The sequence below is a fragment of the Schistocerca nitens genome, chromosome 4 (genome assembly GCF_023898315.1).
Source record: "Schistocerca nitens isolate TAMUIC-IGC-003100 chromosome 4, iqSchNite1.1, whole genome shotgun sequence".
Lineage (NCBI taxonomy): Eukaryota > Metazoa > Arthropoda > Insecta > Orthoptera > Acrididae > Schistocerca > Schistocerca nitens.
The window spans coordinates 839,494,987-839,567,075 of record NC_064617.1 but is presented as its reverse complement, the minus strand read 5'-3'; the positions used below and the strand labels follow the sequence as shown (position 1 = coordinate 839,567,075).

General features: G+C 40.2%; 1 protein-coding gene across 2 annotated transcripts; it reads right to left on the bottom strand.

Moving 5' to 3' along the window:
- Positions 1-52,729: 52,729 nt before the first annotated feature.
- On the bottom strand, positions 52,730-69,835 carry LOC126253272 (ribonucleoside-diphosphate reductase subunit M2). 2 transcript variants are annotated; one of them, XM_049954488.1, is made up of 7 exons: positions 69,729-69,835; positions 69,180-69,257; positions 68,920-69,105; positions 68,414-68,649; positions 68,100-68,328; positions 67,802-68,020; positions 52,730-53,256 (listed from the first exon to the last, which is right to left on the bottom strand). In XM_049954488.1, the coding sequence occupies exons 1-7, from the start codon at positions 69,732-69,734 to the stop codon at positions 53,104-53,106; spliced, it is 1,107 nt and encodes a 368-aa protein (XP_049810445.1). In that variant the 5' UTR covers positions 69,735-69,835; the 3' UTR covers positions 52,730-53,103. The 2 variants fall into 2 exon arrangements, with proteins under 2 accessions (XP_049810445.1, XP_049810443.1); XM_049954486.1 differs by lacking the exon at positions 69,729-69,835 and adding an exon at positions 69,348-69,612.
- Positions 69,836-72,089: the final 2,254 nt, after the last annotated feature.

Below are 72,089 nucleotides of genomic sequence, written 5' to 3'. Positions count from 1 at the left end.
ACCCCGTACCATCGTACTTTTGACAATAAGCATAAGTATGGTACTGAGTCATGCGCTTTTCGAAAATCAAGAAATACTGCATCTACCCCATTGCCTTGATCCAAAGCTTTCTGAATGTCATGTGAAAAAAATGCAAGTTGGGTTTCACATGATCAATGTTTTCGAAATCCATGCTGGTTGGCATTTAGGGGCTCATTCTGTTCAAGATACCTTATTATGTTTGAGCTCAGAATATGTTTTGAGATTCTACAACAAATCGATGTCAAGGATATTGGACGGTAGTTTTATGGATCACTTCTACTACCCTTCTGGTAGATGAGTGTGACCTGTGCCTTTTTCCAACAACTGGGCATTTTCTTTTTTTTTTTTTTTTTTTTTTTTTTTTTTTTTTTTTTTTTTTTTTTTTGAGGGATCTTTGATAGATTATAGTTACAAGAAGGGCTAACTCAACCACAAATTCAGTATAGAATCTGACAGAATTTCATTGGGGTCTGGAGTTTTATTCAATTTTAACAATTTCGGCTGTTTCTCAACACCACTAACACAAACTTATTTCATCTTTTCAGTCATACAAGGATTAAATTGGAACAATCCTGTTGGGTTTTCCTTTTTAAAGGAATATTTGAAAATGGAGTTAAGCATTATAGCTTTTGTTTTGCTACCCTCAATTTTAATTCCTGTCTCATCCACCAGGGATTGGACACTAACTTTGATACCGCCAACAGTCTTTACATATGACTAGAAATTCTTTGGATTTTGTGAAAGGTCATTTGACAATATTCTGGTACAGTAGTCACTGAAGGCATCACGCACTGCTCTCCTGACAGCCAAAGGCGTTTCATTCAGCGTATCTCTATCTATAGCTCTACACTTTGTTTTATACCTATTATACTGTAATCTCTTTTTCTTTAAAAGTTTATTTACAGTGATTATATATCATGGAGGTTCCCTCCCATTATGAACTGTTCTACTGGATACATATCTATCCTGTGAACGGTCAACTATTGTTTTAAACTTGAGCCACACTTCCTCTACATGTTCTTGCCATGTGCTAAAAGTCTCAAGTTCCAAGGTATGACACTACTGATTTTTTATCTGGTTAACTGAACATATACATCTTTCTGCTTGTTTTAGTTATCCTTTGTACTTTGGTAATCATTGTTGCCACAACTGTGTCACGGTCACTGATACTGGTTTCAGTGTGGACATCCTCAAAGATGTCAAGTCTGTTTGTTTCCATTAGATCCAAAATATTTTCATCATGGTGGTGGTGGTTAGTGTTTAACGTCCCGTCGACAACGAGGTCATTAGAGACGGAGCGCAAGCTCAGGTTAGGGAAGGATTGGGAAGGAAATCGGCCGTGCCCTTTCAAAGGAACCATCCCGGCATTTGCCTGAAACGATTTAAGGAAATCACGGAAAACTTAAATCAGGATGGCCGGAGACGGGATTGAACCGTCGTCCTCCCGAATGCGAGTCCAGTGTGCTAACCACTGCGCCACCTCGCTCGGTTTTTCATCATGAATGGGGTTTCTAACTATATCTTCTATGTAGTTTTCTGAGAAGGCATTTAGTAAAGATTCACAGGACGCATTTTCATGTCCACCACTAAGAAAACTGTAATTTTTCCAATTAATTGTCGTATGATTTAGGTCTCCACCAACGGTTATAGTATGATTGGGGAACTTACGTAAAAGTGAACTGAGGTTTCCTCTAAAGTTTTCAGTTACATCAGGAGATGAGTCTGGTGGATGATAAAAGGATCCAATTATCATTTTAGGTCCACCCATGGTACTGTGTCTTGCTTAAACAGTGGATTTAAGTTTTTTGTCTACTGCAACAAATACAGCACCTCCATTTCCCATTTGCCTATCCTTTCAGTGTACACTTACATTTTCCCCAAAAATCGCATTGCTGTCAATTTCAGATTCCTACCAGCTTTCTGTACCTAGTATTATGTGAGCTTCACTGCCTTCCATGAGCGCTTCAAACTCTGGCATTTTATTACAAATGCTTTGACAGTTTACCATTAAGATTTTAATACTCTCACCTGTGGGGACATTTCTTTCAATCTTACACTTATATGTCTGGGTTGCCATCATCATATGGACTGTATGGAGAGTTGACTAATCTAAAAAACCCTTATGTGCACCTCACACACAGCCAGCTACCAGAGTAGCAGTCTCTGATGTGTAGTGCATCTGACCTATTTATGGGAACCCTACAGTTCTCAACCCTATGGCGCAAGTCCAGGAAGTCACAGCCTAGCTTGTAACAGAACCTTTGACGTCTCTGGTTCAATCCTTCCACTCAACTCAGAGCCAAAGAACCACAATCAGTTCTGGAGACAATACTGTGAATTGTGAGCTTCATTGAAACTCCAGGTGTGAGGCTGGTCTTCTCAACTTTCTTTGCCAGTCGCTGGAATGACCCAAGAATGACCTCAGAGCCCAGACAACAGGCATCATTTGTTCCAAAGTGTGCCACAATCTGTCGTTGGTTGGACCTTGTTCCCTCAAAGGCTGCCAACCAAAATAGCCTCTTAAAGATACTGAATGAGGCCCCCAGACATACACACTGAGTGCACATGGTACCCTTTCCTGTCCCTTGTTGCCATTTCCTTAAAGCGGACCATCATTCGCCGTACATTTGAACTGCCAATGATTAATAGACACCTATCCTTTTGCGTTTGCATCCTCCTGACACCAGACAGAGCAGGTTTCCCCAAACCATGTGAAGTGAGTCCCAATGGCTCAGTCACTTCCAGTGAAAGATGGAATCTCAAACTAATTGATTATGGTTATTGGTTCAACACCCTGAGTCCTCCCTGCCCCCCACCCCACACATCACCCAGATCTACCATTGACACACCACTCTGTAAAGGGACACCCTCTTCTAACATTACCTTTCTTCAACAGGTGAAATTGATACCAAAAATATTTTCAAATCTTGTATAGGTTAACATTATCTCTGCTGTTTTCCTAAAGGAATTTCATATGTTTTTGTACATGATGTATTATATTTCAGGCTAAAATGTACAAAAACAAATTAATTTATTTTTGTTGCTACAATCGTTAATTACTATTGTTTCAGAAACATTTGAAAATGAGAAATATTTTGCACAATTAAAATACCTATAGTTAATTGCACAATCTGACAATATTTGTTAAATTTATTTGTGGATTCATTTGTAAAATAATGATATACATTAGTCAATATTCGTTTGTCAAGAAAATTTGTAAGCTCTTTTGAATATTGATAGTACCACAGAATGAGAAGAGTGGGCATGCCTCTAATGTGATCTGACGTGTTTTTAATTTTGGCAATAGCAATGTAATTTTCGATTCGAAAGTGGAGATTGTGAAGATGGTGTGATATATAAAAATGTTAAAAAATAAAAATCAAGATAAAAACAGTCAATTCTTCAGTATTATCATGTCATTTGGAACTTATAAAATCAAAAATTTCACTCTCAAGAATCAACCTCTAGACGTGATGAACTGGAGCCATCCATGAGAAAAGAAGATACGTAAAAAAGTTTATTTGTAAATCTTACTCCTCTCAAAGCTTATTAAAAGAGTTAATTACTTTGAAGACTGACAAATAACAAATGATGTGAGGGAGGGTAAGATTACAACTCGCAGCCAAGTGGACAGGTAATGACAGATCCTGTACTCTCTGCAGAGGAGACAGGATCCACAGGAGAAGATGGTACATGAGATGCCTCTGGTACAGGTATCACAGGTACACGACTCTCAGGAGTTCTTCCAACACTCTGCAGCAGCTGCCAATCATTTGACAGCAGACAGGGTGATTTCCATCTACTTATGAATGTTAAGTGTCTCATCCCATGTTTGAGAACAGCATTCACAGTGAGGTTGCATTTTGGCTGGCGTAATGTATTACAAGGCAATGAACAAATGACTTTAAATTAAACCTGCTGACTATCTTGTAATCTGTTGAGCTAAAAATTTGCTAATTCTGTATAAGAATTGAAGCAGGTACACAAAATGAAATTTCTGTTAAGTCAACACAAAAACCTGTGATAAAAAATATTAGTTTCCTAAAACATTTTGATGTTAATTGTAGTTGTTAGCAAACTCTAAAACAGAGTTAATTTATCATAAATCCAGATAATATATAGGGCTACTCCCCCTTAGGAGAAAACTAGATGTACCACAATATGTTAGTTAGAAAATCTGCTATAGGAACTAAATCACAAGCCCCGATTTGTCACAAATTGCTCGTACATTATGCAGAGGACAATGGTAGCTTCCGAAAATTCTCAGAAATTCATGTTTATTTGCGTTGATACACAATGAAATTCAGGGGTGATGTACAGGGTGATTCAAAAAGAATACCACAACTTTAAAAATGAGTATTTAATGAAAGAAACATAATATAACCTTCTGTTATACATCATTACAAAGGGTATTTAAAAAGGTTTTTTTTTCACTCAAAAACAAGTTCAGAGATGTTCAATATGGCCCCCTCCAGACACACGAGCAATATCAACCCGATACTCCAACTCGTTCGACACTCTCTGTAGCATATCAGGCGTAACAGTTTGGATAGCTGCTGTTATTTCTCGTTTCAAATCATCAATGGTGGCTGGGAGAGGTGGCCGAAACACCATATCCTTAACATACCCCCATAAGAAAAAATTGCAGGGGGTAAGATCAGGGCTTCTTGGAGGCCAGTGATGAAGTGCTCTGTCACGGGCTGCCTGGCGGCCGATCCATCGCCTCGGGTAGTTGACGTTCAGGTTTCATAACTAACCTTTTTCGTAGGACTCTCCATACAGTTGATTGTGGAATTTGCAGCTCTCTGCTAGCTCTGCGAGTCGATTTTCCTGGGCTGCGAACAAATGCTTGCTGGATGCGTGCTACATTTTCATCACTCGTTCTCGGCCGTCCAGAACTTTTCCCTTTGCACAAACACCCATTCTCTGTAAACTGTTTATACCAACGTTTAATACACCACCTATCAGGAGGTTTAACACCATACTTCGTTCGAAATGCACGCTGAACAACTGTCGTCGATTCACTTCTGCCGTACTCAATAACACAAAAAGCTTTCTGTTGAGCAGTCGCCATCTTAGCAACAAATGACGCTGACGCCTAGTCAACAGCGCCTCAAGCGAACAAATGTACAACTAAATGAAACTTTATAGCTCCCTTAATTCGCCAACAGATAGTGCTTAGCTCTGCCTTTTGTCGTTGCAGAGTTTTAAATACCTAAAGTTGTGGTATTCTTTTTGAATCACCCTGTACTTTGGCTGAACTGTGAACCATAAACACTGATTTGCTATGAATTGATTTACGTATCCAAAACATTCATATCCCTAACTTATGGAACTGTTGTTTTGTAAGTATCTGAAAATTCTGAAACTAACCTATTTCTCATGTAATTGTACAATGAAATTAGAGAAAGATTGTTCTCAATGAGGCTGGGCCTACTGTCCTTAATAATTTTAAAAGAGCGCAATTTAGTTTAAGCCAACAATTGACAAGAGTACCAGCTTATCGCAGCGCACGTGAATGTTCAAAATTTCACAATATATCACAATACACAAGGGTATTGATACAATCAATGAAAGATTATGCAGGAGAAGTAATGAGAACAGTAAAATATGCAAATATAGAACTTTAAATCAAAGTGCGGTCTTGTACAAGCGGTCTCACACAAGGTGAAATTCCTATGTCGGCTTTTATATATACACTGAAGTGCCAAACAAACTGGTATAGGCATGCACATTCAAATATAGACATACGCAAACAGGCAGAATATAGCACTGTGTTTGGCAATGATTATATAAGACAACAAGTGTCTGGGACAGTTATTAGATCAGTTACTGCTGCTACAATGGCAGATTATCAAGACTTAAGTGAGTTTGAATGTGGTGCACAAGCAATGGGACACAGCATCTCTGAGGTAGCGTTGAAGTGGGTATTTTCACATACAACCATTTCACGAGTGTACCGTGAATATCACGAATCCAACAAAACGTCAAATCTCCGATATTGCTGCAGCCAGAAAAAGATCCTGCAAGAACAGGACCAACGATGACTGGAGAGAATCGTTCGACATGACAGAAGTTCAACCTTCTGTAAATTGCTGCAAACTTCAATGTTGGGCCATCAACAAGTGTCAGCATGTGAACCGTTCAATGAAACATCATCTATATGGGCTTTTGGAGCCAAAGGGCCACTCGTATACCCTTGATGACTGCACGACACAAAACTTTAAGCCTCACCTGGGCCCATCAACATCAATATTGGACTGTTGATGACTGGAAACATGTTGCATGGTTGGATGAGTCTCATTTAATTGTAACAAGCAGATGGACATGTACGGGTATGGGGGCAACATCATGAATCCATGGACACTGCCTGTCAGTAGGGGACTGTTCAAGGTGGTGAAGGCCCTGTAATAGTGTCGGGCATGTGCAGTTGAAGTGATATGGGACCCATGATACATCTAGATATGACTCTGACTGTTGACATGTATGTAAGCATCCTGTCTGATCACCTGCATCCATTCATGTCCAGCGTGTATTCTGACGGACCTGGGCAACTCCAGCTGGACAATGCAAACCCCACACATCCAGAATTCCTACAGAGTGGCTCCAGGAATACTCTTCTGAGTTAAAACACTTCTGCTGGCCACCAAACTCCCTGGACATGAACATTATTGAACATATCTGGGATGCCTTGCAATGTGGTATTCAGAAGAGATCTCCATCCCCTTGAGCTGTTACGGATTTATGGATAGCCCTGCAGGATTCATGGTGTCAGTTCCCTCCAACACTACTTCAGACATTAATTGATTCCATGCCACGTCATGTTGCAGCACTCCTGCATGATCGCAGGAGCCCTACATTTTATGAGGCAGGTGTACCAGTTTCTTTGGCTGTTGAGCATAAATAAACGTGTGTATTGCACAGAAAACACTTCTACATTGTCATGTTGATGAAGAACACTGCAGCATAAGTTTAACTTGATCAAAATTGCTAAAATGTGTAGCACCAACGATGTACAATGTATCAACTAGGTAGAACTTGACATTTTACATGATCAGACTCTTCCATAAACTTTCAAGTGCTGTGAAAATTATGGCTGCTTTACTGTATAGATGCTAATCACTAAGCGTCCCACCATTGAAATGGAAGAATGGCTCATTATTCATGACATGGGCAGTTTTGAAGCCATTTGAAATAGTGACACATGAAATAAGTGCAGAGAAATATGTATCGGTACTGAAAGTGATTGTTTGAAGGAAGAGATTACTTCAATTCCAAGAACTTTCATAGCCTCGTGAAGCAAGTTATAGACACACTAGAGGTAGGTGTAACCGAATACTACAGAGACACTGAGAAGAGCAAGACATTTGCAACCCATACATTCTTGGATCCTAGGTTCAAGAAAGAACGCATGTTTTACGATCTTATTGATGCCAGAAAGATCAAAGAAGATTAAATCATCACTTTAGCAGACCTAATTTTAAGATCCCATCCAGAAGGGAGTGCATGGAAAACTGGAAGTCCTGCTGCTACAGACACAGTTGCTGATGAAGATGAACTATCGGCTACCTACAATGAGGACTTGGGGCTAGAAGTCAGCAACCACAACTTTCAACACCTATGTCTCAATTTATTATAGAAGTAAATGGATAAGCAACCAACATATATTTGTATTGCTTCTATTATTTGAGTCACTTTAAAATATTCAGAGTGACATTCTACTGAAACATGAAATCAGTCATTGGACATTCAGGTACCTGTGTAATGGGAAACCCTTTTCTAACATGACCTTTTTTATAGAAGTAGCAGATACCAGGATTAATCTTGAATCTCATATAGGTGAACATTATCGTGGCTGTTTCACTGAAAGAATTTCATATGATTTTGTATATGATGTATTATGTTCTAGGCTAAAATGTATAAAAAGAAATTAATTTGTTACAATCAATACAGCTAAAATTACCCTTCTTTTAAAAAATATTAAAAATTACAAAATGTCTGACACATTTAAAATTCATACTATTAATTGCACAATCTAACACTAGTTATTAAATTTATTTCTGGATTCATTTACAAAATAATGATATAACTTGGTGATGATTTTTCCTTTGTCAAGAAAGTTTGTAAACTCTTCTGTTTTGTAAAATCTTTGGAATATTCAGAATGAGACTTTCACTCTGCAGCGGTGTGTGTGCTGATATGAAACTTCCTGGCGGGTTAAAACTGTATGCCGGACCGAGACTCGAACTCGAGATCTTCATCTTTTGCAGGCAAGAGCTCTACCATCTGAGCTACCCAAGCATGACTAACGACATGTCCCCACAGCTTCAATTCCGCCAGTACCTCGTCTCCTACCTTTCAAACTTCACAGAAGCTCTTCTGTGAACCTAGCAGAACTAGTACTCTTGGAAGAATGAATATTGTAGAGACATTGTTTAGCCACAGCCTGGGTGATGTTTCCAGAATGAGATTTTCACTCTGCAGCAGAGTGTGCACAGATATGAAACTTCCTGGCAGATTAAAACTGTGTGCCGTACTGAGACTCAGTCTCAGGACCTTTGCCTTTCACGGGCAAGTTCTGCTAGGTTTGCAGAAGAGCTTCTGTGAAGTTTGGAAGGTAGGAGATGAGGTACTGACAGAACTGAAGTTCTGAGAATGGGTCATGAGTCACACTTGGGTAGCTCAGATGGTAGAGCTCTTGCCAACAATAGGCAAAGGTCCTGAGTTTGAGTCTCGGACCAGCACACAATTTTAATCTGCTAAGAAGTTTCTTTGGAATATTGTTAGTACCACAAAATGTAGTAGTAGCGGGCATGCCTCGGATGGAATCAGAGGTGTTTCTTTAATTTCGTCAATAACAATGTAATTTGTGGTGTTATAGAAGTGGAAATTGTAAAAACAGTGTGATATTGAAAAATGTGACAAAAAATAAAATTCAAGAGTAAAACAGGCAAATGTTCAAACATTATCTAGTCATCTGGAACCCATTACATCAAAATTTCAGCCTCAAGAATTTACCTCCAGATGTGAGAACTGCAGCCAACAACAAGACAAAATGAAGATAAGTAAAAAGTTTTTGTTTTGTATATCTTAAGCCTCTCGGAGCTTTAAAACTTTGGCAGAGACAGAGACATTTAATGGTGATGTGTGGGAGAGTCAGGTTACACCTGGAAGGCCCCTAAATAGCTAGGCAGGCAGATTTGTTAAAATGGTATTTTGGAAGAAATTTGTGTGTTGTAGCAATATCCATCCCTGCTGAATGTGTGTTTTCAAAAGCTGGTCAAATTTTTACTAACAGACGAAACAGACTGTCAGTGAATAAAGTGAAAAAAATACTGTTCTAAAATGTGTATGGAATGTTTATCTGAGGATTATTTTAAAGTATTTTCGATGTAAATATTAATATAAATTATGGTAAATTAATGTGTAGTTCCTTTTTTTGTCAATACATGAAGCATGAATGTTTTTATATGAGTGCAATGAATAAGTAGGCGTCATGGCACTGACAACACAGTGGCACTGGTGTTTTGGCATAGAGATGCATACGGCACCGGCAATAAAATTTGCATCACTACCACTGGCTGACATCAAACACTTGCTGAGCACAAAAAAACATTGCAGGAGAATTCATGTGGAGCAATGGTAGTTTCAGCTGATGATGGATGGTCTGGCAGTTGTCAGTTTGACTGTTGTTGTCAGTTTGGTTTGACTGTAAGTCACCATTGCAAGGTGGGTGTGGCATGGAGCGGGAGGTGTAGGAGTGTGGGTGTGCGAGACGGACAGGAAATGCAGATTAATATAGGGCAGCATATGATGATGCAGATCATGTCGTGGCACGGGTGGCTTCAGCATCGCACTGCAGTGTGCATAGAATTTGGCTAACTGTTCAAAGAATGGCCGTGCATGTGAGTGTTGTTCTGGGGCCGATGCAGTCGGTATGACTTTCGCAACATCAGATGTCTGAGATGGTAGAAAATGCATGTGAGAGTGCACATGAGCCCCTGGAACTATAATGATGAAAGGTGCAGTCCATCTGTTATCCAGCAGCACTGTCTGTGTGTCATGGAGTTCGTGCAGATGTGCAGTCATTTGTGGCACAGCTGACACAGATGTGATGTCACTCGAACTAGAAAGCAGCAGCATCTGACCTTGCCGAGATGAGGTAATGAAAAATGCATTCTTGGAGTCCTTCACTGGTTTGGTGCTGGGTGCGGGTGATGCAAATGCGAAGCATGGTGCTGGACCGAAAGCAAGTCAGTTGTGATGCCTGATGTAGTTGGGATATGAGAGAGCACAGTCTGTCTCGTGGAACTCGCATTTAGTCACAATGATCAGAACAGGATTTGGAAAATCAGAATGCAGAGATATTGAAAGATGATATAAACCTTGATCCTGCAGTCTGTTGGCAGATGAATGACGAAACAGAACGACGGAGTGGTATGGTGCAGGCCACTGTTGTTCAGGTCATTAATGTGAGTGTCATAATGCTCATCATCACTAGCACTGAAACCTGTGATGTTTTACCCTGTGCGAAAGTCAAAAGTACTTAGATCAACATTTGTTATGGAGGCAGGCGTCCATTGTTTACTGTGACTCTCTGCTGCGCTTTTGGGTGAAATATCAGGAATAGATTAATTTGGTGTCAAATCTGGAATGTTTATCATGAAATCACTCAGTAAATTTGACACTCATCATGGCACAGATCACTCACTGGCATCAGCAGCAATACAAGATTGGTCCAAAGATGTGGCAAACAATGAAGGCATTGTCGCTATATATCTGGCCCTTTAGTATTGTCCAGGCCTTGGTGGATATTTGGTGATTTTGCACATGGGTTTGAATTCATAAAGCACTGGTTGAGAGATGTTGTTGATATTGCCAAAGAAATGGTGAAGTTGTATCATTTGTAACAGCAGCATTGTTGATGATGTAACTGGCGCAGCAGGTGTTCAACTTAACAGATAAAATTTGGAGTGACGTGTAAATTCAGGGTAGGGGTACTGCCAGTGTGATAGCAGGATACTGATACAGCATAGAGACACTATTTCCACACCATTTATTAGTAAGCACATATACATAACATGTGCAAGCATTACGGGCATACACAGCATACTAACTCCCACTGCCTCATGGGGCAGTGATCCTCATTTAGAGTCAGATATGTTATGCCACCAGAACTCCATAACATTATTCCATATGTTATTGAAAGCAGATATCCAAAATAAGGTAGGTGGTGAAGAAGTATGCATTTATTGGTTTTACTAAATATTTTTAAAAAACTTGCAGCAATAAATCACTCAAGCAACACCTACTGTAAAATCTTGGTAACATTGCGTGAAAGTTTCATTGTCATATAGTTATTATTAGAGGAGTAGTAAATGTTTTCCTATAAAATAATTTTGTGTATTCTTACCCAATGCTGTGGGATAAGAGTTTGTGGCCTGGGGGAGAACATGCATACTTTTACCCCTTATTGAAGGAGATAAGAAGGATTACAAATAGGTACATGGAGAAACAGACCACAAACTTTTATTTTTCAGGAAATTCAAGTAGTAAATGTCATAACAGTCTGAGATTAAGGCCAAAAAAGTTTTTATTGAGGGAAATGCAGTGCCACTCTATTGCTTGTCCTCCCTCCAATGAAAAAGTTTCTGTAAATTGGCTGAGGTGCTCACTACCTTTGCCAGTTTTAAGACTTTTCTTAAAGTAGCCTCTAAAAGCCCAGTAGCTTTGGCTGCTTGTAGTACTGAGCTCCCACTTTCAATAAGTTCAGAAAGTTGATGGCCGATTGGTTCTATTAATGGCTGTTGAGTTGATGTTCTTGATTGGTTTCTGGAAAAAAATAGCACTCTCTGATTATGTTTGAGGTGTGTTTGAGAATAGGGTTGTTTGAAAAAACCACCACCCAGTGAAAGAAAAACTACAAAAAGAAAAATTAATTTAAGTTCTCTAAGGTGAATAGTGAGGCATCTAAGGTAAGTAAACATCAATAAAAAAACCTTGAATCTGCTGCACAAGTGGTTAGGAGGTAAAAGTTCACATTAGATTCTTGATAGGGTAAATATATGCCCCGTGATCTTTGACCTCCATTAGATCTGCGTACTTCTACCAATTTCCCCTATACCTTTTTATGGAAATCTAAAGATAACGCACCAACTACAGTTGAGGAGATCAGGAGGATACCGGAAGCTTATAGCTGACAGTTCTGGTATCTGTTTCTTTAAATAGATTTAGGTACACCCAACACTCAATGAAAACTATACAAATTTTATATCAAAAACATACAAAAGTGACTTACAACATTTTCTCCAGTTGTGAGAGCTTGACTGCCACAAGGTGCAGAATAGAACTGAGGATATATCACATATTTACTGCCTCATGGGAGAATGCTGCACTCCTGCTTTAGGCAGTGGCTGCTCATGAGTCTACATTCTGGGTGTTCACAAATTTATAGATTTAGATAAATTTGAGAGTGTGAAATTAATAGCATCTTCTGTACAATAGTATGGGAAACGGGAAAACGGATAACTGAATACACAACAAACTGTTCCCATATTTGTTTATACATACATATATTTCAGCACAGAGAAAGATACACGTGTACACTGTGAGGCCTGAAGGGAGGTAGTGTGGGCGTCAGTGTCAGAGTGAGTAGTGCGAGGTGGCAGGCGCACGACTGGAAGCTCCATCTCAGTCAGGGCAGAGTTCGAAGGCACAGTGACAGGCTGCAGGTCCACATCGTAATCAGACAGCCAGCGGAGGTGGATGATGTGTTGGCTGGCCTGGGAGCAGAGGTGTGGGGAGGGGTGCAGCATGCGAGCGTGCCTGCTCCTAATGCAGGTCAAGCCATCCGAGGAGATGAATGCACCAACTCTTGACGGATCGCACTCTCGGGGGAGGGACAGGCTATGCACTATCTTGACATCCAGTTCCTCATTGAGTGTCAAGTCTGCAGTGCCTGTGAGGAGCAGGAGCACACAGTCATCAAAAGTGACAATCGACACGCTGTCGATGCGGTTAGGTGGTAAATTGCAGTGCAAGTTGAAAGTTGGGGAGCAAGTCTCTCCAGTAGATGAAACATCATCAAAACCTGTGCATGGGGTTGATGACGACATGCTTGGGAAACCCACAAACTGCGGTGACAAATCATCAGAAAGAGAAGACCCTACCACGGGATAACTCATTATCGGGCTCGGCAATGGAAAATTTGTCCAGATGGTTCGACTGGGATGGCAGAGGGGTGTCAGAGTCTACAAAAGCAGGCTTGAGCCTGTGTAGTGAAACAGTCTGCGGGTGATCTTTAACCATAATGTCGAACGTCATCTCGCCCCTCCGGAATACTTCAAGGGGGCTGAGGTATGGGGGTAGCAGGGGTTGTCTAATGGAATCGTCCCTGAGCATAACGTGGGAGCATGTGTTGCATGAGGTTGGCATGTTAGTGTCTGGCGGGAAAGGACTGACAGGCAGGTGTATCTGTGCATGTCTAAAGTGGGTGCCTATTCTACAAATAAAGTCTGGGGAGGTGGGGAAATCCTTGGGTGCTTGAGGCAGGATTCGGAGGTGGTTCCCTGTAAATCAGGTTCAAAGGTCGAATGGAGACCATGTAACACCCAAGGAAGCACCTCAGACCAGAGGCAGTCATGGCATCCAAGTGCTGTTTTAAGGATGTGGTTCTATCATTCCACTAAACCATTGCTTTGCGGGTGGTAGGCTGTTGTATAAATTTTTTTAATACCGCAAAGGTTACATAGAATCGTGAAAAGAGCAGACTCAAACTGTCGACCCTGGTCATTGGTGATGGTGGACGCGCAACCGAACCTAGCGATGCATGATGAGACAAATCCCTTGGCCACAGTTTCTGCTGTGATGTTGGGTAAAGGAACAGCTTCCACCAACGAGACATGCGGTCGATTGTGGAGAGGATATGTCTGTGGCCCTCTGACGGTGGCAGAGGGCCGATAAGGTCAATATGTACATGACGAAAACGTCCTTGTGGAAAGTCAAACTTGCCAAGGGGGGGGGAGAGGTGTGGCGTCTGATTTTGTTGCACTGGCAGGAAATGCACCTGCGTGCCCAGGTTTGACAGTCCTGCTTAACATTTTTCCAAACAAAACGCTCGATGACGAGGCATGTGGTGGTGCAGATGCCAGGGTGCGTGAGGTTATGCAAGGCGTCGAAAGCTTGTCAGTGCAACATGGGATGGAGCAACAGCCACAGAGTGCCGGTAAAAGAGTCGCACCACACTTCATCCGAAACGCCGGGGAACTTGGCTTTGCTAAACACAAGCAATGTCTGAGGATCCGTGAGGAGAGCTTGAGATTCCTCGTCAGAGGCCTGGAGAGCAGCTAGGTTGGATAAATCGATGATGCGTGAGACAGTATTGATCCATGAAAAGAAATCAGCAGGGATGTTTTCCGTGCCTTTGATGTAGCGTACGTCCATAGTAAATTGAGAGACCAGGTTGAAGTGGTGGAAATGCCCAGGGGGTGGATCCTCGAGAGGGTTGCAGAAAGCGTCTGCCAGTGGTTTGTGATCAGTAAGAATGAAGAAAGAATGGCCCTCGATGTCAGGTCGAAAGTGTTTGACGGCTTCATAGACCACCAGAAGTTCTCTATCATAAGGGGAATATGTCTTCTGTGCTGTAGACAGTTTTTTAGAGAACAAATGAAGGGGTGAAACCGTGTCACCTTTGTGTTGCTGTAATACTGCCCTGACCGTGAGGTCGCTGGCATCCGTAGTGATGAACATTTTGGCAGACGGATCGGGGTGGGTGAGTACGACGGCGTGAGCTAATGCTGTCTTTAGAGCCGAAGGCCTCTAGCGTAGGTTCAGTCCAACAGACTGGCTTAAGGCCCAAAGTCTGTTTGCCGGACAGCGAGTCCATCAGTGGGGCCTGCATGGCAGTGGCAGAAGGTAGATGTCTATGGTAGTAATTTATAGTACCCAGGAAATGTCGGCGTTCTTTGTACATAGCTAGGGGTGGCAATGACGTGATAGCCTGCACGCGGGATTTGGGAGGCTGTATTCCGTCTGTGGAGGTGGTGTAACCCAAAAATGTCACAGAAGACTGACGCAAATGGAATTTATCTTTGTTGACCTCGACACCATTGGAGTTTAAGGCCTGCTGGACCTGGGATAAATGATCTTCATGGTCCTCAGTCGACTTGCTGAAAATGAGGATGTCATCCAGGCATGCAAAGCAGAACTAGAACTGTCATAAGATTGAGTCAATGAAACATTGCCACATTTGTGCCGCATTCCTTAAGCTGAATGGCATGAAGTTGTATTGGAACAAACCGAGCTGCACGATGATAGCAGTCTTTGGAATGTCTTCCAGTGCTACGGGAATATGGTGACAGGCACGTTCACAGTCAATCACACTGAAGATTGTGGTGCTCAATAACATATGGGTGAAATCGTTTATGTTTGGCACTGGGTAATTGTCCACGATGGTACGAGCATTTAAGCATCTGTAATCACCACACATTCGAAAAGAACCGTTGTGTTTGGTGACAAGGTAAATCGGTGAAGACCAATTGCTGTCTGATGGCTGCAGAATGCCTGCCTCCAGAAGATCGTTAATTTGCTGCTGGGCCACGCGCGCAATTTAATGGGGTTGAGGCATCTAATCTTGTGCCTAATAGGAGGGCCGGCAGTGGTAATTATCTTGTGTGTCGTTCCGTCAGTGACGGAAGAGACAGAACAGCACACGAGGCTGAGTAACATCCTGACGTCAAGTTTTGGGACGAGTGGGGCATGATTAGGCGTAGCCATTAGCGCAAGTGGGAAAAGGCAGCATGAAAGTCACATGCCTATTACATGAGCATGGCATGCTCTTGTTTGGAGAGGTCGGCTGCGCGTACAGCACGGAGCGGATCGGGGCGTGCAGCGACTGTCTGTTGTTAGCTTGGCCTTGAGTAACCGGCGTGGGCAAGAGAGGCATTGGCATCATGCGGGGAGCAACGATGGCCACTGAATCACGTGGCTGGTGCGCAAGAGAGGGGGGAATGTTTACCAGCATGTGGGGCGGCTGCCTGCATGGTGGGTGTGTTCACATCGTGCACGTGACTGTCATTAGAAGCACTGTTTGAAACATATGGCACTGCACGTAGTGGGCGTGTGGTGAACACGAATCGTCACACGCAATGAATGTTTTTGAACTAACCTGATGAGTGTCCGTGCTGGTGTCTGCTGATGAAGGTCGATCAGGTGAAGGAAGTGTGGATTGCAGTTGCAGCAGCTAGGTACGCACCACAGTGAGCTCATCAAAAGTGTGAGCAATGCGTTGTTTCAACCCATCATTTTGCCAATGGAGTTGCGCCACTGCGTCGTACTCTGACAGTAGATTAGTGACACAGGTCACAATTTAGTCTGCTAGAGTGGAGCACTCACGAACCAAATCACATGTCATGACAGAAATGGAATGACAAGCATAAGTGCCTGAGCACAGTATCTGAGTATCAGAATGTTGGTGTAACACTGAACCATAGACAATGTTTGGGGAGAGTTTGTAATGGGACAAGAAATCCATACTGAGAATTCGTTCGTCAATGTCAGCGATGTAAATAGTCCACGGGAAACATAGAGAAAGAGATAGATGCACCATAACTTTAGCAGAGCCGACAGTTTGTAATGTTGATTCATTGACAGCACACAGAAGCAACTTCATCGGTGAAAAGACTGGAGGAGCCAATGATGTAGGTATGATGGACATGTCAGTGCCTGTGTCGACTAGGAAAACAAGCTGCGAAGAAATGTTGGTCACGTATAAACGACTGACAGAGTGCAATGTTTGAGGAAGCCTGTGAAGTTCCCTGCAGGATTCGGGCATCTTTTAGATCCTGTGGTTGGCGTTTGGGTGCTGGCAAGATAATCTGCACCTCTTGGCCTCATCCCCGAAAATCTTGTGGTACCAACAGTACGGATGAGCTGGATGTGGCAGTGGCGGTGATTGTGGCAGTGGAGGAGATTTGTCCTCGTTGATCTGATCTGGAATGTAAACCAGGACGTATGGTGCGTGTGCAATTCTTGAGTTTTTGGAAAGAGGAGAGAGCGAACAAGTACTGCCCGGTGGTGTAGATGGCGTGGAGGTGGAACGAGCCCTGCCTCTGCCCGCAGACGGCCGGTAAACAGGTGGTGTAGTGCCAACCAGCGGTGAGAGGTGTGCTGGTTGTTTTTGTAGCAGTAGTGCATACAGCTGATCTGCAATGCAAAGGCAAGAGCCGATAGACTCAAAGGAGTGCAGTAGCAGGTGTATCTGTAGGTCGGTAGGTAAATTGGCAGACCATACCACCTGCAGGGTAACGTCCAGCATCGTGTGTTCACTCACAAGTAGCGGAAGGCGGCGCCAGAGTCATGACAGAGTGTGGTCCCCAGGTGTTCCTCATACAGGATCTTGATTATTAATTCCTGTGGTGAACAGGCGAGTTGGTCCAATATTGTCTTCTTGGCAAACTCGTATTTTTGCAGCAGTGGTGGTGAATGGAGGAGGTCACAAATTAAATCTGAGTGGTCATGGAGGTGCGTGATGAGACATAGAAATTTAGAGTTGTCGTCGGTCACCTGATGTAACTCAAAAAGGTGCTCCACAAGTGAAAACCATGAAACAGGATTGTCCTCGTATAAAGGAGGTAGTTTTGGCAGATGGCCAGGGGGGGAGGGGCAGGGGGGGGCCGAGGGTTGCTTCGGCGTATCTTGGAAGTCCTGCTGTCTCATGGTACGATAGGCTGTCCTGTAACCCGGCATTACACTACTGGCATGGGCGTGTTACTAGCAAACATGTCCTGAACAACGGCCAGTTGCAATGTCCCTGATGAGTTACGTAAGCACGACACGTCAGGCACGGTCGGTACCGTGGGAACAAATGGGTGAGTGGTGCCCTCCGTCTTAATTGCAACACTTCACTGTCCACCACTCCCACCATACTATCCCTCCCCCTCCCTGCCCCAGCCTCCTCCTTACCTCCACCCAGTTGCCACTCCCATCATGCACTGGTGCTCCTGCTCACAGTGTGGTTTCAGCTCTCTGAGACTGCAGACGTGTGTGCGAGTTGTGTTTGCATGAGTGTGTGTGTGTGTGTGTGTGTGTGTGTGTGTGTGTGTGTGTGTGTGTGTGTGTGTCTACTGCTGACAAAGGCCTTAATGGCTGAAAGCTATAATTGTGTTAATCTCTTTGTCCACCAGTTTGACGGAAATTAACATACATAGCAATACTTAAATGGAGAATTAAAGTTTATTTTCAAGGAAACCAACCACTAAAACTTCAATATAGGAGTGGCCCACTCATAAAAATTACAGGTTAACCTTCCTAGCAATAACAAGAAACAATGTACAAAGTCATTTTAAAGAAAATAATCACATAATAATCAAACAAAATCAAATAAGTCAAGGTATGCCTTTACTGGGGCCTCTTAGGGACTAATAGACACTGTAATTTGGATATGCACCAAATGGTAGAAGGCCAGTTAAAATGTACATGTGTAACCCAAAGGCCTGCTCAACATGGAGCAAGCAAGTGTGCAAATACAAGCACGCACACACACATTACCTGCATATACATACCTTTAGGCTTAGCGCAGCTTTAGTTACAGGTCAAATCCAATAACTCGCCCCAGGAAGGGCCATGAGGTCTACAACAAACAGAAGTCATGATCAGTAGTATAAAATACTCAATGATAACAAATAATGATTTCAAGTACCAGATTAACATTGCAAAATTAAATTGGCACTTACAGAAACCTCGGATTGGCACACACAGCCCCAAAGGGGTTGCTGAAAGGCATAAAGGAACCGAATTCTTGGTCACCTCACACCAGGGCAGAATTAACATTCTTTAAGTACAGTACCTACTGAACAGCCTTCATACATAATTTCAAATAAATGCCAAGGAGGCTAATAGCTTCAGGACTCCAGGTAGGCACCTGATAACAGTGCCTTCCTGCTCATATCTGCTAACAAGTTGTTTAGTACATCTCGGCGTATGGAGTAGACCACAACTGACTGATGCACTTCATAACCAGGTTACATTCAATAAGAGCTGCTCCTTGCCTGCTAACTCACTGGTATCAATGGGCAATACTGCAGGAAAATGCATTCCCCCATAGCCCTACAGTCAATAGTTTCATCTCACTGCAATTACCAGGACGCCGAGTATTCACCCCATCTGTCCAGCTCCATGTTCCACATGCCATTCACTACCACATTGTCCCAGAGGGAACACATAACCAAGCAAAAATGGTACAACAAGGGCTAGAATCGGTAGGACATGCACACAAGTGGCGCCAGTATGATCACGCATGTGCCCTCACAGAAGCTGTAACAGCTCAGCAACCTATGTGAAAGGACAGTCTAGTAATTAAACCACATACCTGTGTAAACATATTCTGTTTAAACTAGAAGTCACCAGTAAGTGTAACATATCTAGTGACCTTGAGTGATTGGAAGAGGCTTATTAAAATTACATTGAGTATAAAGGTGAGATCAAATTGAACATTAAAGAGCAAGAATAGGTGTCAATGGTTTTCAGATCTCCATGGAAAAAAAAACTAGCTACTCTTAGAAAAGACACAGAATCTGTTAAATCAGAAGGGAAAGCAATTTCAGAACCTTGGAAAGCAACAACCAAATTTTTGCAATCAGAAATAAAGCCCGGGAATATTAGTGTAGATTCTTTGAGGAAGGACAGAATAGACATCAGAACAGATTTAGGTTCAAACTGGTATTAGTTGGGAGAGACCATAATCCTACTAAGAGGGAGGTTTATGAATGCATCAGTATATCAGCAGGTGAATTGAAATGACAGAAAAATAGAGTAGATATCAATACTGTTATTATAAGGGTTCAGTCAAATGAAAACCAAACACCCACCACAACAGGACAATGAAATGGTTCGATTCAAAAGTAACCACCACACGTGTTAAGACATTTATCCCACTGGGAGACAAGACAATCAGTTCCTGTTTCGTAGGACACAGTCAGCTACTGACAAATCCACAACCGCACCCACTCTTGCACTTCCTTGTCCAACTGAAAATAACATCCACATGTCTTTCTTCAGGTTGTCAAAAACGTGAAAATCATACAGTGAAAGATCCAGGCTGTATGGAGTATGTTGTAGTGTTTCCCAACCAAATCACTGAAGTGGAGGCATGAAACGTGGAACCACAATCAGTGTACAGTACTATGAGGACACTTTGCAGAAACTGTTATGGGTCATAAAGTCAAAACACCCAGGAATGCTGTCAGACATAATCATTCTGTTGCACGATAAGGACTACCCCCACACTGTTAATTGGATGAAAGCTATGCTTCAGTGGTTTGGTTGGAAAACACTGCAACATTCTCTGTACAGCCCAGCTTTTTCACTGTGTGATTTTCACATCTTTGGTGACCTGCAGATGGATATTGGTTTCAGTTGGATGAGGAAGTGCAAGATTGGGTGTAGTAGTGGACCCATCAGCAGCTGACGGCATTCTCTGAAACACAAATTGATCATCTCCAGCTCCTAGGGGGATAAATACCTTAATGCATATGGTGATTACTTTTGACTGGAACCATTCCACGGTCCCATTGTGGCAGGTGTTTGGTAGTCATCTAATTGCGTCTTGTAGTTCAGAAAATTATTGTCCAGAAGAAATATGTAAGAAAAGGATAATGAATATGATGAAACATTGGCAAGGAAAATAGAGCAGGAGGGAAACATGAAAGATAGTGATTATGACAGTTGAAGTGAGTCAGATGAGATAGAATCAGGTGATGAATCTAATGAAGGTGGCAGAAAAGATTATAGTATCAAAGAGTAAAGTTAGAAAGGAAATAAATGAGCAGCAACCGATGTGATTGATTCAGATGAGGAAAATGCCATTAGAAGATATATAAATGGAATATGCTACAGATTGAAACAATGACAGGGAGAAACAGGGTCTTATCGAGCAAAGGTACTGAGTTAAGTCTTGGTAAAAGAAGGAGCAAGCAGCCCTCTTGAGCAGCGCCTACCACATGCTGCTGTCTCTTTGTTGCATGCGGTGGCATCAGCCCAGTCAAACAGGAGGTGGTAGCCAGCAGTAGCCTGCCCTTGCCCACGATGGGCAGCTGGCAGGTTGTGATTTTCCCCAAAGGTTGTTTGATTTGATTAGATGAGGTTAATTATTCATTTCATAGACCCAAAAAAGAGGGGATCCTCCTGGGTATGGAACATGTCAGATAAACACATTACAAAAATGTAATTAAAAAAACTTGAGTTTCATTAATTTTAATGATCCTCAGTCAATAAACAGTAAAATTATGTACATGAATTAAAATTAAACTTCTAATATTTACAAGTTTAATACTTACACCTGCTTTCATTAAATCCATCATTTACACAGTAACTAGTTACTTGGCTATTACAACCAAGTATTGTCAAAAATTAAAGTATAATAATTTTTCATTAAAATGGTCTACTGCACTTGAGAAATTCATGGATGGAATAGAAGGAGTTGGCCACCAAACATTCTTTTAAACTATGTTTAAATTGTGCCTTGTCTGAAACTAAACTCTTAATGTTTGCTGGTAACTTATTGAAAATATATGTTGCTGTCCTTTCTGGGCAAGAGTAAGTGATTTTAAATCTTTATGTATATTGTTCTTATTTCTAGTATTGATACTGTGTACTAAGCAGTTAGTTGGAAAAAGAGATGCATTATTTACAACAATCTTCATTAAGGAATAAATATACTGAGAAGCTGTGGTCAGTATGCCCAATTCTTTGAATAGGTTTCGACATGATGTTCTTGGATTTACACTACACATTACTCTTATTATACACTTCTGTTCTCTAAAAATTTTTTCTCGGTTTGTGGAGTTCCCCCAAAATATGATACCATATGACATAATGAAGTGAAAATAAGCAAAATATGCCAGTTTTTTTATATGTATATCTCCTATGTCTGGCATCATTCACATTGCAAACGCTGATTGGTTTAGGTGCTTTAGCAGTTCATTAGTATGTCGCTCCCAACTGAATTTATTATCAAGTTGTAATCCCAAAATTTTACACTCTCAACTTCTCCTATTTCCATGTCATCATATTTTATACACACACTAGAAGGAAATCTCTTGGAAGTTCTGAAGTGCATATTGTGGGTCTTTTCAAAGTTTAATGACAGTGAATTGGCTTTGAACCACTTATTAATGTCAGTAAAAATTTGATTAGCTGCCCTTTCTAAATTTATATTTCATTTACTATGTATTGCAATGTTTTTATCATCTGCAAATAAGACAAACTTGGCATTTGGTAATGTAACAGATGACAGGTCATTAATATATACAAGAAAAAGTATTGTACCTAGTATGGAACCTTGGGCAACACCACATGTAATTTCTTCCCAGTTAGATGATGTCTGATTGCTTACTGCTGAAGTTTTACATAATGACACCCTTTGTTTTCTATTAGTAAGTTATGATTGAAACCACTTTGCCTCACTACCAGTGATGCCATAATATTTTAATTTACTTAAAAGAATGCTGTGATTCACACAGTCAAAAGCCTTTGACAAGTCACAGAATATGCCAGTTGCCTCTAATTTGTTGTCTAATGAATAAAGGACATTTTTACTGTAAGTGTAAATAGCCTTAGAACCCTTAAGAAGCCCAAACTGTGACTTTGACAGTATGTCATTTTCACTAAGGTGCTTAAGTAGTCACTTGAACAGAACCTTTTCAGAGATTTTTGAGAAAGCTGGCAAAGGTGAGATTGGTCGGTAATTTGATGGCATTTCTTTGTCCCCTTTCTTGCCAGTCCGGGAATGTTCCTGTGATAAGTGATTGATTACACAAATAACTTAAGGTATGACTAAACTCACATGAACACTCTTTTATTAACTTTGTTGATATGTTACCATAACCACTAGAATGCTTTGATTTCAAGGACTTTATGATGGATTCTATTTCTTTGGGTGAAGTAAGTGTCAATTCCATTTTACTGAGATTGCTTGTGTGCACTGGTCTCAGATATTCCATTGCATTATCTTCTGTACCTGACAACACCATGCTATCAGTAACAGAGACAAAATACTTGTTTAAGTGGTTTGCAACACAACATGCATTTGTTACCAGGATTTCATTTATTTTTAGAGCTATTTGTTCCTCCTCATTTCTGGTCCTACCTGTCTCTGACTTAACTATATCCCATATTATTTTTTATTTTATTGCTGGATGTATTTATCTTTTTCTCATAATGTAGGTGTTTAGATTTCTGGATAACCGTCTTCAATATTTTGCAGTAATTTTTGTAATGAGCTATAATGCTAGTGTCAAAGGTGTCCCTACATATCAGAGAGAGTTTCCTTTTGGTCTCACATAATATCTTTATCCCTTGTGTGATCCATGGTTTCTTATTAGACTTCACCTTAATTTAAGTTACCTTCAGGGGAAAACAATTTTCAAATAAGGTGCTAACTTTATTAATGAATGTTTTGTATTTTTCATTTGTGTCTTGTTTAAAACATCCATCCAATTAATTTCTTTGAGCAATCTCCTAAATTTCTCAGTTTTTGACTGTTTTATTGGCCTTCTGTACTCCATTGTGATAGATGTTTTACCCTGACTATTTTCAAAATTTAATGTTAGGTTTTGCATGTCATGGTAAGATAGCCCATTTACTACTGGTTTTGTAATGTGGCTTAGTTGCATAGAATTGTCTATAAAGATGAAAGGATAGACTTCTACTCATTATATAGAGGAGAGACAGATTCTTAGACGGGCACAATGAAAAGACTTTTTGTTATACTTGTCTGCGACTCAGTGTCTCCTCTTCATGGACATTAGCAATCTATCCTTTTTCATAATGTTGTTGTTATTTCACCCTGGACATTCCAAGTGTGAATACCTTGTTACTTTGCAACTTATTACTAATGAAATGTTTCAGAAACTGGTCTTGTACAGCACATGAAGAACCACAAAATCTTTTCTTTAACCTTTATGTGTTTGAAAAAGTATTAGCTGGTCTATCGTCAAGCTGTTCCTGTTAGTCAGTAGGCATATACTTTTTACCACTTCAAGGGAAGTTACATAAGTTACACAAAGCTTTGGAAACAACTTTCACCATATTAACTTGTAAGTGTATCCACCTTAAACAGATTCTCCACTTCTAGGTGAGTATATTGAAAGTATTTTCCACCACATGATGGGCCCTGCATATTTGTTTATTGAAAATTTCTTTGAAGGATCTTCCCAGGGTGCTGATTTGGAGAAAGGGTGCAATAGATACTTTTGTAATTTAAACCTTTCATCATCTATCAGCATATGGGAGATCCCATCTATGTTACCAATGGAGTTAGGAAATTGCCTCCATTCCATGAAGCCAATCTCAATTTTCTTCCAAATTTCCTCCATTGGTTGAGGTAATTATGGTCATCATAAAACATTGTGCAATTCTTGACAGACATATTTGGCTACATGTAGACAGTTGTTCTTCCCATGTAGAGTGAAAATGCAGTGGTGTGGTGTGATTCAACAGTGGCTAAATATTTGTAACTGCAGTTCAAATGTGTGTGAAATCTTATGGGACTTAACTGCTAAGGTCATCAGTCCCTAAGCTTACACACTACTTAACCTAAACTATCCTAAAGACAAACACACACACCCATGCCTGAGGGAGGACTCGAACCTCCGCCGGGACCAGGTGCACAGTCCAAGACTGCAGCACCTTAGACCGCGCGGCTAATCCCGCGCGGCTGTAACTGCAGTACCAGCAGCTAACCGGTCACCTGCATTTTCAAATACACACACCACTAGTTATGCTGCTGCATTTCCTACTGCCATCACTGCAGCATGAGGACACTGCCACTAATGATTACGCCACTGTCAGTGAGACGCAAGCATACTACCCTCTGTGGACCATAGCGGCGGGTGTACTTAAGTTAGAACATTCGTTCATTGAGCCTATTTTGTGTGTTTGTCAGTTGAGTAACACTTACAGACTTTCATAGTGGCCAGGGTGCATCATCTTCTGAATAGAAACTGTATTGAAGAGTGACAGATTTTGAAATCTTTTGTATCTGTACATATTTCTACATTCAAATCTACTGTTAGCAACTGACGCTGCAACTACAGAACAAAGTTATGTACTATTTTTACTATTTGATATTAGATATAGAAATAATTAATATCTTGTGACGATGTTGCCTGCTTTATCTCTTCATTGATTGTCCTTGGTGTTGAAGTATTGGCTGAAAAAAAAGGGGTAGAAGTGCAACTACTGTTTACTGTAAATGATGTATCCAACAGATGCACATTTGCATTTCACAGTTTTTTACTTTCACTGTTCACAACCCCCCCAATATTACAGTTATATGGCCAGTGCAATATTGTTTTAACTTTCCGTAAGTCTCATTAACAGTTTGCAGTTGAACAGCCACATACTGCTACAATAGTTTGCTGTTGAACATCTATGAGCAGTGAAAGCCTAACCCCACAGTTCACAGTCTTTCAAATAAATTGAACAGACACTATCATTTCTTTCACACACAGCCTATTGGTGTAAACTTATTTCACTGTTAAGTTGATGCATTGTTGTCATTCTAACCAACACAGGTTCCTCATCTGAAACTCGGCCGTGGACTGACTGTCTCACAACAAAAAATCAGACCCTTATATGAGGGTCACTCAAAAAGAAATGCACACTACTTTCTTTTAAATCCATCTTTTATTCTACATGTTTGAAAGTTTTAAAGTGTGTAGATACATCCTTTAGGAACAATATTTTCATTTCTCCACATAATTTCCATCCCTCTCAACTGCCTAACACCATCTTTGAACCAGCTCCTGTACACTCGCATGGTAAAATTCTGGACCAACCTGTTGGAGCCACTGTTTCACAGCGTGCACAAGGGAGTCATCATCTTCAAACCTTGTTCCAAGAAGAGAGTCTTTCAGTTTCCCAAAGTGATGATAGTCACATGGGACCAGGTCAGGAATGTAAGGCAGGTGTTTCAGTGTTATCCATCCAAGTTTTGTGATTGCTTCCATGGTTTTTTGACTGACATGTGGCCGTGCATTGTTGTGCAACAGCAAAACATCCTGCTTTTGCCAAGTGATCAAACATGACTCAGTCGAGCTTGAAGTTTCTTCAGTTCGTCACATATGCATCAGAATTTATGGTGGTTCCACTTGGCATGATCTCCACAAGCAACAGTCCTTCAGAATCAAAAAAACACCGTAGCCATGACTTTTCCAGCAGAAGGTGTGGTTATGAATTTTTTTTTCTTGGGTGAATTTGCATGATGCCACTCCATTGATTGCCTCTTCGTCTCTGGTGAAAATGATGGAGCCATGTTTCATCACCTGTCACAATTCTTCCAAGAAATTCATCTCCACCATTCTCGTACTGTTCCAAAAGTTCACTGCATACCGTTTTTCTTGTTTCTTTGTGAGCCACTGTCAACATCCTGGGAACCCACCTGGCACAAACCTTTTTTAACACCAACACTTTAAGTATTCTGCAAACACTTCCTTCCCCTATCCCAACGTAATGTGACAATTTGTTCACTGTGATGCGTCTGTCAGCAGTCACCAATTCATTAGCTCTCTGCACATTATCTGGAGTGTGTGCAGTATGAGGCCTGCCACTGTGAGGACAATCCTCAATATTGCCATGCCCGCTTTCATCACGTAACCTGCTTGCCCACAGACTAACTGTATTGCGATTGACAGCAGCATCTCCATACACTTTTTTCAACCTCTTGTGGATGTTTCCCACTGTCTCATTTTCACAGCACAGGAATTCTATGACAGCACGTTGCTTCTGACGAATGTCAAATGTAGCAGCCACCTTGAAGAAGTGCTGTGATGGCGCCACTCACAGGAACAGGTTGAACTAAGTTTGAAACCAAGAGGGAAGGATGTATCTACACACTGTAAAACTTTCACACATGCAGAATGAAAACTGTATTTTTACAAAAATAGTGTGCATTTCTTTTGGAGCGACCCTCGTATATCCCCACAATAACAGGGGCCGAAACTACACGTTGTTCAAAGTTAAATTTATAGAAATTACAATTAAAACTTTACTCATTAAATTAACTGAATACATAAAAAACTTCTGCCTTTTTAGCAGTTTTTCCTACCACAAGGTTTAGGCAGAATTATTTGTTTAAATGCTGAAATTATCAAATATAAGCACTCAAACAATACTTTTGACCAAACTGTTAATTACTTATGAATTAATTAAGGCCTGTCTTTGCTAACATATTTCCGACTAAAGCCAAATAGATACTTTAAGAATACTAGCATTTAGTTTTCCAAATGTTTACGATTATCACAGAATTTATATTTGTTTATATGTCAACAATAGGATTTAATCCAGAATGAGATTTTCACTCTGCAGCGGAGTGTGCGCTGATATGAAACTTCCTGGCAGATTAAAACTGTGTGCCCCACTGAGACTCGAACTCGGGACCTTTGCCTTTCGCGGGCAAGTGCTCTACCAACTGAGCTACCGAAGCACGACTCACGCCCGGTACCCACAGCTTTACTTCTGCCAGTATCTCGTCTCCTACCTTCCAAACTTTACAGAAGTTCTCCTGCGAACCTAGCAGAACTAGCACTCCTGAAAGAAAGGATATAGCGGAGACATGGCTTAGCCACAGCCTGGGGGATGTTTCCAGAATGAGATTTTCACTCTGCAGCGGAGTGTGCGCTGATATGAAACTTCCTGGCAGATTAAAACTGTGTGCCCCACCGAGACTCGAACTCGGGACCTTTGCCTTTCGCGGGCAAGTGCTCTACCAACTGAGCTACCGAAGCACGACTCACGCCCGGTACCCACAGCTTTACTTCTGGAAACATCCCCCAGGCTGTGGCTAAGCCATGTCTCCACTATATCCTTTCTTTCAGGAGTGCTAGTTCTGCTAGGTTCGCAGGAGAACTTCTGTAAAGTTTGGAAGGTAGGAGACGAGATACTGGCAGAAGTAAAGCTGTGGGTACCGGGCGTGAGTCGTGCTTCGGTAGTTCAGTTGGTAGAGCACTTGCCCGCGAAAGGCAAAGGTCCCGAGTTCGAGTCTCGGTGGGGCACACAGTTTTAATCTGCCAGGAAGTTTCAATAGGATTTAAGTTACAAAACAGTTACTGATTTTACCCTATAATGAAAGATACTAAGTAATAATCAAGATAAATTAAAAAATCAATTACTTGCATAAAACTAAGCACAAAATTAGATCTGGTGTTACATTCTTTAAGACTAAGGGCCAACGTTTTTCTTTTGTGAAAATGCAGATTATACTTGTGTATGTTAATGGTAATTAGTCAAAATGAAAAAAAAAAAACGAATTTAAGGAGGCAGATGGCAAAACAAGAAGGGAAGTAAAAATATCCCAGCTTGCTTCCTCACAATCTGAATTCTCTGTTCATGAACAGGATCTGTTCCTTGCTCCTGTATCCAATAAAGAATCCCATAGCATGCAAAGGAAGTTATAACAGTAAAAAAATGTACTATATGTCCCTGCTAGTTATGCCAAACAATGCTTTTCTCTCCCTGCACCCATACCCTGCTATCCCTCCCCCTTCCATGCCTGACTCCAGACTGCCTCCCCATTCCCTGCCCCACTCCAGATTACCATTCAATGTGATAGTTACACTTTATGCTTTTGCTAATGTAGCTGTACTATATGTTAGTAATAAATGCAGCACATGAAATAAAATCAGTAATTTGCACATGGTTTGATTGACAGTAAGGCCATATAAGTAAAATGGTAGAACTTGCAAGACTGCTGTAGCAAATATCCAAAATTCATTAAGGGAGGCACAAGTTCAGCCAAAGTGATACCAAAATTGGCCATTGGTAAGTCAGCTGGCGTTTCTTTCTGCTACACTGTCACCACATCTTCCATCATAGAATGGAGTGTAACCACTGCCTGATTATGTGGCTTGAGAGAAGAGTTGTCAAATGAATCTGCAATGTCTGCTCCTCTAGTGGAAAAAAAAAAAAAAAAAAAAAAAAAAAAAAAAAAAAATATCAAAAAGAAATGAAAGAAGCTGTGGCTGGTATCAGACAAAATATGCAACTGGATTGAGGATTCCTAGGTAGGGAGAACACAGCATGTTATCTTGAATGGAGAGTCATTGAATGTTGTATATTAATGATCTTGCAGGTGGTATTAATAGTAACCTCGGACTTTACACAGTTGATGCAGTTATCCACATTAAAGCACTATCTTAATGAAGCTGTGTAAGTATTCATTCAGTCCTTTATAACATTTCAAAATGGTGGGCAGTTCAGAACCATGATTTGTCTCTGAACACAAGGAAACACCATTCATCAGCAGTCAGGGCCTCACTCAAAACGCAGCCATCTGTGTCGTGATAGCAGCTTACGAGTGACACAGAAATTTGCTAGCCCACCTATTGATAGTCTCCAACTAATGGTTCAGGATGACACAGAAGGTTTTAGGGAGTCCATTACTTCTTCATGGTTGGCAGGCACAGATGTGAAGAGGTTATGACACGCTTGGTGCAAAGTATGACATTCCTGGCACATGGCAGTAAGGTGTCTTCATGACGAGTATGCCTGCACTCATGTTCCCTTTTAGTCCAACATCAGACAACTGTCACATCTGAATGTACCAAAAAATCTGGATATTACATGATTTGACCATCCAATGAAGACCCACAATTAGGCCCCTTTCAAGCTCTGCCATGTGCTGATAACACTGTCTCACACAAGTATGTTCTTCACAGTGATCACAACATCTGACACTGTTCATGCCCCTCGTATTCCCTACCAGGGCTGGTAACAACATTAAACATGAACATGACTACTGCATGCAGGTACAGCTGTTCTATGTATCACAGAGAACTGCAACTCTACTCATTTGGAATCCTCCAATGGCATATAAGTGTACAAAGCTCCAAGTTCCACTGACATCCAACCATGTCTTCTGAGTACTTCACTTTCCTCCACACACAGTGCAACTGCATTTTTATGATTATTAATAGTTTTGAAAATATGTAAGTAGTGAATTAAATCTCATTATGTTACAGTAAATAATGAAAAATAGTAATAGCAATAGAAGAATGAGCTATCATAGACAATATACCTCAGATAAATTTACATTCTTTCCTGTGAACTTTCTCCAGTTCATTTTGAATGAGCTCATATAATGTTTCGAACTGTTTATGAGCTATTCAAAAGTAATTGAAGAAGTGGTTCCTTGCAAAGATTGTTGAAATCACATACCCAATTTCTTGGCTTCCTCAGTAAAAGTGCAAATAAAAGCAGCAGTCATTTGCCTGCAGAACTGCTGGTCATGTTTAGTGCACAGCAGCTGACTCACTCACAACAATCAACATTTGACAACTGAACTGTATCATCTTGTGCGTGCTCTGTTTGACTGCAGCTGACTGCGGTGGAGAACAACATATTCTGACTGAGTGGGTGGCCTGCTCTGTTTGATTGAGCCTTCAGATGTCATGGAGGGAAGGAGGGAAAAGCCACCATACAAAAGGTTTCCAATGACATTGGAAAGTAGTGAGTCACCTAAGAAGCATAAAACAAAAGGATCACTGAATTCACCTCTTAAGCAGGCATGTGTGTGGCATACATGGCTCCTCCAGATTTTTGCAATTCACTCTTATTTGTCAAATTGTAATCTCTTAACTTTAGTTCTATTCTGTAAGTCCATTAGCAACATTTGATTGTAGAATCTATCACAGCAGTTGACATAAAAGTAACCAGGAAGAGAGTATAAGTAATACTGGAAGTCGATTGGGATGTAAATAAGCAAGCAAAATACAAAGGAGATTGCTTGGTAGAGGAAATTAGATCAACAAGATCTGGGCTGGAGAGAGAAAAAGGTGTGTTAGAAAGAGTGAAAAAAGGTCACATAATGGCTACATAGTTTGTAGTAAGAAAAAAGAAAAGTAAACATTGATAAGGACGTTATGAAAGAATAAACAAGGACACTTATTAATAAGAGAAATCTTGAAGGAAAACAATAGTGAAAAATGTAGATCAATGTTAGCATTGAGATGAAAAGTAGTATGACCTCAGGAAAGTCAAAGGAACTTAGAAAATAATGATGTAACAAAGAAGAGGAGAAATGAAATTATAGAGGAGGATAAGAGAGGAAAAAAGGAGGAAATGAAAGATTAGGGAGGACTGATGAATTAAAAAGAAGAGAGAAGTAAAGTCTAAAAAAGGCATCAAAGTCAAAGTAGTCCCATACTCTGGGGATGGATGTATGGGAGCAGATGGAGGAATCTTGTATTGCCATTCAAGGCAAGATCCTAGTGGAGATGATTATTAGCTACCTGTTAGGAAGTGTCAAGTGTGTATCTGTACTGTATGCATGATTGCGATGATTGCTCGTATGGTGTAGTCTAGGTTTTGTGTCATTATAGATGAAGGCAAGAGGGAAGGTGCAACCCACTGTCGGCACACAGCTTACTCCTCTTGAATAACACCAAGGGGATCAATGAATTTAATGTCCCTACCTGATAGCTGGATTACCATCAACATTGCCACATGCCCTCACTTCATTCTCACTGTGGAGAGGTTTGGAATTTGATCCAGGACAGTGGTGCAAAGACTGGTGATCAGGAACTTTATGCCATCTCCTGGCATTTGCCTTGCCCACAAAATATGGCAGTGAAAGATTTTCCACCACCAGTGTTTCAACAGGATTACTTCCACATCAAGTGCGACCATACAGTCATGCATTAGCAACCTTGGCTGCAGAGGCAGTAAAAGAAGCACATTAAACTGTGAAATAGATGTATTAAGGTTAAAATAGGAATAGTAAATCATTGGGCAATGATGTTAGGATCCATTAGCATATCAGAAGATGATCAAAAGAGGAAACTGATATGCAGAGTTAAAATGAAGGGCAAAGGAATAATGGAGGCTTCACAAAGCAAAAGAAAAAAGTCACAAGGGTGCCTTTCAGAATATAGAAGTAGATTCTAGTGCAATTCCCCCATCCCTTTCCATTTCCCTGCCCCTGTCTGTGTCTGCCCAAGTGTTTTATTTAAACAATTTTGGACTTATTTATTTATATGTGGTAACTATCAATAGTCTACCAAGCCAATAACTTTGGACTTCAGTCTGTATTAGATGTGATGTACACTTGTGCTCTTGTATATACAGTTTATCCAGACAATAAAGTTCACATTGTTTCTTATAACTGAGATGCTTCTCTTACCTCCAATGAGTATAGGGATAAATACCCACATTGGTAACCCTGGATTCTTTTTTGTTCACAATTAACTATTTTCATGTGTTACCACTATTCAATGTCAGATTATGTAGATAATCGATCTGTTATGTGGAATACTTTGGATCCCACTCTTCTTGCTATGGTCAAGACAGTGATTGGGTGACTGTAAAGCACAGATGCAACAGAGAAAGTGCCAGTTTCAGCTGCTCATGTACAGTCTTTTGATATTGGCCCGTATGTGCCTAACTTAACTGTGACTGCACCGGCATGGTGGGAACCTCATACAGTGCTGTCACTGCACACAGCAACGTATGCTGGCTGCCAAGCTCTGTTTACCAGCATTGATTGAGGTCTGCATCATTTGAAGCAAGAATTCACCTTGCAACCTCTTGGTTCTAAGTATCCACCGCCTTCGTCAGTTTGTCACCCACAACAGGTAGTGGACACTCATTACACACAAGTGCAGCGTTCCATTCAGCTGCACAAGTAGTTTCTCACAAACTTTCCATCTTGCCTTCTGACAACCATGATCATCCCACCTGTGTCTGTCGGATTCACTCCCACATGCTGTGAAGAAACCATTGCAACCAACCACATTGCCAGCCCTCTTCCATCATAAACTGAGCCAACCAACCTCTATGCAACATTTCTCAGCTGGCAAATTCGCCAGGTTACCACAGCTCCAGAAGGAAAATCCCAAGGCATTGTTCGGCCCTATGGATAACATTCTCCACATACACTCAATCCATATGCTTGGTAAGCCACCTTCATGACCATACCGACCTCATTAGTGACCTGATTTAGAGCAGTCCTGCATGACTAAAGTATGCTACCAAGAAGTCAGTTATCATCTAACACCTATCGTATCACGCCACAGAGGCAATTCATCATATCATCCACAAGGAACAGCTTGGTGACAGATTGCCTTCACAGCTGTGGTGACATCTCTGGGCACTGGCCGGACCTGAGGCCATGTCAGACTTCACCCTTTGAACATTGTGGCTTGTTACGCTACCGCAAGATCTACAACTTCAGCTGCTCTCACACTCAGCGGACCCCTTAGAGGCTGAATTCCAGCTGGCAGACCAGGCATACAGAGTCGTCCAGCACTGGAAGCTACTTCTACTGCAACCTCTCCTGCAGATGAGAATTTTGGTAACATTATTTATACCCCCTCCCCTGCATCTCTGATGCGCTACGCTGACAGAGATCGTGCTATTCTCACATGACACAGCAGAACACTTGTAGGTGTGATTTTAGGGTGGAAGAAGTGATAGCAGTCAAAATGGAGGTACTATTAATGGAGGTGTAGATGAAGACATCAGAGACAAGGAAATCTATGTCCAGGAAGGTGGCATGGTGGGCTGAGGAGGACCAAGTGAAGCAGGTGGGAGGGACATATTCAGTTGTTGAAGGAATGTGGGGAGGGGCAATAGCTGGTGAAAGCAGTAGATTGTATGTTCAATATGAGAAGCTGGGCTACAGGAAATTGGTTGGGGGTTTTAGTTGACAAGATCAGAGATTCTTTCGGTGGGGGCACAGTAACCAGACACTTTTCAATTCTTGGATGTAGACATTCAGATAAAATCAGCCCTTCTGCAGATAATGCAATTATCTGTTACAGAGTACAATTGGGAAAGAGCTACATAAAAGACAATTGTATCTTGGTAGGCTTTCAAAGTGATGTAAACATTGGCAACTTGCTTTAAATATTCAGAAAGGCAAAACTGTGCACTTCCGAAAAAGGCAAAAAGCGCTGATGACTACAATACTGATGAGTCACAACTGCAATCTGTCAACTTGTATGAATAGCAATATTGTGAAAAGGAAAGTAAATATGTCAGATTTGAATTGGCATGAATGTTATGTAACAAATGTCCTTCATAAACTTCCTGTAAACTCCCACACATGAGTGTGGCCTCAGTTCCTGAGACTGCTGTCTCATGGGCATGTGAGTTGCATTTGCATGAGTGTGTACGTATTTGTTTGTCATCTAATTTTGATTAGCTATATTTGTGACAGGCTTTTTGTTCTGTCTATATGCGACTCAGCATCTCTGCTACATGGGAAGTAGCAACTTTTCTTTTCAAAATAATGCTATATTCCACCATGGATTTTCCATTGTTTGATTTTAACTCATATGAATACATAGATATATCAATTTGTGTGGCTATTAAGTATAATAGTCACATAGGCTCAGGTGTAGGTGAAGTAGGTGGCAGCTTTGGTTTCACTGATAGGATATTGCAAAAATACAGGAAGTTTACAAAGGACATTTGTTACATAACATTCGTGCCAGTTCCAATCTGACAGCCAGCAATTGTTTATCATTCAGTATTATTCGATTCTGAAATGTTCTAGAAATATCTTAAGTCTGTGATGCTTTTATATTCTGCAATATTTGATGTTCGCTTCAACAACTGCACTCTCTGTCCAGAAGTTGAGTTCTGTTCTGCCTGTACATTAGTGTCAGTAATAAACTTACTTTCAGTTCCAAGTTCGATGACCCTACCTAGGGATATGGATTCTATTGTGGTTACATTGTGGCATTTTTTGGTTGAAACACTGGGTAGTTAAAAACATCTATATCACTCCCGTCCCAATTAGGCAACACAGCAGCTGTTGTCTACATAGACAGGTACCAGAACACAAACATAACATCATTCCTAAGATCCACATATACAGGAGATGTGGATTCCAAAAGAGCAGTATATCAGCTGATATCACGCATCCATCAGTGATTTTTCTTGAGATGCCAGTCAGGATCCAGCAGAATGACAAAGGATTCAACTACACTGTGAAATACATGACATGATGTGTTTGGCAAATGTGTACTTTCACTTGGATTGCCAACTTCAGCAGTGGTTTGAGAATAATGAAGAATAGCTTGATAGCTGGGAAAACCCCAGGCCAAATTGATGAAAATGTTCCCAACAGTCACCTGTGTGTATGCTTAGCGCTTAGCGGAGGAACAATTGAGGCACAGGGCCCAACATCATGGGGAAACAACACAGCCATTCATACACATTGTTTTGGCCCTATGCCACATTGTAAATCTGAAAATGACAGAAAGGGACAAAATTTCACACTTGATGAAGGGAGTCACAGAAGGTATGTACCAATCTCTTCTGTCAAAATAACAAAGTATTTCATTAAGTAGTGCCACCGAATCGAAGAAATGCAACAGAAAAGTCAGACAAAACAGGTAAGACTGACTGCTAGAAGTGGTCCCTATGGCAACTGTGGAAGACCACCATGAGCTCACCTCTCTCATACACCAGACAGTAAGGAAACGAGATTAAGAAGTGTATGATAGCCATAAATGCTGGACAGGGTACACAAGAGATAATAGCCATTAATGTCAACAAAATATGGCAGGAGGTAACAGAGAATGCCAAAGAACAAGTGTATAAATCTTTGGCACCTATCTCCACCATTAATTGAATGTGCCATTAATAATGGACTTGACCAACTCAGACCTACATCTAAGCTGACTGACAACTGTGTTAAGTGTTTTCAGACTGCAGGTCTCTGCCTGAATCTGAAAAGTGCCTCTTCACCAGACAAGAAAAAATAATCTTGGAGCACCTAGTGAATGGTGATGGAATCCAGCCCAATCCAGAGAAAATAAGACTTGTCACAAATTCTCCAACTCCTAAGAACATTCATATTGTGATAATTTCCTTGGTATGTGTTTGTGCTACTAGTGATTCATAAAACAATGAAAACAATCAATTATTGACAAAATTATTTAATTGGATAGATAAAAAATCTACTCACCAAGTGGCAGCAGAACGCACACATATGAGATAGTTGTAACTGGCAAGTTTTCTGAGCCAGTGACTCCTTCCTCAGGCAGAAGGTTTGAAGGGGAAGGAAAAATGGGTGAAGGAAAAGGACTAGAGAGGTCTTTCCTTTCATCCCGTACAGTAAGTCTCCCCTGACCCACAGTTGTGTGTGAGTTTCCGTAAATCTACCCTTTTTCCTAGTGGTTTGCAGTTGTTTGGGCCATCAAGATCTAACCATATTTTTTTGGGAAGACATTCACCTTTGTGACAGACCACTATTCTTCATGCTGACTGGCTAGCCCGAAGGAGATGTCATGTCCACTGGTGAGATGGACACTGAGGTTTCAGTAGTACGATTTCATAATATCATACAAATGTTGTTGTTGTGGTCTTCAGTCCTGAGACTGGTTTGATGCAGCTCTCCATGCTACTCTATCCTGTGCAAGCTTCTTCATCTCCCAGTACCTACTGCAGCCTACATCCTTCTGAATCTGCTTAATGTATTCATCTCTTGGTCTCCCTCTACGATTTTTACCCTCCACGTTGCCCTCCAGTACCAAATTGGTGATCCATTGATGCCTCAGAACATGTCCTACCAACTGCTCCCTTCTTCTAGTCAAGCTGTGCCACAAACTCCTCTTCTCCCCAATTCTATTCCATACCTCCCCATTAGTTATGTGATCTACCCATCTAATCTTCAGCATTCTTCTGTAGCACCACATTTCAAAAGCTTCTATTCTCTTCTTGTCTAAATTATTTATCGTCCATGTTTCACTTCCATACATGGCTACACTCCATACAAATACTTTCAGAAACGACTTCCTGACACTTAAATCAATACTCGATGTTAACAAATTTCTCTTCTTCAGAAACGCTTTCTTTGCCATTGCCAGTCTACATTTTATATCCTCTCTACTTCAACCATGTCCGCCCCGGTAGCTGAGTGGTCAGCGCGACAGAATGTCAATCCAAAGGGCCCGGGTTCGATTCCCGGCTGGGTCGGAGATTTTCTCCGCTCAGGGACTGGGTGTTGTGCTGTCCTAATCATCATCATTTGATCCCCATCGACACGCAAGTCGCCGAAGTGGCGTCAAATCGAAAGACTTGCACCAGGCAAATGGTCTACCCGACGGGAGGCCCTCGTCACACGACTTTTTTTTTTACTTCGACCATCATCAGTTATTTTGCTCCCCAAATAGCAAAACTCCTTTACTACTTTAAGTATCTCATTTCCTAATCTAATTCCCTCAGCATCACCCAATTTAATTCGCCTACATTCCATTATCCTCGTTTTGCTTTTGTTGATGTTCATCTTATACCCTCCTTTCAAGACACTGTCCATTCCGTTCAACTGCTCTTCCAAGTCCTTTGCTGTCTCTGACAGAATTACAATGACATACAATACCATACAAAAGCAGATGCAAAAACAAGGATGCCACCCCCTTTTCAAGAAATCCTTTGGCACATCACAGGAATGTAGATGAAATTTCAGTCAACACTGCATAAAATGACATTGGAGCTGAACAGAGGGAAGATCTGGTACTGCTTAACACTAAACAAATCTTGGAGGAGGAGGAAGAAGAGAAATATAAGGCGTAGATCAGATCTATATATTGGTACTTGGAATGTGAGATCCCTATATCGACCAGGAGCACTGAAAGCAATGCTGGATCAAATAATGAGTCTGAAGCAAAGTATAATAGCACCACAAGAAATTAGGACAGGGAGTGGAATTTTAGAAAAGAAAGAGGCGAATATATTCTATAGCTGCAGTGAAAGAAATCACCAGCTGGGGACAGGATTTGTTGTACACCATCAATTAAAGCATTTGGTAATAGGGTTTACACCCATTGGTCCAAGATTATCAACACTCGGGATAAAGGGGAAAATCTTTAACTACTCCATAATTAATGCCCATGCACCAACAGAAGAATCTGAAGAAGAAGAGAAAGAAGTATTCTATGAATCTTTGGAAAGAGTATATGATGAGTGCCCAGGACATGATATTAAAATAATAGCTGGAGACCTAAACACTCAGGTGGGGAAAGAACAGATTTATAGACCAATAATTGGACCCCCACAGCAAACATGCAACAAGTAATGATAACGGAACAAGGCTTATACTGTTTGCAGCATCTAGAAAAAAGGTAATAGGATCAACACTGTTCCCACATAAAGAAATTCATAAGGGAACATGGAACTAACCAATGGAAACACAGTAAACCAGATTGACCATGTGTTGATAGACCTGAGACACAAATCGGACCTATTGGATGTGAGGAGTCTCAGAGGCACAAACATAGATACAGATCATTTTTTGGTATGGGCACGGGTGAGGGCAAGGTTATCTAACGCAGCAAAAGGAGACCGACCCAGGGCACAACCTTAGAATCAATGGAAGTAAGAGAACAGTATCAGAAGAAGATAACTCGGATTCTGGAAAACGCTGGAGAATATAACAATATTGAAGATCAGTGGGAAGTGATAAAAAAGATGGTGGAGACATCAGCAAGAGAGATACTTGGAATTGGGACAATACAAGTAAGACCATCATGGTTTGATACTGAATGCGAAATAGTAACTGAAGAAAAGAACAAAGCATATAGAAGGACACTGTGATCACACTGTACGAGGAGGATAGTAGAAGAATACAAAGAAAAATGGAAGATTGAAAAGAGGATTCACCAAAGAAAAATGAGAGAATGGATGAAAGCAAGTGTCAAAGAAATAGAGCTCATGAGAAGCAAAAATGAAATAAAATTCTATAGAGAGGCGAATGTGGCACGGAAGCCTTTTGGTAGCAAAACAAGCTTAATAAAAGATGAGACAGGGAATATAATAAGTGAAGGGAAGGGAATATGGCGAAAGATGGCGCAGGTATTTTGATAGTCTCCTCAACCCTAGGATAACTATACCAGAGAACCCAAGACACGAATGGGGAAGAGGACCCAGACAACAACACTACCCCACCAAATATAGAAGAAGTGAAAACTGCCATGAAGAAATTGAAAAACAACAAGGCAGCTGTGACAGATGGTATTCCAGCAGAACTGTTTAAGCAAGGAGGCACCGAGCTGGAACAAAGCCTTCTGAAAATGGTCACCAGAATATGGGAAGAGGAAAAAATGCCCCAACAATGGAAAGAGGGTATCATATGTCCCATATATAAGAAAGGAGATAAGACGGAGTGTGGCAATTACAGAGGGATCACACTACTTAATTTGGGATTATAGATTCCAAAGCAGCTTATGATAGCATAAATAAAGGGCAGTTATATCAAGCTCTAGATGAACTAGGAATCTCTAGAAAGTTGGTAAGGCTGGTGAGCATGACAATGAGCGAAACACGAGGTAGTGTAAGAATAGGAGGAATGATGTCCAACACATTGAGTATTAAAAATGGAGTGCGACAAGGGGATGCATTGCCATGCCTTCTCTTTAATGCTGCCCTGGAGAAGGTGATGAGAAACGCAAACCTTCTGAATAGGGGAACGATCTTCTATAAATCAGTGCAGATACTGGCATAGGCAGATGACATAGATATAATAGCAAAAACCCAAAAAGCAATGGAAGAGACATTTACAGCTCTTGAACAGGCCAGTAGGAGCATGGGGTTAATTATTAATGAACAAAAAAACAAAATATATGGCAGCTGGAAAAACACATAGAGAAAATATGCCAAATTCAATAACAATGGGCAATTATACATTTGAGAGAGTTGAACATTTCAAGTATCTGGGCTCGACAGTTACACATCTAAATGATACCTCCTATGAAATTAAGCAGAGATTAATACTGGCCAACAGAGCCTATTTTGCCCTAACAAGACTTCTATCCTCAAGGCTTCTGACTCGTACCACGAAATTAACTATGTATAAATCACTTATACGACCAGTGCTTACATATGCCTCTGAAGCCTGGACATTAACAACTAAAGATATTGAAACACTAGATGCATTTGAAAGAAAGGTACTTAGACGAATTATCAGCCCAATCTGTGAAAGAGGAAGATGGAGGAGGAGATACAACCATGAGTTGTATATCATATACAAAGACCAACCCATCAGAAGGATAGTGAAATCATCCAGACTGAGGTGGGCAGGACATGTGGCTCACATGAATGATACAGAAGTACCAAAAAGAATATCACAAGGAAAGCCAGAGGGGCAGAGGAGACGTGGTCGACCAAGAGCCAGATGGGAAGATGGAGTAATCCAATATCTAAGGAAGATGGGCTATAGAAACTGGAGAATATTGGCAAAGGACTGAGAGAAATGGAAGGGAATTGTAGAAGAGGCCAAGGCTCATCATGAGCTGTAGAGCCAAGAAAGAAGAAGAAGACATGACGGCCTGGATGGTCACCCATCCAAGTGCCGACCACACCCGGCAGTGCTTCACTTCGGTGATCTCACGGGAACCGGTGTATCCACTGCGGCAAGGAAATTGCCCGGAGGATGTATACTGGCACCACACAATATCATGTTGCAGAGCATGCTCTCTACATGACAATTGTAACCTCAGTGCATTTCACCATATGCGTCATCTGGATTCTTCCCCCAGAAACCAGTTTTGCAGAACTTTCCAGACAGCAACTAGCATGACAACCTCTTCTTGGTTCTCAGCACCCACCTGGCCTTCATTTACTTTAATCTCTTCCATCTCAGTGTTTCTTCACAGTAACTACTACCTTCTTCACTCCATTTCAGTTTTCTACATCTTTCATTTTCTTACCTGTCTATTTTTCCCCATTGCCCTCCCACCTACACTGCACTTAACTTCTCACTCTTATTAACTCATACGCAATGTTTTAGCAGTAACCTCTGTCTTGCAAATTACCCTGTCTTCCTCCTTTAAGCTCTCAGGTTTTCAAATCTCGTCCAGTGCAGTCGCCAACAATCAGTCTTTTCTTCTCACCCAGCTAGGTAAGTCTCCCACGATCCGCAGTTCTGGGTGACTCTTCCGAAATCCACCCCTTTTTCCTAGATTTCTCTAGTCCTTTTCTTTCATCCCTCTTCCTTACCCTTCAACACTTCTGACTTTAGTATAGACATAGTCGTTCTTAGCAATTGCAAGTACGATTATTCATAATTAACTGTTGTTGTTGTTATGTGGTCTTCAGTCCTGAGACTGGTTTGATGCAGCTCTCCATGCTACTCTATCCTGTGCAAGCTTCTTCATCTCCCAGTACCTACTGAAACCTACATCCTTCTGAATCTGCTTAGTGTATTCATCTCTTGGTCTCCCTCTACGATTTTTACCCTCCACGCTGCCCTCCAATGCTAAATTTGTGATCCCTTGATGCCTCAAAACATGTCCTACCAACCAATCCCTTCTTCTAGTCAAGTTGTGCCACAAACTTCTCCCCAATCCTATTCAATACCTCCTCATTAGTTACGTGATCTACCCACCTTATCTTCAGCATTCTTCTGTAGCACCACATTTCAAAAGCTTCTATTCTCTTCTTGTCCATACTAGTTATCGTCCATGTTTCACTTCCATACATGGCTACACTCCATACAAATACTTTCAGAAACGACTTCCTGACACTGTTACATTATGTAATTGCAATTACACATGACATTTAGTGACCTCATATTTCCGAATCACACCAAATGATTGCATTGCACACCAGAAAAACTATGTTACGCGCAGGGAACGGTTTAATGCACTGTACGTAAGTTTCACATCATCTGCCCCATGCAAAATCACTCGAGAGTAAACCGTGTCATGTAATCAATGCGTACCATGACAAGCAATGACTTACCAGCGATAAACGCAAACCTTAGTCCAATTGCAGTGAATTCCTCACCCTTCTAGTGGGAAAATTCAGTACTACATTTTGCCCAACTTTACAGCCGATTTATCTTGGTCCACATCTCGTCAGACAAAAATAAACACAGTTCTGTGGTGCCTGCACTTAATGAGCAAATGGCTATAGAACTACAAGACATCCTAGCTTTGCCGTCAAACACTGGAAGATGTGCCTCTATCCACTACACACTTGTCTCAGCCAGAAGCTAGGACACTTGAGAAATTGCTCTGTACTGAAGAACTCGGCGACTGCACACTATCTCAACCACTTTGCTGTCTTTGCACAGTGGCAGGCAGTGCAATTAACAACAGTATTATGAGGAATATTTGGCTGTCATACTTACCTGTGGATACACAGAAAATACAGTTTGCACTGGTGACCTTGATACTTTAACTCAAACTGCTGACCTAACAGTCAAGATGTATCCATCAATGAATGTTGCAACTATCTCTGCCAGAACAGGGACAGTGACAGACTACCATCAGAAACAAGTGTTCACCAGGGAGAACATCAGCTGAAATCACAAAAAAATTTGGAGCTGAAGCTCGGGAGAGTTGGCCACACTACAAGGGTAACACCACCAGAAACTGGTAATGAATGCGACAGATTTCAAACTGGACAGCGATTGACTGCTTATAATTGGGCACTTTGTTGCCAGGGTGCTGTACCTGATCATTGGTATGGACTTATCTTTTTAGTGTCTCCTCTCAGACCTTCACTATCCATCCATTGTCTACTTGTGGTCACCCTCACCATACCAACCAGCTGGTATCAGAGGGACTCCAGGTTATTCACCATACAATGACGTGCTTTGTCAGTTCCCTGTCCATCACCTACTCCAGCACCACTAAGACAATTCAATGGTACATCACACTGTTCAGGATTGCCAGTTCACACACGGCCTCTTCAGCTGTGTCTGGAAAAACTAAAGATCATAAAGCAAGAGTTCTCTTTCATGTTAGCACAAGGGATCAAACGCTCTGGGCTTTTCCACCGCATATAGTTCCTGAAACCTGGTACGCACATCCATGGTAAGATTGTTTTCTCCACGATCATCTAGCGAGAGAGCATGTAGCACATCTGCACCAAATATTCACTCGACTATAACATGGTTTAATGACATTATCGATGTTTTAAAGCAAAAGAAGATTGAGTTATCTGACATAAGTGTAGTTATCTGACATAATTGTATATATACAGGGTGTTGAAAAAAAGGTGTCATAAATTTTGAGGGGTGGTAGTACTCGTAAGCCCAGTATACATGGTCTCTAAAATACATACCTTAAGAGCTGTCAACACTTCTTCAGTAGAATAGAAGTGTTTCATAGTATTGAAGAGGAACAGATGTGCTTCTCAAAATTTTGGACACTCCTGTATTTGTAAAGAAAGAACCAACTGTGTTCCTACTATGTCAAGTGTTTGTGGCTGGTTTGGATGCTGATATAGTGTTTATTGACACAAGTGGATCCTGTTTTCAAACAAATGTCTGTCACATTTGCATTTGCTGCTACAAAAATTGGTGCTTTACTTCTTGTCATTTTGCACAAGCCAGTCTCAAGAATATTACACACACACCTTTCATTCTGCAAGAGAGTATTCAGAGGCGGCTTACCAGAAGCTTTTTCAACCATAAATATTTATGTCAGATGACAGCAGCACACAAAGAAATGCTGAACAACTTATGTGCATCATCATCATCATCATCATTTAAGACTGATTATGCCTTTCAGCGTTCAGTCTGGAGCATAGCCCCCTTATAAAATTCCTCCATGATCCCCTATTCAGTGTTAACATTGGTGCCTCTTCTGATGTTAAACCTATTACTTCAAAATCATTCTTAACCGAATCCAGGTACCTTCTCCTTGGTCTGCCCCGACTCCTCCTACCCTCTACTGCTGAACCCATGAGTCTCTTGGTTAACCTTGCTTCTCCCATGCGTGTAACATGACCCCACCATCTAAGCCTGTTCGCCCTGACTGCTACATCTATAGAGTTCATTACCAGTTTTTCTTTGATTTCCTCATCGTGGACACCCTCCTGCCAATGTTCCCATCTACTAGTACCTGCAATCATCCTAGCTACTTTCATATCCGTAACCTCAACCTTGTTGATAAGGTAACCTGAATCCACCCAGCTTTCGCTCCCATACAACAAAGTTGGTCGAAAGATTGAACGGTGCACAGATAACTTAGTCTTGGTACTGACTTCCTTCTTGCAGAAGAGAGTAGATCGTAGCTGAGCGCTCACTGCATTAGCTTTGCTACACCTCGCTTCCAGTTCTTTCACTATGTTGCCATTCTGTGAGAATATGCATCCTAAGTACTTGAGACCGTCCACCTGTTCTAACTTTGTTCCTCCTATTTGGCACTCAATCCGTTTATATTTCTTTCCCACTGACATTACTTTCGTTTTGGAGATGCTAATCTTCATACCATAGTCCTTACATTTCTGATCTAGCTCCGGAATATTACTTTGCAAACTTTCAATCGAATCTGCCATCACAACTAAGTCATCCGCATATGCAAGACTGCTTATTTTGTGTTCACATATCTTAATCTCACCCAGCCAGTCTATTGTTTTCAACATATGATCCATAAATAATATGAACAACAGTGGAGACAGGTTGCAGCCTTGTCTTACCCCTGAAACTACTCTGAACCATGAACTCAATTTACTGTCAACTCTAACTGCTGCCTGACTATCCATGTAAAGACCTTTAATTGCTTGCAAAAGTTTGCCTCCTATTCCATAATCTTGTAGAACAGACAACTTCCTCCTAGGAACCCGGTCATATGCCTTTTCTAGATCTATAAAGCATAGATACAATTCCCTGTTCCACTCATAACACTTCTTCATTATTTGCCGTAAGCTAAAGATCTGGTCCTGACAACCTCTAAGAGGCCTAAACCCACACTGATTTTCATCCAGTTGGTCCTCAACTAATACTCGCACTTTCCTTTCAACAATACCTGACAAGATTTTACCCACAACGCTGATTAAAGAGATACCTCTGTAGTTGTTACAATCTTTTCTGTTTCCATGTTTAAAGATTGGTGTGATTACTGCTTTTTTCCAGTCCGATGGAACCTGTCCCGACTCCCAGGCCATTTCAATTATCCTGTGTAGCCATTTAAGACCTGACATTCCACTGTATTTGATGAGTTCCGACTTAATTTCATCCACCCCAGCTGCTTTATTGCACTGCAATCTATTGACCATTTTCTCCACTTCCTCAAATGTGATCCTATTTCCATCATCATTCCTATCTCATTCTACCTCAAAATCTGAAACATAGCTGATCGTATTTTCACCTACATTGAGCAACTCTTCAAAGTATTCCCTCCATCTGCCCAAGGCACCCACCGGATTCACCAGCAGTTTTCCTGACCTGTCCAAAATACTTGTCATTTTCTTCTTACCTCCCTTTTGAAGATTGCTAATTACACTCCAGAATGGTTTTCCAGCAGCTTGACCCATAGTCTCCAACCTGTTTCCAAAGTCTTCCCAAGATTTCTTCTTGGTTGCTGCAATTATCTGTTTGGCTTTGTTTCTATCTTCAACATAACTTTCTCTGTCTACCTGAGTTCTAGTATGTAGCCATTTTTGATACGCCTTCTTTTTCCTTTTACAGGCTGCCTTGACTGTGTCATTCCACCAAGCTGTTTGCTTCATCCTATTTTTACACACTACTGTTCCAAGACATTCTTTAGCCACTTCTAGTACTGTGTCCCTGTACCTTGTCCATTCCTTTTCCAATGACTGTAATTGACTACATTCAACTAACTGGTACCTTTCTGAGATCACTGTTATGTACTTGTGCCTGATTTCATTATCCTGAAGTTTCTCCACTCTTATCCTCCTACATATGGACCTGACCTCCTGCACTTTCAGCCTCACAATCCCAATTTCACTGCAGATTAAATAATGATCAGTGTCATCAAAGAATCCCCTGAATACATGTGTGTCCCTCACAGCCTTCCTGATCTGTTATTATATAGTCAATGACAGATCTGGTTCCCCTGCCTTCCCAAGTACACCGGTGAATGTTCTTATGTTTAAAAAAGGAGTTTGTGATTACTAAGCCCATACTGGCACAGAAATCCGAGAGTTGTTTCCCATTCCTGTTGGCCTCCATATCCTCTCCAAATTTACCCATAACCTTTTCATACCCTTCTGTTCGATTTCCAACCCTGGCATTAAAATCACCCATGAGCAGAACACTGTCCTTGTCCTTTACTCTAACAACTACATCACTGAGTGCCTCATAAAAACTATCCATCTTATCTTGACCTGTCCCTTCACAATGCGAATATACTGACACAATCCTAATTTTCTTGCTAGACACTGTCAAATCTATCCACATCAGTCATTCATTTACATACCTTATTGCAGCTACGCTGGGTTCCATTTCTTTCCTGATGTAAAGCCCTACACCCCATTGTGCTATTCCTGCTTTGACTCCTGACAGGTAGACCTTGTTTTCTCCCACTTCCTCTTCTTTCTCACCCCTTACCTGACTGTCACTAACAGCTAAAACGTCCAGCCCCATCTTACTTGCAGCCTCTGCCAGCTCTACCCTCTTCCCAGAGTAGCCCCCATTGATATTAATAGCTCCCCATCTCATTACCATTTGTTTGCCAAGTCGTATCTTAGGAGTCCCTGGTTTGTCAGTTAGAGGTGGGACTCCATCACCTCCAAAGGTCCGAGGCATTTTGCTCTGATTGTTGCCAGCATCATATTTAAAGTACCATGGAAGCAGGTTGCTAGCCTTACTTGCCCCGAGTCCCATTGGGTTTTACCCCTAACGGTTGAGGGACTAACCAGTGGATTTGGTAGTCTTTGCCGTATGAGCACAAAGGTGACCACGACTACTCAGAATATGTCCGAGATGCCCAGCCTTCTTCCAAAGCAACTGGTATCCCGACTGTCGGGACCACTTACTTGGCCACTCATACGTTGCCCGTGGTTCATGACTACAGGAACCCACACCATGAACTTATCTGCATATTTCACATTAATCAAGATCTTTGGCATCAGTTATTGCAAAGTGATTATGACCACAGTCTAATTTATTAGGCTGTGTTAGGACCATGGAGGAAATTACCTCCATAGCTATGACATTATTGAAGACTACCAATAACCAGCTATGAGCAAATTCCAAACTGTACTGTGTGCCAATGCAATGCAACAAGTCTGAGTGTGTGTGTGGTTTATTAAATGAGGAGAAAGTGCAGATCAGTAAAAAGCACGAGAAACACCTAACAAATTTGTGGGGACAGTTTGAATGGTGTTTACCACCGTCACATAGAGATCAAATATTTCTGTGAATCATAAATCTGAATTTTTAGACATAGAACTATGGCACTGTGAAGGTTTTAAAATGTGCGCATTAGTATACTTCACTGCAAAGACCTTTGAAGCATACCACAAGGAAAGATTTATTTCATTTGCCAATGGGAATGCGAGAAGTCTTATGTTAGCGTATGGGGGGAAAACAAATACCAAGGAAGGAGCAGTATTAGAGATGTTGAATGTATGGATGACAATACTTACTTTGTAAAAGAGAAGCCTCATCAATATGTCGTCGCTTGCAGATTGGCAACAGGTGATTTCATCCATATGAAGCTTGGGCCAACATTGTAAACATCTATGCAGGGGGAGGGGAGGGCATCGCTATATTTAAGTGATTCTTATTGACACCACTGCAAAATACGCTATGGGTGGCCAATTTTCAGCACCATTCTTGAAAATATCACAGGAAAATCAAGTGCAAATAATGAAAGCAAGCCAAACCATTATATAAGATGAAGTACCACACACTTAAACTTCCAATAAATCAAGAAGACAGCAGCATATACAGTACTGTTCAAAATACTAAAGCCTACTGGCAAAGTATTGCTGTTATATTGCAAAGGAATTCAGATGCTGAACACACAAAAATTCTCACCAAGTTTGGGTCTGATTTGTGGAAGCTACAAATTCTAAGTACTATATCATTTATTGCAAAAAAAAATTTCAAACAATTGAAGTATAACCTACATCGGTGACTCTCAGCAAAAAAAGGGGTCTACTATGCTGCACCAGATAGATTGAATAAGAAGTCAAACCTGAATTGATGAAAAGAAAGTGTGTTCACAAAATTGCATCAAATATTGAGGATAATGAACCTACCACCAAAAAATATTCATTTAATACAAAAAGTGTTGTTATATTTTTGTATGTACCTAGTTACGATGACTGCCTAACGTCTTTGAAGTTTTATTTCTATTCTATACAATAAAATAAAACAAATGTGTATTTTATTCCCTATCCAAAACACACAAAAAATGCCCCAAAACAAACACGGATTTGTAGCACTCAGTCGATGCACATTGTCACCTCATGCAAGTCGGTCAATGTAGAAATGGAAGCACTGTCATGTATGCCTCAATCCAAAGATTCGGGCATACGCTTAAAGGTAGACTTTTACACTTCTCACAGACCACAATCTAAATGTATTGTTCGCTTTCAGTCAGAAGCCAGACTAAGGGTTGCTGCACCAGTTACCACATCTGGACTTCATTGCAAAATTTACTGCAGGCATTCATCTACATTTACTTGGCTACTCAGCAAATCACACTTAAGGCCTGGCAGATGGTTCGTATTATCCCACTCTCTAACAGCACATGGAAAAAAGACGAGCACCTGTACCTTGCTGTGCAAGCTCTGATTTCCATAATTTGTTATGATGGTTTCCCCCTAGGTAAGTCTGCATCAACAAAAAATTTTCACTTTTAGAGGAGAAAGTTTGTGATTGAAATTTCATGAGAAGATCCTGCCACAACGAGAAATGCCCATTTTAATTATGTCCACCTCAAATCCGTTATCACGTTCACGATACACACTCACCTATTTCTCAATAATACAAAACATGCTGCTCGTCTTTGAACTTCCTTGATATATTCCGTTAACCCTACCTGGAAAGGATTCCACACTCTGCAGCAGTGGTTCAAAAGAGGGTAAACAAGAGTAGTGTTGGCAGTCTCTTTGCTTGATCTGTTGCATCCTCTGGAGTTGCTGCCAATAAAAGTCTTTGATCAGCTTTCCCCACATTTTCTCTGTTTTCTTTTCAATTTAAGTTGTTCACAATTGTAATTCCTAGGTATTTAGTTGAATTTCCAGCCTTCAGATTTGACTGATTTACAATGTAACTGAAGTTAAATGGATTCCTTTTATCACTCATGTGATGACTTCACACTTTTCATTATTCCAGGTCAATTGGTAATTTCTTGCACTACACAGACATCTTTTCTAAATAGTTTTGCAACAGGTTTTGATCTTGTGATGACTTTACTAGTTGATAACAGAATCTGCAACAACCTAAAAGGGTTGCTCAGATTTTCTTCTAAATCAATTACATTAATAACAAACACCAGAACACCTAGTGCCTATACACTACCTCAGGTAATGCCAGAAATCTCATCTGTTTTACTCAATGACTTCCTGTGTTACCACGAACATACTTCTCTGACAATAAATAACAAATCAAGTCGCGTAACTGAGATAATATTCCATAATCATGCAATTTGGTTACAAGTCATTTGTGAGGTTTGGTGTCAAAAGCCTTCTGGAAATCTATAAATACAGAATCAATCTGAAATCCTTTGTTGATAGCACTCAACACTTTGAGTAAGGAGCTAGTTGTTTCACAAAAATGTTTTCTAAAGCCGTTGAGTACATGTTGATAGACCTTTCTATTTGAATGTACTACACATTCCAAAATCCTGTGCCATGTCAACGTTACCTGTGATTTATTACATTACCCCTACTACCTTTCTTGAATACTTGTGTGGTCTGTGAGACTTTCCTGTTTTTGGATATGTATCTTTTATCAAGTGAGCAATTTTGCATTATTGTCAAGTATTGGGCTACTGCATCAGCATACTTTGAAAGAAACTTAATAGATGTGTGATCTGAACCAGAAGACTTGCTTTCATTCAGCGATTTAAGTTGCTTCACTACACCACGGATAAGTTACTGATGTTGGCAGCTGCTCTCGATTCCAATACTTTGTTTTCTTTTCCCCACAGAATTTCAGAGGGCTGGGTTTTATCAACTCTGCTTTAGCAGCACTGTCATTAGTATTTCCATTGGTATCGCACAGTGAAGGCATGTTCTGTGTGAGCAGAATGGACCCGCAGATGCACTATTTTGCACCAATGCCATCGCAAAGTAACTTTACGTTGTAGCACTTGCAAACATCCAGGAAAGAGACAAGCTGAAGGCATGCCTCGAAGCATCATCAGGCTTACAGCTCCAACACATCCGAATACCGAGCTTGAACGTAGCACTATACTGTGATGTATCAATGTCACAAGTGCAACCATTTTCTACAGCAGATTTTAACAACCAAGTGATTTAGTCTATTCGTAGCCTCTCCCATCCATAAGTATGGGCTGCTTCGAGACTGGTGCAGGCAATTATTTTCTCAAATATTGGAGAGGACTGTAAGGCATTTGTTCACCAATGCACTGCTTGTTAGTGCAACAAAGTAACTTGGCACATAATGGCTCTACTAGGTACCTTCGCCCCACCAAGTCAACACTGATCATGTCCACATCCACATCATTGGACCTTTGCCATGGCCAGAAGGTTACAAATATTGCCCGACAGCAACAGACTTTCTCTCATTGGCCTGAAGTGTATCATATACAAGACAATGGCAGCAACTGTAGGTGTGTTATCCTGTATGGAGTGGATCCCACACTACAGCATTCCCCTCTGTGTCACTACTGATCAGGCCAAGCAATTCAAGTCTCATCAGACTGACAGCCTACATGTTGTTCCACTACGCCTTCCCACAGCCTTCAAAGATTTCAACACAAGTCTACAGGCAGACATCAATTGCTACGCGAATTCTTTATTGACACATCAAACAGTATTATTGAAGCATCTTATTTTACACAATATCTTCATTTACAGATCTGCAAGCTCTGTCATGTGATTTCCAAGCACATATTCCTTTCCTGCAATAAACTCATGCACAAACAAGTTATTGTCCAACATGATGCTATTTGGGAACCTCTTTCTCAAACAGCAATTGATCAGGTAAACTACAGTTAAGGAATCTCCGAATTACAAATAAATCTTCACTTCCCATCCGAATGATCTCGAATGTACACATGAATGTTTCAACAATACACCCCCCCCCCCCCCACGAGATTTTTTCCTAGAGGCAATTATTATGGAATTACTACAAGACGTAAATTTTACAATTAAGACTCTAATAGACAATTTTATGCTGTACATGTTTTCTCTGTGGAAGACATTAAAAAGCTTGCTACAAACCTGACGTATTCACAACACCAAAGTGTTGCAAGATGGCAGTTAAACCATTGACTAGGACCAATTTTACCCACAGCAGTAACAATGTCGACATTTCAGCTCAAGATTCGTGTACATAGTCACACGTGACATGGACCTCAACAGACTGGTGTTTGCATGTGCCAATTTGAACTTTAACTGCTGCCTTACCCACAGCCTATAGTACAAGTACAGATACTTTGTGAATTTGGAAGTTACATTATCATCATAGCAAAGATTACATCCATCACTGGTTACAATGTATCTCTCTCTCTCCTTTCCTTTTTACAAAAAACTTAAATTTTGATGTACAACATCCAGGTTCACAATTTTGCTAACTTAATTGAATTCTTAATTAGTGAATTATATGGAAAAATAAAGGCACCACTTGATTCAGATATATTAATGCAACTTAAGTAAGTCAAACCTATAAACTAAGCATACTTGTAAGCTTAAATCCATGAAGCACTTAATGGGTCTAGCCAAACTTTAATTCCAGCTATTTCCTAAGATAATGAGTGTCTTCAGAAGGGAGGGGGGACTGGTTACTGCATAGGTTGAAATTAAGGGTATCAAACTAGGTGTCCCAATCCCCTTGAACTTACTGATTAGATCATGAATTCTGGCCACATGGCACCAAGATAATTTCAGTTGCAAATCACTTTTTATCAACTAGTATTAAGAAAAATTAAATATGCCACTACACTCAGCAAGCTGGAAACTTCATGAACAATTCAGATTATACAATAGTCTTGGGTATAATTTATACACATATTGCATGTTTATTTGGCCACAGTTTAAAGACAAGGAAAAAAACAAACTTAGTACTGAAAAGAAGTAGTGACGCACATGCCGTCACCAGCATCGTATAGAATTATCAGACGTGTTTTCCCATGGAGGAATCGGTTGACCTATGACCTTGCGATCAAATGTTTTCAGTTTCCATTGGAGAGGCACGTCCTTTTGTCTACTAATCGCACCGTTTTGCGGTGCGGTTGCAAAACACAGACACTAAACTTATTGCAGTGAACAGACGTCAATGAACGAACGGACAGATCATAACTTTACGAAATAAAGAAAGTAAAATTTTCAGTCGAGGGAAGACTTGAACCAAGGACCTCTCGTGCTGCAGCTACTCACGCTAACCACAGGACCACGGCGCTCCCGAGTTCACATTCTGCTTGATGTTGCCTATCTTGCACATGGACTACTCTGTCTGTATATTTTACTAATTTTTTCACGGTTCCACACAACTTCTACCTGTTTTCTCTATTGATCGGTGTTCAGTTTTTCAAGGCCTATCCACTGTGCCATCTTATAACTAAATCTGGGGGGGGTGCGATGGGGAGGTTCCCTTGTTAGAACTGTTGTGATATTCTCCCTGTGTACCCACCTGTTACAGGCTGGCAGACCAATAAATTGCTGAAATAGTTTAGTGCCTAGTTGGGCTCCGAAGCATAAGTGGCAAATTTACTCTGCACACCATTTCTATTAAAATCATAGCGTTCATGTTGCAATTTCAATTTTGTTGCCATCTAGTTACAGAGCTATGAGGTAAAATTTAAATAATACAAGTCCATAATACTGAAATCTTTGTATTTTATTTCATAGAAATATATACAAGTGAGAAAGTATTGCACAGTCATCTTCACACAAGCCACTTATAGCCTGTCTAGACAGTTAATTGGGTAATTGCATATAAAAAGTCCCAGCCATAAGGAGACATTTGAGAAGTAATTTTCCATATGCAAACTCTTTAGATACAGTCTGTTCAATTATAGCCACAAATAAATAAACACATGCATAAAGTGATAGTATGGAAGTAAAGTTACACGAGTGGAAATGGTGATGAATACTACAGAAATGACACAAGAACAATGGCAGAGACAAACACATAATAAAATATACAAATTTACAAAGGACCACAGGTGGACAAGGAAAGAGTATCACTTTTCAGAAATCAGCATCTAGTGTGAAGACATTTTCTTCTTTGCTCGCCATTACACCACACTTCTGGTACTCTCCTACTTTCTTCTCAAAGAAATTAGTCTTTCCCTCCAAGGAAATGTGCTCCATGAAGTCAAATGGGTTTTCTGAAAAGTATACCTAAAAGACAAAACGTGAGCATTATTTTATTGGCAATGGGTCTCAAAAGTAACCTCAGGTATGTAGAAGTATGCCTCTATAGAAAGATTTATGCTACTGACAGAAAGGGAGCATATTTAACGAGTTCAGAAATACCACAAAATTGTATTATATGCGCGACACACAATATAAGTACACAGAATTCTAGTAACACTATGCACGAAGTATTTATAGATTCACTTGAAGTACAACATGATAGTCCACCATCTTGCAAATGAGTGAACTATGTAATGGATTTACACTGTTGAGAGAGCTGTGTCTGATAACTTCTGTTATCGGGTGCAGCCAATGTAACTGAACTGTTCACTGTTCTTTGTCAACAGCGTAAACCAAATGAACGAAGGCGTTGTACAATTTTGGACAAAAATACCCTAATTGTACAATAAACAATAACTGAATCAATACACAAAAATTCCTTAGGCAGTGAGAGCAGCAGCAAGATTACAATTAACTAAAACAGATGCAAGAAAGAAGTATTTTCTTGAGTTTCCACATTTACAAGCCACATTGCGTTTACTACACAACGTGGATGCTACAATGAACAGAGGTACGACGCACATACAGGCTTTGATGTCACTGCCGACACTGCCCTTCCTCATTGCATAGCTTACAAGCACAGGGCATCTTAGTTAAAAGGCCATCATTCATTACACCTGTTTCTTAATTTTCTTGTGTTTTAGCATTAACATGAAATAAGCACAAATTTTAACAAAAGGTAATCTGTGATTTTATGCATGCATACAATTAGGTGTATTACCCCTGTAGTGTGTCAGTCTGTGGTTAGGCATCAAACAGTGAAGGTGAAGACTGCATAATCTGCAATTAGTGTTATGTGATCATTACATTATGCTATCTGTCTAGCTACATGAATGTGTGGTCCATACCTAAACTGCTTAAATTAACATGTTAAGTTCACCACGAGAGAATTTTATGATATGGTGCTTATTGGTGTAATGTATGGGTCTAATATTTGGACATCTGTTACAAAACATTAGACAGGCAACATTGTGTGTAAATAAATATGAAGTGATAGAAAATCAGTCCCTGTAGGCCAGTGTACATTAATTCACATATGCCCAACAAATCCAGTAACAGTTGAAAAACAACCAGAGACTTAATACTCTAAAGTTCCCAGTAAGTGACTTGTCCTACACTCAGAGGGAACAGCCCAACCCCTTTATTAATATTTATGAAAGTCTTTCTTACCAGGAAAAAAATGATTAATGGTCTATCCAGAAGCATACTGTAAATATGGAAGTTCGATCAACTTTACAACCACTTCTTGAGTGAGCAAACTAGCAGATTTTATTCAACATCAATTGTTAAACCACACGATTCCTAACAACTTTAATGCATACAACCAAATCAAAGTTGTAATATATAGGCTATGTCACTTTTCCTGCTAAATTTCTGATGGCCATAACTTCCACTTGTGGGACTCTTCTGTGAATCACCTCTACGTGCTCAAAACAATTTACTGTACTTTTGACCTTGAGAGTTAGTTAAGTGACTGTGTTTCATAATAGTAAATCTTAAATCAACAAAACCTGGTGGAATACTGAAGTGCCACAGACTTCTTTTAATAGTAACTGCTTTAGGAAGAAGCAACTGAAGTACACTGTTGGGAAAAAAAGGCCTCACTATGGTACACAAAGTAAATTTGCAGCCCTTACAGTATCTTCGGATTATCAATTACACTGTTCTTCCCCCCCCCCCCCCCCCCAAACTTGTCATGTGACACATTCAATCATTACCTAAAGACTTATTTAAAATCACTTAGCACTTCATGTTGTGAGGCAATTCTGTAACTATTCTTGAGCTAATGTGACTATTGCATGAAGTCTTTTCTGTTTTCCTGTTCTTTGTATTGACACTATTACACAGATGTCTTGTGCTGTGTTCTCTGTACTAGCGTAATTAGTGAGTAATTAAGTGTTACAGTCTCTAAACTGTGTGTGTACTTCATATGAATAGTATACAGGAAGTACCCACAAATGGTGATCCAAAGCTGAACTGTTTACCTTGTATGTGCATACTGTTATATACTACACGCCACTACAGTGCATCTCTCTTCCTGAGGAGCATCATACTTCAAAAACTGGTATCAACTAAGGCACCAGCTACAGCCCTTAACAACAGTATTTGTAAGGGGAATCAGAACACAAGAATTCCACCTTTCTGGCCAACCAACGGACAATTGTGCGTAATGCAAGTTGCACCATTTTTCACTTGCAACATGGAGAAATTTATTATGATGATTTCGCAACTGGACCTTATGGTTAGCAAACTGACAGATGTGTGACATCAATCTTCTGCTGTTCTTCGGAACACCATCTCTGAACATTTCGTGCTGCCCCAGAATTGCAGCTTACAAAAAAATCACATAGACTGAGGCAGTAACTGGTACTTCCTCTTCGAAGTGCTCTGCTGCCCCCTGCACTTGTTGACAGAACAAGCCCTGTTATATAGACAATCAATAGAGCTTTTACAGTTCATACGTTTGCCACTACCAGTTTGGACAATATTGTCATCATTTCCCGACCTACAAATTGACTTAACTAGCATGAAAAGCAGACACTGTGCCTATTGTTTACGCAAATCCAAGTTTGTGTGAAGTGAAATCTTACGATATGGTGAGCAGCCCCAAACCAAGCATTACAGCCTCAGTTGTTTCAAGGAGCACTGTTTCTCCACCAGCACCCACTCCAAATCTGCAACTATCTATGGACCATCTCATCACCATATTTGCCCACCTAATGCCAGGTGCAGTGACAGCAGGATGCAGTTTGCGACGAAGCAAGCTGGGATAATTGCAATCCCCCTCTTGTATTGCCATCTGCCTCCTTAAATTCGTTTTGTTAATTCTAACTATTTGCCAGTAACATACATGAATATAATCTGCATTTTCATACAAGAAAAAGACTGGCCCTCAGTTTTAAAGAATATAACACCTGATCTAATTTATTTTGACTATTCCTAGTTATTCTCTTTCATTATAGGGCGAGATCAGTAATTTTTTTCGTAACTTAAATTATACTGATGAAGTATAAACAAGTATCAATTCTGTAATAATTATAAACATTTGGAAGATTAACTAATAGTATTCTTGAAGTATGTATTTGGATCTATTCAAAAACACGTTAGCAAAGCCAGCCCTTAATTCCAAAGTAATTTCCAGTTTCGTCGAAAGTATTGTATGTGGAACCATATATGTTAATTTCATCATTTAAACAAATAATTCTGCTTAACCCTTGTAGTAGAAGAAACTTAAAAAGAACCAATTTTTCGATGTATTCAGTTAATTTAATGAAGTTTTAATTGTGATTTCTGTAAATTTAACTTCAAACAATATGTAGTTTCAACACCTATTATTGTGAGGATGTACAAGGGCCCGATTTTTTGATCATGAGACAGTCAGTCCACAGCAGAGTTTCAGAGGAGGGACCTGTGTTTGGTAGAATGACAACAATGCATTAACTGTGTAATAAGTGTTACACAATTAGGCTATGCATGTGACAGTGTCTGCTCCATATGTACCTTTCTATTATTCGAGAACTTTGTGGTTAGGCTTTCGCTGCACGTAGATGATCAACAGTAATCTATTGGGGTATGTGGATGGTTCACCTGCTAACTATTAAAGACACTTATCAAAAGTTAGAACAATAGTGCACTGGTCATGTATCACTGTATTATTAGCGTGTTGTCAACATAGACGGCAGTGAAATGCAACTGTGCATGTGTCTGCTACTTTATTTACCATAGCCAGTGCCCAAATTACAAACCTCATTTTTCAGCCCGTGTAACAATGCAGTATGTGGACAATCAACAACTGAAGAAATAAAGGCAGGTGGAACTGTTAAGGCCACATCTTCCAACGACAGCCGTGCGTGCAAATGGGGCTGGTTTTGTAATGTTTTACTACATTATGTGTCTACCCAAACATCCCGAATGAGTGCCAGTAGGTGTGCTTACTCATTGAGGTCACTTTAAGCACTTACAAGATGTAGACAACTGTATCCACAGTGATGGAATCAGACATTTTGTAATCGACAGGCACACTGGAAATTAGCGTTTACATAAGTCATATACGGTGCACCATTCTACTCGAAAGTGCCTATTCTGACAGCAGCTAATGGCTCCAACATCGATGAATTTGTAGCAGTGCAGTTGACCTTGGATTTCTGTGATGAGCCACGGTCTATCTGCTTGGTGTTAAAGTTGCAATCTTGTGCATTCATTTTTTTTCTGTCCCCTAATGCATACATCTTTGCCAAGTGCCATATTCTCCTCCTACTGCTGCCACATTGTATAGCATTATGAGTGATGCCATGGGGCTCCATCACTAGAATACCTGCAACGACCACACCAATGTTATCGCAACAGTAGAATTTGTTACTGTTCCTGCATCCATATCCATGCTGACTGCACATGAAAAGATGCTGACTGTTTCCTCTGCTCAGATAAGTCAGCTGCAGGAGAGTTGTCTCATGCTTGTGGCACAAGAATCTCACTAAAATGTTTCAGAATGTTTACGATCTTTATCTCTCAGCTCATGGTCTGATTCTTTGCACATGGTTAAGGAAAAAAAATTGGGAAATGCCACTTAGGTGTCCAGTATAAAGGCCTTAGTTTCTGTACAATTCCGGGTAATTACCCACTTTTGAATGTAATGGGGACTAACTCAAATGTAGTGGGCTCGTGCATCTTCAGTGTTACTGACTCTGCAAAAGCATTTCTGACATACTAATGGCAGAGAAGGTAAGCATATAACTGCCATAACTATGCCAACTGGGCTCCTCAACACAAAACAATGCCTTTCAGCCTCCCCAATGCAGCACAAACATAGCAACTATTTATGCTGTTACGTGGATGGCATTCTCAACCTTTTGCTTGCTGGCAAATGCACCTGTGGAAACAGGTGTTCCGTGGACTCCTGTGGAGACTTCTGCCACTAACACTATAAAACTGGCACTTGACAATGCTACCTTACTGGTACATCCTTATACAAGGGGCACCTCTGGCTTTAATGGTTCACTCTTTCGTTGCAATAAGAATAGCATTGGATTGCCTTTAACAAAACAGCTTGCAATTTTTCTGACCAATTATTTCAGACCATGGCTTGAAGGGTACATTTTTACAATGTTCACAGAACATAAGCCACTCACATCCCTATTTCACCAAATTACAGAGTTCAATTCGCCTCATCCATACCACCACATTGATTACATTGTGCAGTTCACCACCATCAGGCACATCACCTGCCATACCTATGTCATGGCTGACTGCTTGTCACGGGATTGTGCACTGCTCACAGCTATCAATTGGGATGCTGTGGCCACTGATAAAGAATCCAACCCCCTCCTCCTGCAGTGTCTTCAAGGTCCATCATCCACAAGATTGCATCTGCAGCTCCTCCCTCTGCAAGGATCCAAACAAAATGTCTGGTGTGCTAGATCTTGCAACAAGGTATGCCTCCTCATCCCTATTTGATGGTGCCACCCAATTTTTTAACACATATCATGACCTAGCTCACCCAGGAATCAAAGCTACCACAAAATTGCTTGCTGGTAAAGTAGTCCGACATGGTTTGCAGCACAACTGTTGCCAATGGGCAAGCTGATGTGTAACCTGCCAAGCTTTCGAAGATCACACCATGTACCTGTTCCTGTTTCTTAACCATATCAACTTTTAGATTTTAGGCCCTCTTCTTGCTTCACAGTGTTTGCGTTACTTTTTAACAGTTATCGACAGAGTTACACATTGACCTGAAGCTAGTCCAATTGTGAATATTTCTACTTCTTTCATTACTTGGGCTTTCATTGCTACATGGTTTTCATGTTTTGGCATCCTCATGCTATTACTACAGACTGGGGTAAACAACTGAAGACAAATATTTGCAAAGGTATTTAATTTGTGTGGGTGTCTCCTCACCCGCACTACTAATGACCATCCCGTGAGTAATGAAATGGTACAGCACCTACACTGTACCTTGAAGTCCACCCTGGACTGTCACCGAATCTTAGCCTGATTTCCTCCACAGGGTTTTCTTTGGCCGCATACAACCTAAAAGGGAGACAGCAGCTGTTCCCCACGAACATGTTTATGGCAAAGCTCTGGAAGTTCGGGCGATTTCTTTTCTCCTTGCCCCATGCCCCACATACAATTTGGTGACAATTTTTCCTACACGAATTGCAAACCTCATAAAAACACGCCTCCACACCCCTGTGCATCACAATTCAAAGCCTGTCTGTTGTTGCACACTTGTGTTCCTGCTTTTAGTCCGGGCTTGTGAAAGGCAGTTAAGCCACCAGTTTCCCCTGCATACAAGCGTCCACTTAAAGTACTGCGTGGTTCAAACCAAACCTTAGTCCGTGACATTAATGGGCAAAAGGATACAGTTTCCACTGACCACTTTAAGTCAACACATAGATGATTTCAGTATGAATAATGTAAGCCCTCAACAGTCACAGGTACCACAGCCTGTGTGTTTCCCTTCACCACCACCACCACCACCACCACCACCACCACCACCACCACCACCACCACAAACCAGTAAGCAGAATAAGTGCCACTTAAGGAGCTCCAGGTTATAGTGCACCAACCTTTTTGAACTGTAGTGCTACGCCCTCATATCAATATAGAAACAGGACAGCGGTGGGTGGTGTGGCGACAATGGTGATGCAATGGACCAATGAGAGAGAAGACTTGTTACATGTAATATATTGGTTGGTTGTTTTGGGGAAGGAGACCAGACAGCGTGGTCATCGGTCTCATCGGATTAGGGAAGGATGGGGAAGGAAGTTGGCCGTGCCCTTTCAGAGGAATCATCCCGGCATTTGCCTGCAGTGATTTAGGGAAATCACGGAAAACCTAAATCAGGATGGCCGGACGCGGGATTGAACCGTCGTCCTCCCGAGTGCGAGTCCAGTGTCTAACCACATGTAATATATTGTCTGTTTTGTATTACTTTTATTAGATGGTGTGTGTATGCTCTGGTACACAAATGTCTTATTTGGTGTTCTTCAAACTCTACATTGTGCTTTTACTTCATGTGAGTATACAGCAAGTACCCACACTCATTACAATCTCTCAAATCAATCTGGGATATAACGAGATATAACAGCATCAGCCCATGATTTTTGTTTCAGAGGAAGATTTTACAGCTAACTCATGAAGACTTTTCCATAAGCTGAATCATAAGAATGTACTGAGTAGACAAAAACTTATTCCTAATTATTTTCACTGTTCACAGTGGTTAGGACATCTCCCGATTACTCTGAATGACATCGTTTTTAACTGGAAACTATTTGAAACACACACTCAACACCCACCCAACCCCTCCCACTACAATGTAATTGTAGTATTTAATTGTCAGAATTGCCAAGACCTCATACTTTTTGTACAGCACATAAGCAATTGCTTATAATAATTACTGATCCACAGAACATAATGGTAATATCCTACAATAGCTGACATGAGTAACTGACTTGCTAAGACCAGATGAAACGCTATACTAACAGTAGTCACAAATGACTGCTTTGGTTGAGGTTTCTTGTGTGTACCTGCTGCCACACATTCTCCAACAACCATTCAGTAGTTGTCTGAGCATTCCTGCTGTGAATGTTTTAGCCAGTGTGACTATTAAATGTCACCTTAGGGAGTTACTTAGTGACTTATACCATTTGGTACGAGTTCTTATGGCTTGTTAACATTGGCGAGTGACAGATTCTACATAAACAAGGGAGAGAGATCATTTAGAGGATACATGCTTTCTTCAAATGTTAAGTATAAAACGGTCGGCCTATCACAGATGTTACCAAATCTCAGTATATTACTGCAGAAGCAAGTGGTGCCAGCTTGAGGACTGTTAGCAGATTGCCAGTCAAGCTACTTTATTAGTGCAGAACTGCAGGTGCCCAGTTTTTTTTTTTTTTTCATCTCCAAGAAACAACAGCAGTGCGAAGCCAAAACATAATAACTGAGTTACTCAAGCTTTAACATCTAATGATAACTTAAATAATTATTTAAGCTAATGGGCACCCCAAAGAGAAGCAACATTCACACAAGAAACAACCATGCACACAAACCTGAAATGTTGAAGGTATCTTGTGGGAAGAGAGACCTTCAACATTGCAGTTCATTTCATATTTATTTTGTGAGAGTGAATATTGCACTCTCTAGGGAGCACCCTTAATGAAATCCACACTTCTGTATTTCAATTTTGAGGAACTGCACAGCAAAACTTGCTCACATCTGCAAGGATACCTCTTCACTGCTGAGCCAAAGGTCATCCTCATCCAAACTATCTTCCCTACCATGACCTATGGAGTAGAATCTTCAACTATGAAGACTGCACACCTTCCCAGGACTGATGCCTGAACACCTGGTGCCTTAGAAGATCTTTCTCACGTAACAAGAAATGAAGTTGTCCTAAAATGTGCAGGTGAAAAACTCGGTGCAAAAGTATTACAGTATTCTGAACCCCTTTGACCACTCATCTTTATATACAAGACGGCACCAAAAGTATAGCTCATCCGCAATATTCTACACACACACACACACACACACACACACACACACACACACACACACACACACACACACAGCTGATCACTCAAAATCTGTACCTATTTTGTACGAGAAGAATGTATGGGCATCTCACTATCTGTATCTTGACAGGCACTGCTTTCTGTTAACTTCTAGAATTATTTCTAAGCAAACTTGAATGATAATGTGACAATTGACAGCCAATGTGTCCTCACGAAGTCTGCAGTGCATTCTTTAGATTCTGCAGTTTCTTTTAATTCTGTTACTAATAGGTCACATTTGTACAGCACACAAGACATTGTGGAAGCTCAAGGGGAAGAACTAAATTATTCTTGATCACAGGGAGAAATATCCGAGTGGTACAGCCTGAAGAAGACAACTATTCAGGTAATCTGCAGCCTGGTAAAAATCTTTCCATTTTAATAAAATGGCTACAGATACTGCTGCTGTAATTGAAATTTAGTTGTATCTTATTTGTCTTAATGTGATTTTTTTTTCACAGGTCAATATCGTGATGCAGCAGCATACAACACAGGTTTCCAAGATTTGATTTGAGAATTTATGTCAAAACAAGCAAGAAAGAGTCTGGTGTCAACTCTGATGGCAATGTATCTCTCTGCACAACAGAATACTTCAGACTTTTCCATACAGAAGTCAATAACATGTAAAATCACTCAAGATTTTATCTCACTTTTGTAAAGGGCAATTACTCCTAGCATCACTATCATAAAACTTATAATCTAAAAGATGAAAAATAACCCTCGAAGCTTTGTCTTTAATGTGTGTAACCCCTTACGATTAACTCAAACACAGATGTGTCAGTAACACTTTGAACAATAGCGCAAATAGCCAATTTTTGTTGCACTGTTAATATAGTAGGGTCTAGTAATCTAGAAAAAACCTGTAGTTCCGCTGCATCAGGACATGCTTAGGAACTATGCACACCAACAGACTTTCAGCTACCAGCAGGTAACATACTGGTGCAACTCTCAGATTGGTTTGAAACAAATAATCTCATTATAAACCACTTTAAAAACTAGCCATGAACTTTAACATATCCCATAAAAAACAACAGATTGATCTCAACTCGAAAAATAAACAAGGAAAGCTTAAGTGCGACTGATGTGAAATTTTTGGGACCACCTCTTCAGGATGATCTCAAACAGAACACACACATCCAGCCTAACAGGTGAGCTGTCACCTATTTGCTATATACTGCAGATACTGAACTCAAGTGGAAACAGAAAAACAGTACCACAGGTGTATCATGTGAGTTTCCACGCTGCAATCAGATATAGACTCATTCTGGAGAAATTCACCAGGTAGGCAAACTATATTCGAAATGCAAAACCGAGCTGTTAGCATTAGTTACAACAAAGATATTGTCATTCTCTTTTTGAATGATTTAACATCCTCAACCTTCTGCTCTTTGATTTTCATGTAGCAATTTTCCTTCATAAGAAGATTTAAACCACCCAATGCTTCTAAATTAAACAGCTCTGTAAATCACCATGAAACAAGAAAGTGCAATATTCTTATCTCATACCAGAATGTCTGCCTACCAGGAAAGTGTCCTATTTGTGATGAACCACAATTTCTACTCTGTTAATGAATTTTTCAGCAAGTGAACACTGTATACTACTCTAAAGTAAAATTACAGATCATAGCAAATATTACCTTTATCTGACTAACGTAAAATAGCAAACATGCATGTAGTAAATAAACTGCATAAATGTAATAATAAATATGTATTGTCTATAGTAATTATTCATGGGATATAACATTATGGCTATGGCCGGAAGCTTGCACTGCGACAATCATTTTGCTGTGTATCTGTGGCTCAGCATCTCTTTGCCACATGGTGAGCAGCCAATTTCCTTTTCGCAAATTACAAAATTACCTAGATTGAATGTGTAATAATGATTAATTTCTGTATCATTCCAATGTGAAAAATGTGCATCACTTTATGTCTGCATTGTATTTTGACTTGTGCTATGAAGTACAGAAGATGACAGGAGCAAATAACAATAAATAATTCATACGGGCTAACAAGGAAAATGAAAATCTCAGTTAAAATTTATGTAGGTGAAAGGACATCCTGACATTAAATGTAACAGAATACGCAGTGACTGGAGAAAAACTACTGCTTAATATGGCAATTTTGAGAATACCTTATTACTGCAATCAGAGCTGAAGACCATATACATAACAAGGCACCAATGGGAAGACATATCAATCATGACTGATATCAATCATCAATATACATTAAAGGGAAATGCTTCACAAAGGATGTGAAGCAGTTATGCAAATTGGTCACTAATATTCATATGGAAATGCTAAAACTGTGAACTTTGGTAGCAAATAGACGAATGTATGGCACTGTTACCATAATCTCACCATGCAGTCAGCATAAATGTTAACAGGGGTATGTTGACGACAGGTCATAAAATCTTCACGAATTTCATTCCATTTACTCAGACAGCAATTACAGTTTTAGGCAGGCGTGTGAACAACATATGCAGATGTCAGCATATGAGAGGAGTATAGTTCTGCAAAGCAGTATAACATTAGACAGCAATATCAGTGCCTAATGAAGGATGGAACCAAAAATGTGCTAGTAGACTGTTTCTCAATGTAAGTGAAAAACTAAGCAGAAATGACCAATAGTAAAATCCAACTATTTATTAACTAACTTTGTATATCTTGAAAACAAATCCAATTGTAAATATCTTTAATCACAGGCTAACAATGTCACTACTTCAATAAAGCAAAAAGCGCCTGCTGAGAAAAACTTTCATTTTCTTAAACTGGCCATTACAAAGCAAAAATACCCTCTGAAAGTGTTATTTGTAAGTGAGGACAGCAGATTAACCTTCGATATGAATGGAGCAATAAATAGTTGACACTAAAACTGACAGTAATATACAAAAAACAAACAAAAAAGGAAAAAAACACTGCATGATCCCAAAGCAAACATTATCACAAACAGAAAGCCAGAACTACAGCATTCCCCTAAACCAATGAAAATCACAGGTATGTGACATTTCCCTCTACCTATATAGCTCAAACTCATCTTTCTATTCCTACAGACCCCAACATCTACAACTACAGAAAGTGGAACCAAAACACCAACATCTCACCAACCGAAAAATCTGACAACACCACAGCAATCAAAAGACAATCAACCTACCATAAATACACACAAGCACCACAAGTACTATAAAATAAACCCAAAACAAAAATTACTTACCGACAACAGCATCCAGCAACATGATCTAAGTTTGCCACCACACGTGAACGCAACAAAAACAGACACTTTCACACCACCTACAACCCACCCACATCACCATTCAACGAATTCCCCTACCCACCAACAACCCACCCCATTAACTCAACAACAACCAATACCCACAACCTCTCCCCAACACCCCCCTTAACTCACAACCCCACAGACCTCTCCTCCTCCCCCCCCCCCCATTGAAAAGAAAAAATTATTTCACAGGGACCCTCTTCTGCCATCATCAAAATGATACTGCAGGTTGGAAGATCACCTCTTCCACCCTCCCCCAAAACATCTGTCTTGTTAGTACAAGCCAGTTTCACAATCCTTGAACTCAATAGAATTAAGAATTAATCTATCATAACCCCTCTTTCCCAAACCCCGGTAGGACAAAAATGCATTCAAAACTGATGTGCTCGCCTTCTGAATATATTCAATCAAATCCACAAATTCCCTCTCTGTACAGTCCTCCAAAACACTAAAAAAACACAATCAGCATACCCAGTTCCCAAAACAATGCCCGCCGCCCCCTCCTCCAAACCAACCTGAGAACTGCCACTCCCATACTTCTTAGGAACTGTTAATTTATCATCAACAACCATCCCCTCCCCACCCAACTTCATCCTGTACTTAACATGCTCAGAACAAACCTCTCGAAAAAACTAAAACCAATCCAACTCGTGGACAAAAAACTGATAGAAGACCTATAACAAAAATAGTATGTCAACAAAACAAACAACATGACCAAACTAGATTTCTCGAACCAGGTACTGTGTTTAGACTGCCAGATGTTATCCCCATAACACCACTACATAAATGCGACCCTGGTCCAAGATGCCGGGAACTCTTAAGACTCATTGTTGCTGACATTCTATAGGGAAACCAAATAACTGCACAAACTTAACAGACATTACTTCAAGAATGTCCACACATTGTGCCAGTGAATTTCACTGAAATTAAATTTATGAGACCTAGACTGTTATTGTTCTAATTTCAGTGGAAACACTTTCAAACTTCATTATCCACCAACTATGTACACTCACAGCAACATTACAACTGTCACAACAAAGACTCAAATGAATCCAATATGACATTACATTCGGCACAAATGTACACCACCAAAAGGCACAATCAAACAAAAACAACGCAACATCTACAACACAACCAACACGAGAACTCTTGAGCTGTAGTGACATAGTACACAACACCATTACATCAAAGGTCAAAGCAGACGGGTGGAATCTGACAGTTCCGTTGATTCATTACAGCTACAGAGACAGATATTAGGTGAACTTTAAAGTCAAATGCTGCTAGACACAGGAAGATGTAAACCAATCTGTGTACTCTGAAAAATATTTCTTATGCCACAGACTTTGACAACTGAACAGGAACAGCATGTCACTATTAAATGCTACAGTAATAAATGGAAGATTGAAGTAAATGCAAAGAACCCTGAAGCATGTGTACAATGGAAAGTCTAGATTGCACTTAAATGTAATAAAAGCAAAACCACAGACATCTTTCATTTAATACACATCGTACAATCTGAATGTGAGTTTATAGGAGGAAGCTGTTACTTTTTTTTTTACCTCAATAGATGACTAGAAGACGCAGTTAAATTTTTCTAAGTTCTAAAGATCAGGTCTGTGACATTTTTGAGAACTTAACTGCAATATGTTAGGAAGAGAAGTGGGAAAGAAGATTAACACTATCCAGCCCACACTAGGATGGGGTTGCAGAGAAATAGGACTCTGCTGAAAAGCAAGAAGTATGTTAACTGATACTTTGTTAACATGATTTTGGCTGGATGCCATTTTGACAGCTATGTATTTGACTAATCTATTGCTTGCTATAGCAGTAGAAAATAGAAATCCCTATGGAGGGTGGAGAGGGAAGAACCCAAATCTAAGCAACTAAAAAGTCAAAATATGCTTAGTCTGGTTTCAGCTGCCAGAGACTGGGCGTGCGTGTAAGACGGCAACAAACAATTCTATGAACATAGAAATTCCGGAACGTTGAGAAAACATTCTTCTTATAGACCTAAACCTAAGGAATACTGTTATGAAATTTGTGTAGCACATTCTTTTAATAATTAACCTAGAACAGATGAAGATTCTGTGAGTGGCCTGAATTCTCAACAATGGAGAGAAGCTATTGAAATAGAACTGGAGTCAGTTCATCACAATGAGACTTTTGAATGGGCTGAAATTAAGAAGGGGAAGGGGGGAAAATTTTTTTAGAGTGACGGGTTATAAAATCGACAAATTCAAGAATGGAAACACTTGACTGAGTAGGCCTAGAAGAAACAAAGATAAATCTGAGATGACACGGTCTTCCGAGCCAAAACTCAAGTGGTGAAAGAGTTCTGCCCCTACCCTCACACAGCATCATAACTATGTCACAGTATTTAACACTAATTCCAAGAGGCAACATAAAAACATTATTTCTAAGTATCTCCCATTTTCACAACGAGCACTCAGTAGGTTTTACTGGAAGACTAATAAACATTATTACATTACAATTTTGTATTAATTTAAAACCACCTTAGTTTTCATAGCTGCATTACTATATAAAACGTGACAGCGGAGCAAAGGGTTACACTCATTGTTAATGAAACATTAGCTTAACCAAGGTGGAAGGACTACCATTTAAGTTCTTTAACTAGAAGGGCAAACTTACCTTTGAACAGCCTAACTCCACAAGAAGTCTGTCAGCAACAAATTCAATGTACTTCTTCATAAGGTCACAGTTCATGCCTATCATTGCTACAGGCAATGCCTCTGTTAAAAATTCTTGTTCTATTTGCACAGCGTCCTTAATAATATTAGTTATTTCCACTTCTGTGGGCTTCTGAACAACATGCTTAAACATGAGGCATGCAAAGTCACAATGCAGGCCCTGCAATAGGAAATACTTATAAGTAACAAAAACTAGCATTTTACATATACTTAAACACTCATTTATTTGTAAAACTTACCTCATCCCTTGAAATAAGTTCATTGCTAAATGTAAGGCCTGGCATTAAACCTCTTTTCTTAAGCCAGAAAATAGCTGCAAAACTGCCAGAAAAGAATATGCCTTCCACAGCAGCAAATGCAATTACACGTTCTGCAAATGTTGCATATTCATCAGCAATCCACCTGAGTGCCCAATCAGCTTTCTTCTTTACACATGGGAGCGTTTCAATTGCATTGAAAAGAAACTCTCTGGAAAAGAAACATAGGACACTCAAAACTATTCATTCATTGATTCATATATATGCTCCAGTGATAATGGAATTTTATCACAAACCTTTCAGCAGAATCCTTTATATATGTATCAATAAGAAGACTGTACATTTCAGAATGCACATTTTCCATAGCAATTTGGAAACCATAAAAACATCTTGCTTCTGTTACTTGCACTTCTTGGCTAAATCTTTCAACCAGGTTTTCATTAACAATGCCATCACTAGCAGCAAAGAAAGCAAGGACGTGGGAAATAAAATGCCTTTCTTCAGGTTTAAGCTGCTGCCAGTGAACCAAGTCCTACGAAATAAATATGCAAATTAAATAGAATGTTCCTGTTTGAAACATTTTCGGGGCGACCATGACTTAACTTAGTTAAACAGCTACAAGCTAACCATAACGAGAAAAATTATAGCGAATGTTCGAGTATGATACGTTAATTTAAGTTAGTTCAACGTAGCTAATAGTACTATGTTGCAGTTCCTCTTCAGTTTTAATGTGGAAAACGGGAATCATTTACACCATGCCTTGTAACAAGAAACACCGAACTGATACTTAAAAGAGATGTACCTTCGATAAGTCTACTTCTTCAGCCGTCCAGAACGATGCTTCTGCTTTTTTGTACATAGCCCAGATATCATGATACTGAATCGGGAAGATGACAAATCTTCTTGGGTTCTCCCTCAATAACGGTTCCAGCTCAATATCGAATTTTCTGAAAGATTTCTTGTCTTTCTCAATGAAATTCTCGTCGCCCTGTAAAACGTATACTCTAAACAAAAATATTCAAAACTTAACTCTAAGCATTGAAATAAAATTGTCTTCCTTACGAAGCTGATTTGTTGGGCTATGTTGTGCCGCGTTGTCACATCCAAAACTGCATTTCGATGCTTTCCGCTCGAATTCACCTAAAAAATGAAGTAATTAGTCGTTGGAAAACAAGTCAGCACAACATATAGAAACTCCCCTCAGAATAATAAAATTAATACAATACTTACATTAGGATTAATCTTTAATGGAGACAGAGTAAGCGGCACATTTTCTTTATCACCAACCGCTTGAAAAGGCATCTTAACAACGTTTAAACTTCGACTGCACTACAGCAGAAACCCAAGCCAAACTGACCAAGTTAGTGCATGCTCCCTAGTTATAAACACGAAAAAGGCGGGAAACAAGCATGCCTACCAATAGGAGCTTAAGCTCTCAGCTGGTGTTAGTACAGAGAAGCCAATTTTCCCAAACACTGCGCTTCATAGCACCAACAAAAACCTTATGCAATAACATTTGCCCATTAAATGTAATATAACTTTTTATCATAGGGAACTACAATCATAAAGAAACAACGCATCATTTAATCCAATGCACAATCTCACACTGACCATCATAATTTGGCAACGTTCAGTCCCGCCACTTTATGAATTTTGCTGGGAACCAGTTAACGATGTTCCCGCCGAATTGTTGTTTGGAAGACGTCACAGTGTCAAAGAGTACCTGAAAGCTAGAACAGTTCTCCGATGTTGTTACCTTGGAACTAGTTCAAATTATATTATAAAATATATCTCCACATAATTGATATTTATAGAATTAGTTATAAAGTATACATAATACCGATTATAATTAATGATATTTCAAGACAAGTTGGACTTCTTGGTGAATATGCGAAGTACGATTTGATTCATTAGTTCATTTTTTTACGTGGCATTTCGAATGTCACACTTAACCTTAGTTTTTTTCCATTTACTAGTCGTTAATGAATGTTTAAACACGAGTTAACGACAGTAATTGCCTACGAATCGTATCTTTGATCGCTGCCATAGAGAGCTCATGACTTCGTAAAGATCGCGCTGTTGGTTTATGCATCCCGCACAACAAAAACGGCAAGAAAAACAGTAGACAACTGCGTTACTTGAAGTCAGTGCTGTTAATAACAGGAACGCCCGTTATTGACGTTCTATTTGGTATAGAATATGTAATTTTATTTTCTGTTTGTGTTACGCGCCAGAGCGCGAGTGTTGCTGGCGAACCAGTACGAACGGGTAGACACAAATACGTTTGATTGGAAGATTACAATAATAATAGTTGCGTAACACAAACAGAAAATAAAATTACATATTCTATACCAAATACAACGCCATGCACATCAGTGGAAGGATATTACCACAGTGGTGCCCCACTGTAATATAGAACTTAACTTTTATGTTTACCCTTGAGGAAAAGCGCTTCCAACGAGTGTCCGTTACAGAACATGCCACTTAATTAAAAATGCTGTTGCTTTTGTAGTACAGTATAGTAATATACCGGTATTGATTGTTGCAGAATTATGTTAGGCTAATCTACAGTGACGTTGTGGTTCTTATGGCAGTAATGATAATGTACATATTGTATCAGAATATTTAAACCCAGGGATGTGAATTTAACAATAATGCTTACGTCAACTAGATCATGACATCAATATTATATAGATAGGTGCCAGTGTTCTTTTACCAAATGCTTTGTTAGAAGTATTACTAGATAAAAACAGTAATATATGTGGAGCAGGAATGATTTCCTTTTGGAAAGCACCCGTTTTTCTTTTAGTATCAAGTAATTTAAAAGTAATTCCCATAATTATGAGTTAAAGGGTAACCCAAATAATTTTTCATTCTAGTGTCGTACTTGCTATCACCTCTGTTAATCTCAAACTCAGAATTGTCATTAATGACTAAATGTACTCTAAGGCTGTGGTTAATATTACTAGCTGATTAGAGATGCCTGCAAGATTTACACGAGTGAATATGAAACCTAATTCTAATTACTCTCTTTGGTGGAATGAATACTCATTGCTTAACTGAGGAAATATCCCAGAATTAGAGAGCAGTGAATGGAAATGTGCGAACTTGCTGACTTATGTACCCTTGAAGTTGGCAGTTATTCTAAGGGCAAATGTAACTCACTAAGTGTTTTAGCAGACCTAGCGTATGATGTGGCGACCTTATGTTTTCATCAATATGCACACCATAAACCTTTACATCATCACATACCATTTCAGTCTTGCTACTTGCTTCACTACATTACCTACTTTGTGCTATATGTACTCCAGTATTATAGTTTTATTTGATATATTGGTTTATGGTGTGATGATAGCTAATGGTTATTATTTTCGTGCACCTGATTGATGATTTCACATTACACCTGAAGATGGTCCTTTTCTGACTGAAGCTGGTTGATTAATACAGTGACAAAATAGCTGTGTGCAAACCACAATTTTTCAATTTTTTTTTCTAATGTGTTACAGTAATGTACATGATATGAAAGTACTTCTGAATCTTTACTTGTTCTGGTTATTCTGTAGAAGTCATTTTCTATTGTGAAGAGACTCTGACATCTGTACTGATCAATGGCTTTCTGTAATGAGTTCCCATTTAATAATCTTTCTCATTTAATATTCTTTTTAAAAAAATTGTTTTCAAGAATAGACACAATCTCATTTAGAAATATGTTGAAAGTGGAGCTACCTTAGGCTCATTGTAAAATTCACCGTAGTCAACAGTTTTAAACTTTCTTTAAATTCCTCAGTAGTTTTGCCATTTATCAGCATCACTGCATTCTTAGTGTTTCTGACTTTACATGGAGATAATCTGCAATGTGAGTGACTGTGCATTATGATCTGCTAATCAGTTTCGTACAGGATAGGCATGCATCTCTTTAGCTTCTACCGGCTGTATCTTCAGCAACACTGGTAGAGAAATTTGTAATTGATA

Bases quoted from the DNA above. Each gene is read 5' to 3' on its own strand.
- LOC126253272 (XM_049954486.1), bottom strand. From the start codon at position 69,419: ATGCCTTTTCAAGCGGTTGGTGATAAAGAAAATGTGCCGCTTACTCTG. The intron at 69,258-69,347 runs GTAAGTATTGTA...TTCATTTTTTAG, and splicing joins CATTAAAGATTAATCCTAAT to GTGAATTCGAGCGGAAAGCA. The intron at 68,021-68,099 runs GTAAGTTTTACA...TTCCTATTGCAG, and splicing joins AACTTATTTCAAGGGATGAG to GGCCTGCATTGTGACTTTGC.